Source organism: Rana temporaria, chromosome 5, assembly GCF_905171775.1.
Source record: "Rana temporaria chromosome 5, aRanTem1.1, whole genome shotgun sequence".
Taxonomy (NCBI): domain Eukaryota; kingdom Metazoa; phylum Chordata; class Amphibia; order Anura; family Ranidae; genus Rana; species Rana temporaria.
The window spans coordinates 108461141-108530785 of NC_053493.1; the positions used below are offsets into that span (position 1 = coordinate 108461141).

A 69645-nucleotide genomic window follows, 5' to 3' on the forward strand; every position below is an offset into this window, starting at 1 on the left:
CAACAATCGCTTCCTAAAGGGGACGTACAGGTACACCCTTTTGCCTGCCCGTGCCATGCTGGAGACGTATATCTGCATGTGGCGGGCGGCAAGCGGTTAAACCGTTCACTGCCAGAGCTGTTTTTGAATTTTTTGCACACGTTTAAAAAATAATTTTAGACCTGAAGATTAAAAAAAAAAAAACATTTTATATTTTCTGAAAGCAGACCAATTAGTTCAATTTTTTTATGCCACGCGATTATACAGCAAAGGTCTAGGAAATGCAATATTTCAGGAAAAAACACACTAACATGAATTTTAGTGCAAGCAAACGCAATACATTACCCACATTTTTGATAAAATTTAAAAGATGAGGTTACGCCGAGTAAATAGATACCAACATGCATAACCTTAACAAAAATCTGCGCCCGTAAAATGGCTTCAAACTTCAGTGTCTCCCCTGTATTTCACTGAATCCTTTCTCTGCAAAACGAGACATGGAATCCGAGAACGTGACCCGGAAGTGACATAATTTTCCGGGCCACTGCAATAAGGGGAGGATAGCGGATGTGTATCCACTCTTCTCCTTCCCCTTTACCCGCTGGCACCCACCATGACTGTCCCGGGCCCGCCGATGGGCAAGCGGAGCCCGGTAATCATGGCGGGAGCGTAAGGAGCATAGTACCGGGGGTGTGAGAGCGATCGGGCAGGAGGAGACTGCCAGTCAGTTTCATACACTATACCAGTGGCTGCAAACACCGGATTGTGTGCAATACCCCCCTCTGTTAGGTCCCTACGACGTAAGGACCTGACAGCGAAAGGGTTAAATGCAGAATAGAAAGATAAATGTTAGTTTAGTGACTTTTACATTACATATTACGTGAATTATGAGCATAGTGAATATAAAAAACAGCAGTGATTCACCATCTAAAGAAATACATTAAATACTCACTGAGGAACAGTTGTAAGAAAGATTTATATTCTGCACATTGTTCACCCCCCTTGTTTAAATAATCGTGTTGATTCAGTGTCAGAAAAAATGCTTAAATCTTTACTAGCAATAGATGGGAGAGTGTCTAGAGAGGAGGTTTCTGTTCATCTTCCTATGAGTCCTTGGAACCATCGTTTCTGCATGTGTGTGACCCCCTCTGCCATGTCAGCAATGGTTAATAAATGGAAGCAATTCTTGAAATCTAAAGCATCACTTGCATTCATTGAACCATTTCCAGGCAGCCTTTTAACAAGAAAGCGAGCTGATGGACTGGGCAGTTTTATACGGCTCATAGTAACTAGTCCATAACAATATAAATAAAACAGCAGTGGCACAATTTTGAGGCTACTCTGCGCTGATCTTTTTAGCACAGTTCTGGATAAACAGGTGTAGTACCTACAAAAGGACGTAGAGTATTTTTCTCATGCGCTTAGATGCCTTTAAAGAAGTTGTAAAGGCAGAACGTTTTTTTATCTTCATGCATTCTATGCATGAAGATAAAAAACCTTGTGTGTATAGCAAGCCTATTCAGCACCCCCCTAATTACCTACCTGAGCCCCTTCTCTCTCCAGCGATGTCCCCTCAGCCATCCAGGACACTCCTCCTGATTGGCTGAGACAGAGCAGCAGTGCCATTGGCTCACGTGGCTGTCAAAGTCAGTCAGTCAATCATGGGATGAAGGGGCCGGGCCATGTCGAGGCTCCATGTCTGAATGGATACATCGAGCTCTGACTCGGCTGGGGAGCCCCATGTAGCAAGTTGCTGGCTGAGGCGCTAGGAGCAGCAAAGAGGGTCCAGAGATGAGGGGGATTCAGGCTGCTCTAAGCAAAATTTATTCAGAGGGTTAATGTCCGCTTTAAGGTTCCTCTAAACATGAGCTGACAATGTTTGATTGCATTGGGTCTCAAATTAAATGGTATAATAGTTAAGGGTCAATTTTATTTTTATTTTTATTTCCTTTTTTACATTTAGAAGGTTTAAAACCATTTTAGATCTGTTTTTACTAAACATATACAGTATTTAATTTACAAGTTCGCAAACACATGAAAAAGGATTACCAGAGCACTATGATTTGGTTAATGAGACAGAACAACAGACAATAATTTCTTAGTAGCTCAGTTTGGCTAAGATAAAACCTCAGAAGTCCAATGAAACAGGGAAAAACACATATGTGGAGTCCGTGTGCCGCGCACCCCGAAAATGCAGAAACAAAAATGGGAAGGTCCCCCAGTGGGGTTTTTTTTGCGGCATGATGTTCTAGGTAAATAAGAGTAGTTGAATAATATTGAAGTTAAAATCTTTACTTGGTTTCAACATTAAATTACAATAAAATGTACAACATGGTTGGAGCATTTGTAAAAAAGTATAGATAATATACATATAGTACACTCTGATTATACATGAATAAAGAAATAACTGTGGCAAAAATCAACAGCAATACAATACATGTTACATCGTAGTTCAATTGGTTTCCGCATGAGTACCCCGACGCGTTTCGACCTAAACTGTCACGGTCTTCTTCAGGGGAATTGTACTCTGATAGATATAATTAGAAAAATTATTAAAGTTACATCCCTCTAACAAAAATGTTTAACATCTGCTGAGAGGATATTGTTGAAATTATATTTACCACTCAAGGGTTAATGAAATAACATGTAATCAGAGATGGTTGCTGAGAAGTAAAAATGATCCGAAGACCCCCATAACAAGAGAACCCCCATTCCTTTTATATTATTATTTAATGCTACCTACTAATACTGGGACATGCACTCGGCACTGCTATTCACTTCCTCACACACATTTTCATCTACCATTTATATTCACCCCCTTTACTTGCAATCACATTTCTTCTGGCACACACTCTCACTTTTTCCCTTTTATCCTTTTTTGCCCCTTTTCACACATTTCATCGACCTACACACATTTATTCGTTCACCACACTCTCACACATTTCTCTCAACCCTCTCTCCCCCCTTCATTCACATCACACTGATAGCAGTATGATGTTCATTTTACCAGCACAAAACCTTTGGTTTTGGTATACTTCCAAACCGCAGGCTTCTGTCAGACAGACTGACATACACATGGGCAGAATGGCGGCCGTTTTTTTTTTAAACGGCAAATGTCTCCCGACATTCTGCCCATGTGTACGGGGCTTAATAGGTGTGTGGTTAACTGGATGAGTATATTTATAAATAAAGTTTGGGAACATGCATAATCTCTAATTGTTGTGAATTGTCTTGTATTATTGAATATAGGTTAGTGGTAAAGGAAGTTGACAGTTCTTTGAAGGCACTGATATAAAGCAATGCAACAGAGTACAGCATGCACAGTGCCACCTTTGTCCTGTATTACCATAGAACAGCTTCCGTTGGAAGGATGGTGGTATGCAGTGTATCGAGATGGAACTCTACTCTAATGCTTTTAGGGAGAGCTTCATGTGATAATACCAGTTACTGGGTAGTTCATCCATTGCAGGCATTGTCCCTGTTCTGACCCTACACACCACAAACATTTCCCTGTGCTAGTCACTTTTCCTAGCCAGTGGTTATATGTCACTATCCTATCATTCACTCCAGGCATGCACAAATGTGCCCAAATGTGACACGTGAGACCCAATATAAAGGGTTCCTGGACAAGATAGTCATCTGAGATCTCGAGAGATTAGAGCATCCAATCAGACAGCTGGCTTGACTCCTGACTTATGACGTCCATAAGGGGACAATTCCCATATTAAACTCCTCTCCACCTGTAACAATAGTACAGCGCCACATATAGGCTGGAGGAAAAACTGAACCTGCCAACATGCTGATAAGAGGATAAAGCAGGATTACAGAGAGATGAGCTAATTACTGTGCAGTTGCTTCTTGTTCTTTTTTTTTTGCAGTTGCTAATCTTTTTTTACTGGATTTCTGGGCTAAACTTCTGCATATGTTTTCTATTGTCAAACTCATTTGTTTTTAAAGAAGACTAAGTAAAACAGAGAACGGTAGCCTCTTGGCAGTCCTTCTGCACTCTACAACCTGTCTCAGATCTAAGACGAGTAAATATAATTCACTGTTAAATCACAGACTGAGGGGCAAAGAAGACCTGTAAGAGAAGGTGAAACTGCAGCAGGGAAAGATCAGTTTGCCTTCCTTTGACACAGGGATGCGCTGTAAATCTCAGGACTGGATTGACAGAAATACAAATCCTGTTGGCAGTTAAAAAAGCTCTCACATCACATTCAGTATGTATTTCATTGGCATGTTTACCTTGTTTTTTTTTTTCATTAACATCTGCCTAAATTATGACCAAAGAATAGGGGATCATGGCATAGTGCCTAACATTATGACAAAATGTTCCTCCCTCTTTATGTCCTAACTGGCCCTGGAATAAGCTTTTTAAAGTACATCAATCATGTGGAAACAGCCAAGGGTTGCTGTCCTTCTGAAAATGCTGGTTGCCTGACAGGGTCACTGTCATAAGAGAACTATAGGGCTACCATTGCTGGACTTGTTTTCTGGCTGTGTCTTACTTTAAAGCAAAGATTTTAGGATTACTATACCCAAAAATCAAAAAGGGTGGGACTTTAAATGAGACTGTGGCCGTCCGGTGCACAAGCCTCCATCCCTGGTAATATGGACAAAAAGGGACTAATGGGGACTAAGGGAAGGTTGGGACTTTAAATGAAACAAAGCATTAGGGCAGAACGAATCAGTAGGTATAATAAAATAAACTGTTTATTATTGGCATGTAAGGATATATTGCACATAGGATGAATAATAATATATAATGTGTTAAAATGCATGATCGATCAGTCATAGTAAAGTTCCAATAATAACATGATAAACAAAATAACATGTGATAAATATTGTAACCAGCACAATTGCATGGCAATTATACATAGTAGATCAATAAGTATGTTAAAATGCATGATGAGGAAATGGCTGATCGGTCCTGCAAGATTCCAATGATGACATCATAAACAATGTAACATATAGTTGTAACTGTGATTAACAGTAGGCAGCAATGTTATTAAAAGTAAGGTTAGAATTAGAAAATAATAATGAAAAACATGAGGAGTCAGTCATGAATGGATAGTAAAGATAGCATGATGGGCAATGTAACACATAGTGAACAATGTAGCCAGCAATTGGGTATACATAGTAGGTCAATAATATGTGTAAGATAAATAGTAATGACATGACTGATTGATCATGAAAAGGTAAAATGGTAACATGATAGACAATATAGCATAATAAGTACTGTGATCAGCAGTATATCCAAAATGGTAAAACCAATAAAAAGTAATATATAAGGGTACATGATTCGAACATTCACATGCCCATGGTGGTATCCATGATCACGGTGACATATCATCTATGGGGTAGGTTTCGATGCGTTTCGTGGACTTTTCCACTCATCAGGAGCAATTAGGAGCTAAGGATACCTATAATAAGACATAAATAGTAGTCAGGTACTAGTTAGGGGTAGATAACTAGAGAGGGAATAGGGGGAGCACAACTAGGTGGTCCAAACACTCTTACCTGGGGTAATATATATGACAAGGTAGAGAATAATGATGTTGATAAGAGGCATCAAAGGGGAGAGGAGAGTGACCCCAGTGGGAGCTGACGTGGCAACAGATTGGCGGTAACAGAGATCCAATCTCAAGGTCTAGAAAGTGATGGAGTGGTGAGTATCTTGTTCAATGATACGGTAGCAAGTAAGAGCCCGAAAGGCTTCTGTAAGACAATGTAAAAGGCCATGCATCAGGGTAATGAGCTTGGCTAAAATATAGAGACCAAGGGAATAAAAGTGAAAAAGTAGAAAACCAAAACAAGTAAGAGCCAAGAGTGAAAGGAGTGTAAAGCATACAAGGTGGTGGCTAAAGAGCCACCAATGTGATTGGGTAGCTATTACCTGAAGGTAGATGAAAACAAGTACGGAACAGTGGAAGTGGTCAGTAAGGGTGGTGAAGGATCAGGAAGACCGTGCCTGCCAGTGTCTGTCCCCACTGAACGTCACGCCAGCGTGCAAGAGAGGAGCGAAAGCCGCGCACAAGCAGAGTCTCCTATACGCGGGCGCCCGGCTCCTCCCCATTGGCACACGCTGGTGGAAAATCAATGCGTCATCACGTGGCATTGGTGAAGGGCGTCGAACGTGTGAGCATGAGGGCGTGACGTCGATGCGTAGCGAGTGCGTCCCTCCAACCCCGTGGTAAATGTACGGGGGGGCCCGGGGGAACGCTGCGGTGCGCATCGCAGCTCCCGATTGCTGAGGTGACAAATGCCAAACCCCCAGATAGAGTACGCCTCACAGCAAACATGTAGTAGGTAATCCTATGAGAGGATAACATGTTCCAAGGCAGCATAGGGAGTAGGTAACCAATAATGCATGGGATATTAAAGTAAATAAATGTAATGTTTCCACCCCTATTCAGTTGAGAATCATAGATTTTATGGTTACTAAACCCAAAAATCAAAAAGGGTGGGACTTTAAATGAGACTGTGGCCGTCCGGCGCACAAGCCTCCATCCCTGGTAATATGGACAAAAAGGGACTAATGGGGACTAAGGGAAGGTTGGGACTTTAAATGAAACAAAGCATTAGGGCAGAACGAATCAGTAGGTATAATAAAATAAACTGTTTATTATTGGCATGTAAGGATATATTGCACATAGGATGAATAATAATATATAATGTGTTAAAATGCATAATGGGGACATGATCGATCAGTCATAGTAAAGTTCCAATAATAACATGATAAACAAAATAACATGTGATAAACAATGTAACCAGAACAATTGCATGGCAATTATACATAGTAGATAAATATAAATATGTTAAAATGAATGATGAGGAAATGGCTGATCGGTCCTGCAAGATTCCAATGATGACATCATAAACAATGTAACACATAGTAGTAACTGTGATCAACAGTAGGCAGTAATGGTATTAAAAGTAAGGTTAGAATTAGAAAATAATAATGAAAAACATGAGGAGTCAGTCATGAATGGATAGTAAAGATAGCATGATGGGCAATGTAACACATAGTGAACAATGTAGCCAGCAATTGGGTATACATAGTAGGTCAATAATATGTGTAAGATAAATAGTAATAACATGACTGATTGATCATGAAAAGGTAAAATGGTAGCATGATAGACAATATAGCATAATAAGTACTGTGATCAACAGTATATCCAAAATGGTAAAACCAATAAAAAGTAATATATAAGGGTACATGATTCGAACATTCACATGCCCATGGTGGTATCCATGATCACGGTGACATATCATCTATGGCAGGGGTGGGCAATTATTTTTTCGATGGGGCCACATGAGAAACTAAAAATATTTTGGAGGGCCGGGCCAAAAGGCTAAACTCAATACTGCATAAAATCAATTGTATTTCTTTATAAAAAGCAGTAAATATCATTGTTGGAAAACTGGTACGAGTACTTGTTATAGACATGGCACAGGAGGGGGACAGAGGCTGGGGACATGGCACAGGAGGGGGACAGAGGCTGGGGACATGGCACAGGAGGGGGACAGAGGCTGGGGACATGACACAGGAGGGGGACAGAGGCTGGGGACATGACACAGGAGGGGGACAGAGGCTGGGGACATGACACAGGAGGGGGACAGAGGCTGGGGACATGACACAGGAGGGGGACAGAGGCTGGGGACATGGCACAGGAGGGGGACAGAGGCTGGGGACATGGCACAGGAGGGGGACAGAGGCTGGGGACATGACACAGGAGGGGGACAGAGGCTGGGGACATGACACAGGAGGGGGACAGAGGCTGGGGACATGACACAGGAGGGGGACAGAGGCTGGGGACATGACACAGGAGGGGGACAGAGGCTGGGGACATGGCACAGGAGGGGGACAGAGGCTGGGGACATGGCACAGGAGGGGGACAGAGGCTGGGGACATGACACAGGAGGGGGACAGAGGCTGGGGACATGACACAGGAGGGGGACAGAGGCTGGGGACATGACACAGGAGGGGGACAGAGGCTGGGGACATGGCACAGGAGGGGGACAGAGGCTGGGGACATGGCACAGGAGGGGGACAGAGGCTGGGGACATGGCACAGGAGGGGGACAGAGGCTGGGGACATGGCACAGGAGGGGGACAGAGGCTGGGGACATGACACAGGAGGGGGACAGAGGCTGGGGACATGACACAGGAGGGGGACAAAGGCTGGGGACATGGCACAGGAGGGGGACAGAGGCTGGGGACATGACACAGGAGGGGGACAGAGGCTGGGGACATGGCACAGGAGGGGGACAGAGGCTGGGGACATGACACAGGAGGGGGACAGAGGCTGGGGACATGACACAAGAGGGGGACAGAGGCTGGGGACATGACACAGGAGGGGGACAGAGGCTGGGGACATGACACAGGAGGGGGACAGAGGCTGGGGACATGACACAGGAGGGGGACAGAGGCTGGGGACATGACACAGGAAGGGGACAGAGGCTGGGGACATGGCACAGGAGGGGGACAGAGGCTGGGGACATGACACAGGAGGGGGACAGAGGCTGGGGACATGGCACAGGAGGGGGACAGAGGCTGGGGACATGACACAGGAGGGGGACAGAGGCTGGGGACATGACACAAGAGGGGGACAGAGGCTGGGGACATGACACAAGAGGGGGACAGAGGCTGGGGACATGACACAGGAGGGGGACAGAGGCTGGGGACATGACACAGGAGGGGGACAGACGCTGGGGACATGGCACAGGAGGGGGACAGAGGCTGGGGACATGACACAGGAGGGGGACAGAGGCTGGGGACATGACACAGGAGGGGGACAGAGGCTGGGGACATGACACAGGAGGGGGACAGACGCTGGGGACATGACACAGGAGGGGGACAGACGCTGGGGACATGACACAGGAGGGGGACAGATGCTGGGGACATGACACAGGAGGGGGACAGACGCTGGGGACATGACACAGGAGGGGGACAGACGCTGGGGACATGACACAGGAGGGGGACAGACGCTGGGGACATGACACAGGAGGGGGACAGAGGCTGGGGACAGGCAGCCGCTGTTTAATCAATAACAATTGATTAAACAGTGGCTGCATGTGATGGCACAGTGGCTGCGTGTGATGGCACAGTGGTTGCGTTTGATGGGCACAGTGGTGACAATTGATGGCACAGTGGCTGCGTGTGATGGGCACAGTGGCAACAATTGATGGCACAGTGACTGCGTGTGTTGGCACAGTGACTGCGTGTGTTGGCACAGTGGCTGCGTGTGATGGCACAGTGGCTGCGTGTGATTGGCACAGTGGCTGCGTGTGATTGGCACAGTGGCTGCGTGTGATTGGCACAGTGGCTGCGTGTGATTGGCACAGTGGCTGCATGTGATTGGCACAGTGGCTGTGTTTGGGAACAGTGGCAACAATTGATTGCACAGTGGCTGCGTGTGATTGGCACAGTGGCTGTGTTTGATGGGAACAGTGGCTGCGTGTGATTGGCACAGTGGCTGCGTGTGATTGGCACAGTGGCTGCGTGTGATTGGCACAGTGGCTGCGTGTGATTGGCACAGTGGCTGCATGTGATTGGCACAGTGGCTGTGTTTGGGAACAGTGGCAACAATTGATTGCACAGTGGCTGCGTGTGATTGGCACAGTGGCTGCGTGTGATTGGCACAGTGGCTGCGTGTGATTGGCACAGTGGCTGCGTTTGATGGGCACAGTGGCTGCGTGTGATGGGCAGAGTGGCTGCGTTTGATGGGCAGAGTGGCTGCGTGTTATTGGCACAGTGGCTGCGTTTGATGGGCACAGTGGCTGCGTGTGATTGGCACAGTGGCTGCGTGTGATTGGCACAGTGGCTGTGTTTGGGAACAGTGGCTGCGTGTGATTGGCACAGTGGCTGTGTTTGGGAACAGTGGCTGCGTGTGATTGGCACAGTGGCGACAATTTATGGTGGCACAGTGGCTGCGTGTGTTGGCACAAGTGGCTGCATGTGTTGGCACAAGTGGCTGCATGTGTTGGCACAAGTGGATGCGTGTGTTGGCACAAGTGGCTGCGTGTGACCCCTCCCGGCCCTGCCTACTGTTATCACCGCGGCGGGGAACATTAGACAGCGTTCGTTTGAACAGCTGTTTTCCCCGCTGCGCATAGACACTCCCCCTTGGACGGATCTGTCCAATCGCGAGCAAGGGGGAGTGTCTATGTGACTCCCCCTTGCTCGCGATTGGACAGATCCGTCCAAGGGGGAGTGTCTATGCCATAGACACTCCCCCTTGGACGGATCTGTCCAATCGCGAGCAAGGGGGAGTGTCTATGTGACTCCCCCTTGCTCGCGATTGGACAGATCCGTCCAAGGGGGAGTGTCTATGCGCGGCGGGGAAAACAGCTGTTCAAACGAACAGCTGTTCGCCGGATTAAAAGGTCCGCCGGGCCGTAGTTTGCCCAGGTCTGATCTATGGGGTAGGCTCGATGCGTTTCGTGGACTTTTTCACTCATCAGGAGCAATTAGGAGCTAAGGATACCTATAATAAGAAATAAATAGTAGTCAGGTACTAGTTAGGGGTAGATAACTAGAGAGGGAATAGGGGGAGCACAACTAGGTGGTCCAAACACTCTTACCTGGGGTAATATATATGACAAGTAGAGAATAATGATGTTGATAAGAGGCATCAAAGGGGAGAGGAGAGTGACCCCAGTGGAAGAATTCCATGTCTTTATACTTGTTCCCAGGGCCGTCTTTAAGGCAGGGCAAAAGGTGCAGCTGGCCTGGGCCTTGTCATTGTTGTGGGGCCCAAGGCAGCTGCCTCAGACTTGCCAACTATCCTAGTTTAACTGCTTTACAACCGCACGCCGTCAAATGATGGCGGGCGGAATACCCTATTGTTCTGACAGGACGTCATATGACGTCCTGTCATTTAAAGCTGCTAGGGGGCGTGCATGCACCCGTCGCGTTACTGGGAACACAATGCGCGTGCCCGGTGCGATTGCCCAGTGACTGAGCAGGGACGTGGAGCTCTGTGTGTAAACTCTGTGCTCTGTGTGTAAATATAACTTTTGCGCAAACCAGTCACTATACGGTTATTGCGATTAAATTTTTTCATTTTTTTACCAAAAATATGTAGAAGAATACGTATCGTCCTAAACTGAGATAAAACATTTTTTTTTTTAAATGGGATATTTATTATAGCAAAAAGTTAAAAATATTGGGCTAGTTTCACGTACCTCAGCGCATAGTTTTGCCGGCGTAGCGTATCGAATATACGCTACGCCGACGGCGCGCAGAGAGCCCAGAGCAGTATTCACAAAGCACTTTTCGCCCGTACGTTGCGGCGGCGTAGCGTAATATGGTGGGCGTAAGCCTGCCTAATTCAAAATAGGCAGGTAGTGGGCGTGCTACATTTAAATTAACCGTGACCCATGTAAATGAAGGGCCGATCGAACGGCGCATGCGCGCATGCTCAGAATCACGTCGCATATACTCCATAAGATATGACGGCTCAATGCGAACGACGTGAACGTCACCTACGCACAGCCCCATTCATGTACGACTTATGTAAACAACGTCCATACCTTTGCATGGGTAGCGCCACCTATAGCAGGGATAACTTTACGATGGACGCACGCCTTACGTAAACGGCGTAGATTACAGCGACGGGGCGCAAGTACGTTCGTGAATAGGCGTATCTAGGTCATTTACATATTCGGCGCGTAAATCAATGGAAGCGCCCCTTGCGGCCAGCGTAAATATGCGCCCAAGATCCGACGGCGTAGGAGACTTACGTTGGTCGGATGGAGGCCAAATTCAGGCGTATCTAGTTAAGAGAATAGGGCGCATAGATACGACGGCGCATTTGTTCACTTACGCTGCGTATCTGTAGATACGCCAGCGTAAGTGTTCTGTGAATCTAGCCCATTGTGTTTTTTTTTAAATTTACGCTTTTTTTTTGTTTATAGCCCAAAAAATTCAAACCGCACAGGCGATCAAATACCACCAAAAGAAAGCTCTATTTGTGGGAAAAAAAGGACGTCAATTTTGTTTGTGAGCCACGTCGCACGACCGCACAATTGTCAGTTAAAGCGACGCAGTGCCGGAAGCTAAAAATTTGTCTGGGCAGGAAGGGGGTGTATGTGCACAGTAGGCAAGTGGTTAAATTCCCTTGTCCCTTAAAGTTTTAGTCCTGTGCTGAGTCCTGATATCTCAATGTAAAGTGCTGCTACTAATGCTGCCCAGCTCTGCCCTATTGTTGTGTACAGATGACTCACCTGCAGACCCTTGTGTTTACATGTAAATAACCGTCATTCATCTGCAAATAACGGGAGCATTAATATGTAAATAGCGGCGGCATTGATATGTAAATAAATGCATTATTCAAATGTATATCATGCCCCTCTGCATTGAGGAGGTGATGTGCTGTAACCTCTAGCAACCAATCAGTGAGCAGTATTACTGTACAGTAATCTCTAGCAACCAATCAATAGGCAGAAATCATGTGCTGTAACCTCTAGCAAATAATCAGTGAGCCCTAATGTGTGCTGTAACCTCTAGAAACCAGTCAGTAAGTGGTAATGATATGCTGTAACCTCTGGCAACCAATCACAATCGCTGCCTTATCTGATACAGTAAACTGATTTTAAGTCTAGCTGATATTTATTGCATGTCTCAGAGCACGTGGAGAGTGAAATTTGGGGGGGGGGGCAAAAAATGTTTTGCCCAGATTTCAATCAATATTAAAGATGGCCCTGCTTGTTCCATGTTAGTGGCTCAAACATAACTGAAGTCTAAGCATCAGTGTGATAGCCAGGTTGCCAGCCTTTTAGAAAGAGAGGTCAGCAATGGCAACCTACATATTATTCTGAGGAAAGGTTTCCTTTAGGTGTGTCCAATAACAAAATCTATAAAGACAGCACAGTAAAAGTCTTAAAAGTAGGCATAGCTGGCTTTATGCTTTCATGTATCAATATCATTGCTGTCCCTATGATTATTATTGTTATAATGTGGCAGGTCTGAGCAATCTGTTGTTACTTCATATTTTGATTCTTAACAGGTCTTTGGCTCACTCTTCAAACAGCATTTGTCACTGAATCGTTGCAAAAAAAGAAACTGTCAGGATTTCTTCATTGAAGTCACTGAAAAGAGCAGAAAGAGCAATATTGTGGAGTCCACAGGGAACTTAAACACCAATCTGTCTTCTATATGTACAGTCTCAGTGAACTAAAGTGCCAAGGAGATGAAAGCACTAGAAGCAAATGTCTGATAAGGCCTTTCTGTGCTTTTCCTTCTGGAGTTATTGAACTGCCCAGCTGTGAATCCCACGGAGAGATTCAAAAACAGATTTTGACTTTAAAGACTAACTTTGCTGTAAGCTAAAAACGTAAATGCTCTGTCTTTTATATCTTAATTTATTCCTAATGTTTCTTAAATGGCATCAAAAATTGGATTTCAAAGAATCGTGTTTTATATAGGATGGCGCTCATCTAGGAGCACAGCAAGAGAATATGTAAAACATATGGCTGCCCTTTCAAACATACACCTTGAAAGTTTTCCAAACTACTGCTGTTCCATCCTAATTAGGCTAACCAAAGAAGACTCATGTACGCTGAAAGCATATTTGAACTCAAAGAAAATGTAATATACTTCACCTGAACGGTTTTCAGATGTGGTTAGATTCTTCAATTTGACCTGGTGATTCTACCAGTAATACATTTCCAGTCCTAGCCACTTAAAGACCAAGCCTTTTCTGGCATTTTTTGTTTACAAGTTTAAATCTGTATTTTTTGATCGAAAAATACTCATTACCCCCAAACATTATATATTTTTTTCTAGCAGACCTCCTAGGGAACAAATTGTCAATCGCTGCAGTTTTTCATGTCACATGGAATTTGATCAACACATTTTCTAATGCAATTAAAAAAAAAATACACTTTAATTTATTAAAAACAAAACATAATATATATCCCAATTTATGAAATATGAAAGATAATATTACATTAAGTAAATATATACCTAACATGTCACGCTTTAAAATTGTGCACACTCGTGGAATGACAACAAACTCTGGAACTTAAAAATCTCCATAGGTGACTCTTTAAAAAAATTTACAGGTCACCTGTTTAGAGTTACATAGGAAGTCTAGTGGGAGAATTATTGCTCTCCCTCTATCGTTCGTGGCAATACCTCACATGTGTGGTGCGAACACTGTTTACGTACCTAGGTATGTGTTCGCTTCTGCACGAGCACGGAGGGATGGGGGCACTTTAAATTTTCTTTTTACACCATACCTTTAATTTTTTATTTTTGCATTTTTTTTCCTATTACAAAGAATGTAAACATCCCTTAGAAAAAAAGGATAACAGTTCCTCTTTATGGAGAGATCTGGGGTCAAAAGCAAAGTATAAATAGATTTTGATATTTTGGTTAAAACATTTTTTAACTTCCACCCTGGACCAGAAGTGGTGCATGACGTTGCTCCGGGCTGCCAAGGCCATAGAGGAGACGATCAAAGATTTAGTATTTTATCATCTCTGTGATCAGCCAGCCGCAGCATCGGATAGTTTCTCCAGTGGAAACGGTAAACCAGAGAAACACAGATTCACAAAGGGAGGGGGAGGACACCCCCCTCCTGCTGCTTCTAAAAGTGTTCCAGTGGCTCATGAGACACTGAGAACGCTTTTAAGAGAAAGCCATACGCTGGCTGAAAAAAAAAATACTGAGGTTATGTCCGATAGCCACAGCCATAATCCAGGTAAACCACAGCGTATATATACGTATTGTGGTCAGCAAGTGGCTAAGGAGTACAACACTCACTTGCCCTTTGGTATTAGAACAACAGAAATAGGATAGAACTATGGAGTTTTCTGACAGGGAGACCAGCCCACAAGAACACTCCGATCAGCGCTCTCTGCCATTGGCTGAGGGCGCTGATCAGGAGTCGGACGGCTACTGGTTTTCCAACATGCACGTCCGACAGACCGACATACACACAGGCAGAATGTTGGCCGTTTATTTTTTAAACTAGAAAATGTCTCCCAAAAATTTCCCCATGTGTACCGGGCTTAACAGGTGAGTGGTTAACTGGGTGAGTATGTTTATGAGTAAAGTTTGTTGCCTTATGTTTTAGTTTTTTTAGGCTTTGTATTATCTTTCTGCAGTGTGGACAGGATGAAATTGAATATGCATGAATGCAGAAGTGCAGCGGTCATCTTTAAGGAGACCACTTTACAAAAGTTGCATTGAAGTGGAATCAGTGGTGCGTGGTCAGAGACCATTGGATCTGATGCTGTGCTGCCCAGGAGAAGAGTGTGGATCAGAGACTGCTGGTGATCCACTTTTTCTATTGAAAAGCCTGTGGCGTGCATAACACAACCCAAAAAATCCTCCCGGTGCAGAAAAAATGTGCACACACATAAAGAGTAATACACAAAAACGTGCAAACATCAAGTGGTCCTCCGTGAGACACGGACCCAACTTCCTTGGAGGGTCTGCCAAAACAGAACCCTCCCAGGTAAGGCTACCCCAAAGGAAGACCCTATGAGAGCAGGCGAACTAACCCAGAAGGCCATGTCCACCCACTCCCAAGACGTTAAGGGCTGGCCCGAGGACCGGCACCCTACTAATCACACACAAGGTGTACAAACGTGCACCAAACAAAAAAAGACATAAAGTGACAAACACGGGGAAAAATATAAATGAAAGTGGGGGAGAAGGAAGGTGGGAGATGTGAGTGGAAAGTGACCATTGTGCAATACGATGCCCGGCCCTCCGGCCAGGAAACAAAAATTCCTCTGGTCCCAGCCAAAAGGCCCAGCCCTAGAGGCAGGTGTAAAAAGGGTGTTTGTGGAGTCGTGGCCCTGGTGCCATACGAGTAAGTGCCCTCTCAAACACTTGTGCAATGTATGGCACCCCTGGACTGCCACTCCAGGGTCACTATCTCCACAGGCTTTTCAACGGACCCTGACCCCCGGCCCGGACCAGCAGCACCCTTTCCAGCCAGGAAGGTAGGAGCTCTGAGAGATTGGCGAAAGCCCACGCCAATAGGCTACTCCCACCTAATCACATTCAGGAAATACTAAATGTTCCCCCAAGGAGAAGGAGGAGCTAGTGTTCGCTCCCGAACAACTGACCAGGGCAGGCACCACCAAATCCAGGCCAGAGGCCCGGCCCCTCAGCTTCGACCTCATGTTTCTCCATCCAAATCAGAAGGCTTCCGCCTCCACACCAGCAGGTTTAGCATCTGCCGACCGCCATCCCTTTCCACCTCACCGTGTACTGGGGACGGTCAGCATAGCACCACCTACTGGCAACTGATAAGAACAGATTTTTTTTTATTATTATTTTATTTAAAATTCCACAGATAAAATACAGAGAAACATTGATAAGCCAGGCATCAAAAAATTCACCGAAACTCATGGTTGTTACTCTCCACGGAAATCTTTAGTAAAAGGCAATATTTAAGTTTATTTTGCAAAGCAAATATACAAAAAACAAATACTTTCAACAGGGTACATTCTGCTCTGTACTGCGACGCAGCGCATAAATACACTACATAACAATACAGTTCCAAGCATACAATTAAATTACATTCATCCATCCTGCGGTATGATGCCTGATGTGTTGCGCAGAGTTATGAAACCCCGAAACATCACATCATGCATGACGCCGCATTACCCTGAAAACAGTAGTTAAAAAAAAACGTGTCAAAAAAAAAAGTCAATGTCAGTGTAAACATACAGGCGGGGAAGGGGAAATCTTCAGACGTCCTCTTTCTCCTTAAAGTCCATCAAGGTATAGTCTCTCAGCAGGCTGAAGATCAGTCTGCGACAGTCCTCGATGGACATCCTCTGCCGGTGGTGAACGCGGCGGTTTCTGGCATACCATAAAGCGTCCTTAAAGCAACACAGCAGCACACCCAGAAAACATGATGAGATGTTTCCTCCTGGATAATGCAAAAGGGGCAGTGCGTGTATCTGCCCAGGTGTCTGGCATGCAAGAATGTCCTGAGTAGCAATCCCCCTTGGATTGCCATCCATGCCTGATCTTTGTGCCTGTTGATGAGTCTCTTTGAAGAAACATTCCTCCAAACCACTTTGCAAGTGGCTGAAGGGAGGCCTGGAATCGACTCCAAGATGTCCGATGCTCTGATCAACTTGTAGATAGTTTTTGGCTTCCACAAGTCAGGCTTAACTCCATGCAGCCCCAGCTCCTTGATGAACTTGAAAGTATCCAAGTAATACCATGGAGGGTCCCAGTTGTAGGGGACGGAACTGTCCCATTTGTCCCATCCAAGAGACCTCCAAAGAGGCAGGAGGAAAAAACGGGACATGGAGTTACCGCCAGAGTCCACAGTTCTGTCAACCAAAGTCCTGCGGATGCAGTTACAGGCAAAGAACACCCTCAGTAATGTGGCGATGTCAGGCACGCCCTTACCGCCCTTGAGAGGTTCCTTGAACATAACAGTCCGCTTTACTCTGTCCATTTTGGAGCCCCAGATGAAGTGAAACACCGCCCTGGTGATGGCCTTGCAGGTGTTGTCCTGGGGGGGCCAGGCCTGGGCGAGGTACTGCAACACAGGGAGAATCTCGCTGCGGAGTACCAGTGTTTTCCCTTCGATGGTAAGTACTCTGTTGCTCCAAAGTCCAAACTTCTGTCTCATCTTAGCCAGTCTTTCCTCCCAGGACTTCAGGGCTGCGCCCTCCGCTCCAAACCAGACTCCAAGAATTTTGATGAAATCCGCTTTGAGGCTGAACGGTATGGGTGCAGAAGAAGGCAGGAACCACTTTCCGAAGAGCATGACTTCCGACTTCCCGCAGTTGACCTTTGCCCCCGAAGCTTGGCCGAAGTCCTCGCACGTCTGGACGAGTGTGTCGATGGAGCGCTGGTCGGCACAGAACACCGTCACGTCATCCATGTAGAGCGAGCACTTGACCTCCCGTCTTTCCGGTCCTGGTGCGGTAATCCCTCTGATCTCTGGGTTCCGTCTGATGCTTTGGGCGAATAGCTCTATACAGCAAACAAAAAGCAGAGGTGAGAGAGGGCAGCCTTGTCTGACCCCCGAGAGAACCTCAAAGGGGTCAGTTTTCCAACCATTTACCAGCACCAAACTACAAATGTCTTTATACATTACATTAACATACGAACAAAACAGTTCCCCAAGACCAAGCCTGCGCAGGGTTCTGCACATGAACTCATGGGAGACACAGTCAAAGGCCTTCTCCTGGTCAAGACTGACCAGGGCCGCATGCACACGGCGGTCCTGGATGTACTGGACCGTGTCCCTGACAAGCGCGAGGCTGTCTGCAATCCTTCTGCCAGGAATGCCACAAGTTTGATCCGGGTGGATGATCTGTCCGATGACAGATTTCAGCCTGTTGGCCAAAACCTTGGCGAGGATTTTGTAGTCCACGTTCAAAAGAGAGATCGGACGCCAATGTTTCAGGTCCGATCTCTCCCCTTTGCGCTTATACAAAATCGTGATCATCCCCTCTCTCAGTGAAGGAGGCATTCTGCCCTCCACCACCATCTCCTCGTACAGCTCGAGCAGGTCCGGGCCCACGAGGTCCCACAGGGCTACATAGAGCTCAACTGGGAGACCATCGCAGCCCGGGGTCCTGCCCCGCCTAAAGGATTTAGCGGCAGAGTGCAGCTCCTCCAACACCAGGGGGGCGTTGACGGTCGATGAACCTGCAGGATCAATTTGGTTAGTGATACCTGACAGGAACCTGTCGGCTGCCTCCGAGTCCGTTTCTTTCGGGGAGTAGAGGTTGGTGTAGTAGTCTTCAACTACTTGCATTACAGCCTCCTTCCCCTTCTGGAGAGTTCCGGTCTCGTCACGCAGTTCAGACAAGGGAGTGTGTCCTGAATGGAGTTTCCTGAAAAAGAAAGAGTTACACTTCTCACCTTTCTCAAGATTCTCCACCTTGGCACGGAAGACAATGTGCCTGGATTCTTCCTCAAAGTACCCTTTCAGGCTCTTCTTGGTGTCCTCCAGGTCCTGCCTAACGTCCCAGCCGCAGTGGTGAAGGTCCTGCAGGGACTGCAACTCACGTTGCAGTCTCCTGAGTTCCTTCTTCCTTGCACACACTTGCTGTCGTCCCCTTGCCTGAAAGAAGCTGCGCAGCTTAACTTTCACAACCTCCCACCAATCACTTACCATTCCGAAGAATCTCTTTTCCTCCGTCCAAGAGGCATAGGCCTCCCGGAGTTCCCCCATCAATTCCTCATTTTCCAGCAGGGTGGTATTCAGCTTCCAGGAACCTGGTCCGTGAGCAAAGCTCTCGCCCAGTTCACCCCGAAAGTGAATGGCCCTGTGGTCAGAGAAAAAGCAGGGGATCATGAAGAACTCACGATGCTTGACTGCTCTTGAAGTGAGCACGAAGTCAATCCTGGAACGCACAGATCCATCGGGTCGGCACCATGAATAATTCACGGTACCTTGCCCTATGGATCCCACGGCGTCCCGTAAGGATGCCTCCGAGATCATCTCCTTGAGCAGTTTAGAAGTAGCATCAAGTTTTGCGTATATGCTAGAACTGCGGCCATCCTCCTCTATCGGACAGTTAAAATCACCGCCGATCACTACTGCTCTGGTGGTGACAAGTTGCATTAATGGAAAAGATTGAGATCTCAGCCATAATGAAAAAGGGGTATGAGGTCTAGTTAGCAAGGGGCCGAACTTACCTCCCCGAAGGGGGCGGGTGGCTCCTCCATCTCCACAGCTGCCTGTTCTGGGTACTGGGTTATGCCCAGTTCCTCCAGGACTTCCTCAACTGTCTCACTGAAGTTGGCGGTGGGGATAGGCACATAGTCGGCCATATTCTCCTCCTCGCCTTCCTCACCTGCAGACTCCAGGTCCTCCACTACTTGCCCTGGTCCAGCGCTTTCGTGCTGGACCCCGTTGGGCCGTTTGGTGGAGGTGGCGGGTTGTTCTGCCAATGGGCTCACAGGCTTCCGTTTCCGGCCTCCTGTTTGGCCACTGGCAGGGGTGGAAGGGGGGAGGGCGGGGAAGTCCTCCATGGAGGACAGGTATGGGGTGGGCGGTGGGGCAGGAAGGGTCTCCTCTGAGCCAGAGGGGGTGGGTGGGGGTGGGACAGAGGAGGGGACGTGGACAGGGACGGGGACAGGGGCAAGGACAAGGACAGGGGCAGGGGCAGGGGCTGGGGCAGGGGTATACTTACCTGTGGCCTTCCGAGGCTCTTTTGGTTTGCTTTCGGTCGGCTTCTTCCCAGAGCTGGAGGCTGGTTTACCCTGGATCAGGGCTCCAGCATAGGTCCGGGTCCTTTGGGGGCAGTGCCTGAAGGTGTGCTCTGGCAATCCGCAGAGGTTGCAGGCTTTGGGCCTAGGACAGTCCTTGGTCTCGTGGCCTGTAACCCGACAGATCTTGCAAGCAAGTTCTGTACACTCCTTTCCCATGTGTCCGGGACGGCCACATCTGTTGCAGTTGTAGGGTATCCCGGAGTAGAAAAGGTGTCCTGCAGATGATCCTAGCGAGAAGCACGCCTGCAGGTGCTGTAAGTCCCCCGAACGGTCTTTCCTGAGCTTGCATAGCACAGACCACTTCCCAATCCAGAAGCCGTTGACATCAAGGATTCGGACTGGGTCCTTTACCACGGTGCAAAACCTCTGTAGGTAGGTGGTTATGTCTCTGCTTTGGGTATGGGGATTCCGCATGGCCACCGTCACCCACTTCTCGTCCTGTGTTATAGGGCAGTTCGCAACGAACTTCCGAAAAGGGGATTCAGGGCCACTGGTCTTCACCATCTCCCAGTATCGTCTGCAGACTTGGAAAGACCCGAAAGTGATGTAGAAGATCCCTCTTGCGAAGGACTGCACCGAAAGCGTCTCCGCTTTGCTGAAGCCCTGCTCCAGGATCATCTTCTTTCCGAAGATCTCCGAGGTCATGTCAGGGACTCTTCCGTTCACCTCTTTCAGCTGCAGCACGACCGTCTGCTTCATCCAGGGCTCCAAGGTTGGCAGCCCGTCTGCAGGAAATTTCGGCTTCGCTGGTCTCGGTTGGCTGGCGCCGGCCGGGATGGAGGTGGAGGTTGAGGCGGAGACATTCTCGGGGACCTCGGAGGAAGTGGCTGGGGCAGGGTTCTTCCTCATCATCTCTTCAGTCTCCTTCGTCTCGATCAGGTCACTTTTCAGTCTTCTTCTGGCTTTTCCCATCTTCGAGAAGTCTGGAAGTCGCTTCGGAGTTCTTCGGCGGCTTCCTTCCTTGTTCCTCGACGTCTTCGCTCTTAGCCTTTACAAAGGCCTCGACATCTACTTCCGAAGGTAGTAATGCGTATCTCCTCATCTCTTCTAGATTTTTGCGTTTTGGAAGAGAAACCAGAGTATACCCACCAAATGTCCTCACCCGGTACCCGCAGAACGAAGACACTGCTCTACTCATGGAGACTCCAAGACAGCCTAATTTGCATGTCTGCGCAGGCTGCATGGGGACGGGAATCAGCAGGCACGCGTAACAATCGGCTTCAATCAGAATGATATAAGGCGCACGGCCATGGAATTGGGGCAAATATATGCGTAGGTGGACCAAGACCATTAAATTGTTTTCTAGACTGCATTGACCACCACCACCAACAACAACAACATTAACACCGTCTACATGCCTTTCCGAATCAAAGGAACTCAAGCTTTTTTTCACCATATTAAGGAAGCCCGGCATTAACCAGGCATCAAAAAATTCACCGAAACTCATGGTTGTTCCTCTCCACGGAAATCTTTAGTAAAAGGCGAAAGATTTTTTCGTTCTGAAGAGAAACCAGAGTGTAACTAACCCATATACTAAAAAGAAGTCCCTGCCTGGCAGAACACAGATGCTGTTCAACACATGGTGACTCCAAGACAGTCTAATTTGCATAGACATGCAAATTTGGCTGTCTGCATGGGGGCAGGAATCAGCAGGCATGCGTAACAATCGGCTTTTATCAGAACAATATAAGGCGCACGGCCATGGAATTGGGGGCAAATATATGCGTAGGTGGACCAAGACCATTAAATTGTTTTCTAGACTGCATTGACCACCACCACCACCACCAACAACAACAACATTAACACCGTCTACGTGCCTTTCCCAATCAAAGGAACTCAAGCTTTTTTTCACCATATTAAGGAAGCCCGGCATTAACCAGGCATCAAAAAATTCACCGAAACTCATGGTTGTTCCTCTCCACGGAAATCTTTAGTAAAAGGCGAAAGATTTTTTCGTTCTGAAGAGAAACCAGAGTGTAACTAACCCATATACTAAAAAAGAAGTCCCTGCCTGGCAGAACACAGATGCTGTTCAACTCATGGTGACTCCAAGACAGTCTAATTTGCATAGACATGCAAATTTGGCTGTCTGCATGGGGGCAGGAATCAGCAGGCATGCGTAACAATCGGCTTTTATCAGAACAATATAAGGCGCACGGCCATGGAATTGGGGGCAAATATATGCGTAGGTGGACCAAGACCATCAAATTGTTTTCTAGACTGCATTGACCACCACCACCACCACCACCAACACCACCAACAACAACAACAACATTAACACCGTCTACATGCCTTTCCGAATCAAAGGAACTCAAGCTTTTTTTCACCATATTAAGGAAGCCCGGCATTAACCAGGCATCAAAAAATTCACCGAAACTCATGGTTGTTCCTCTCCACGGAAATCTTTAGTAAAAGGCGAAAGATTTTTTCGTTCTGAAGAGAAACCAGAGTGTAACTAACCCATACACTAAAAAGAGGTCCCTGCCTGGCAGAACACAGATGCTGTTCAACTCATGGTGACTCCAAGACAGCCTAATTTGCATAGACATGCAAATTTGGCTGTCTGCATGGGGGCAGGAATCAGCAGGCATGCGTAACAATCGGCTTTTATCAGAACAATATAAGGCGCACGGCCATGGAATTGGGGGCAAATATATGCGTAGGTGGACCAAGACCATTAAATTGTTTTCTAGACTGCATTGACCACCACCACCAACAACAACAACATTAACACCGTCTACATGCCTTTCCGAATCAAAGGAACTCAAGCTTTTTTTCACCATATTAAGGAAGCCCGGCATTAACCAGGCATCAAAAAATTCACCGAAACTCATGGTTGTTCCTCTCCACGGAAATCTTTAGTAAAAGGCGAAAGATTTTTTCGTTCTGAAGAGAAACCAGAGTGTAACTAACCCATATACTAAAAAGAAGTCCCTGCCTGGCAGAACACAGATGCTGTTCAACTCATGGTGACTCCAAGACAGTCTAATTTGCATAGACATGCAAATTTGGCTGTCTGCATGGGGGCAGGAATCAGCAGGCATGCGTAACAATCGGCTTTTATCAGAACAATATAAGGCGCACGGCCATGGAATTGGGGGCAAATATATGCGTAGGTGGACCAAGACCATCAAATTGTTTTCTAGACTGCATTGACCACCACCACCACCAACAACAACATTAACACCGTCTACGTGCCTTTCCGAATCAAAGGAACTCAAGCTTTTTTCATGATCATGGTGTCTCCCCTGCCAGAGTGTAACTAACCCATATACTAAAAAAAAAAAGAGGTCCCTGCCTGGCAGAACACAGATGCTGCTCAACTCATGGTGACTCCAAGACAGCCTAATTTGCATAGACATGCAAATTTGGCTGTCTGCATGGGGGCAGGAATCAGCAGGCATGCGTAACAATCGGCTTTTATCAGAACAATATAAGGCGCACGGCCATGGAATTGGGGGCAAATATATGCGTAGGTGGACCAAGACCATTAAATTGTTTTCTAGACTGCATTGACCACCACCACCACCACCAACAACAACAACATTAACACCGTCTACGTGCCTTTCCCAATCAAAGGAACTCAAGCTTTTTTTCACCATATTAAGGAAGCCCGGCATTAACCAGGCATCAAAAAATTCACCGAAACTCATGGTTGTTCCTCTCCACGGAAATCTTTAGTAAAAGGCGAAAGATTTTTTCGTTCTGAAGAGAAACCAGAGTGTAACTAACCCATACACTAAAAAGAGGTCCCTGCCTGGCAGAACACAGATGCTGTTCAACTCATGGTGACTCCAAGACAGTCTAATTTGCATAGACATGCAAATTTGGCTGTCTGCATGGGGGCAGGAATCAGCAGGCATGCGTAACAATCGGCTTTTATCAGAACAATATAAGGCGCACGGCCATGGAATTGGGGGCAAATATATGCGTAGGTGGACCAAGACCATCAAATTGTTTTCTAGACTGCATTGACCACCACCACCACCACCACCACCACCACCACCAACAACAACAACATTAACACCGTCTACATGCCTTTCCGAATCAAAGGAACTCAAGCTTTTTTTCACCATATTAAGGAAGCCCGGCATTAACCAGGCATCAAAAAATTCACCGAAACTCATGGTTGTTCCTCTCCACGGAAATCTTTAGTAAAAGGCGAAAGATTTTTTCGTTCTGAAGAGAAACCAGAGTGTAACTAACCCATATACTAAAAAGAAGTCCCTGCCTGGCAGAACACAGATGCTGTTCAACTCATGGTGACTCCAAGACAGTCTAATTTGCATAGACATGCAAATTTGGCTGTCTGCATGGGGGCAGGAATCAGCAGGCATGCGTAACAATCGGCTTTTATCAGAACAATATAAGGCGCACGGCCATGGAATTGGGGGCAAATATATGCGTAGGTGGACCAAGACCATTAAATTGTTTTCTAGACTGCATTGACCACCACCACCACCACCAACAACAACAACATTAACACCGTCTACGTGCCTTTCCCAATCAAAGGAACTCAAGCTTTTTTTCACCATATTAAGGAAGCCCGGCATTAACCAGGCATCAAAAAATTCACCGAAACTCATGGTTGTTCCTCTCCACGGAAATCTTTAGTAAAAGGCGAAAGATTTTTTCGTTCTGAAGAGAAACCAGAGTGTAACTAACCCATACACTAAAAAGAGGTCCCTGCCTGGCAGAACACAGATGCTGTTCAACTCATGGTGACTCCAAGACAGCCTAATTTGCATAGACATGCAAATTTGGCTGTCTGCATGGGGGCAGGAATCAGCAGGCATGCGTAACAATCGGCTTTTATCAGAACAATATAAGGCGCACGGCCATGGAATTGGGGGCAAATATATGCGTAGGTGGACCAAGACCATTAAATTGTTTTCTAGACTGCATTGACCACCACCACCAACAACAACAACATTAACACCGTCTACATGCCTTTCCGAATCAAAGGAACTCAAGCTTTTTTTCACCATATTAAGGAAGCCCGGCATTAACCAGGCATCAAAAAATTCACCGAAACTCATGGTTGTTCCTCTCCACGGAAATCTTTAGTAAAAGGCGAAAGATTTTTTCGTTCTGAAGAGAAACCAGAGTGTAACTAACCCATATACTAAAAAGAAGTCCCTGCCTGGCAGAACACAGATGCTGTTCAACTCATGGTGACTCCAAGACAGTCTAATTTGCATAGACATGCAAATTTGGCTGTCTGCATGGGGGCAGGAATCAGCAGGCATGCGTAACAATCGGCTTTTATCAGAACAATATAAGGCGCACGGCCATGGAATTGGGGGCAAATATATGCGTAGGTGGACCAAGACCATTAAATTGTTTTCTAGACTGCATTGACCACCACCACCACCACCACCAACAACAACATTAACACCGTCTACGTGCCTTTCCCAATCAAAGGAACTCAAGCTTTTTTTCACCATATTAAGGAAGCCCGGCATTAACCAGGCATCAAAAAATTCACCGAAACTCATGGTTGTTCCTCTCCACGGAAATCTTTAGTAAAAGGCGAAAGATTTTTTCGTTCTGAAGAGAAACCAGAGTGTAACTAACCCATATACTAAAAAGAAGTCCCTGCCTGGCAGAACACAGATGCTGTTCAACTCATGGTGACTCCAAGACAGTCTAATTTGCATAGACATGCAAATTTGGCTGTCTGCATGGGGGCAGGAATCAGCAGGCATGCATAACAATCGGCTTTTATCAGAACAATATAAGGCGCACGGCCATGGAATTGAGGGCAAATATATGCGTAGGTGGACCAAGACCATCAAATTGTTTTCTAGACTGCATTGACCACCACCAACAACAACAACATTAACACCGTCTACATGCCTTTCCGAATCAAAGGAACTCAAGCTTTTTTTCACCATATTAAGGAAGCCCGGCATTAACCAGGCATCAAAAAATTCACCGAAACTCATGGTTGTTCCTCTCCACGGAAATCTTTAGTAAAAGGCGAAAGATTTTTTCGTTCTGAAGAGAAACCAGAGTGTAACTAACCCATACACTAAAAAGAAGTCCCTGCCTGGCAGAACACAGATGCTGTTCAACTCATGGTGACTCCAAGACAGTCTAATTTGCATAGACATGCAAATTTGGCTGTCTGCATGGGGGCAGGAATCAGCAGGCATGCGTAACAATCGGCTTTTATCAGAACAATATAAGGCGCACGGCCATGGAATTGGGGGCAAATATATGCGTAGGTGGACCAAGACCATTAAATTGTTTTCTAGACTGCATTGACCACCACCACCACCACCAACAACAACAACATTAACACCGTCTACGTGCCTTTCCCAATCAAAGGAACTCAAGCTTTTTTTCACCATATTAAGGAAGCCCGGCATTAACCAGGCATCAAAAAATTCACCGAAACTCATGGTTGTTCCTCTCCACGGAAATCTTTAGTAAAAGGCGAAAGATTTTTTCGTTCTGAAGAAAAACCAGAGTGTAACTAACCCATACACTAAAAAGAGGTCCCTGCCTGGCAGAACACAGATGCTGTTCAACTCATGGTGACTCCAAGACAGCCTAATTTGCATAGACATGCAAATTTGGCTGTCTGCATGGGGGCAGGAATCAGCAGGCATGCGTAACAATCGGCTTTTATCAGAACAATATAAGGCGCACGGCCATGGAATTGGGGGCAAATATATGCGTAGGTGGACCAAGACCATTAAATTGTTTTCTAGACTGCATTGACCACCACCACCACCACCACCAACAACAACATTAACACCGTCTACGTGCCTTTCCCAATCAAACGAACTCAAGCTTTTTTTCACCATATTAAGGAAGCCCGGCATTAACCAGGCATCAAAAATTTCACCGAAACTCATGGTTGTTCCTCTCCACGGAAATCTTTAGTAAAAGGCGAAAGATTTTTTCGTTCTGAAGAGAAACCAGAGTGTAACTAACCCATATACTAAAAAAGAAGTCCCTGCCTGGCAGAACACAGATGCTGTTCAACTCATGGTGACTCCAAGACAGTCTAATTTGCATAGACATGCAAATTTGGCTGTCTGCATGGGGGCAGGAATCAGCAGGCATGCGTAACAATCGGCTTTTATCAGAACAATATAAGGCGCACGGCCATGGAATTGGGGGCAAATATATGCGTAGGTGGACCAAGACCATCAAATTGTTTTCTAGACTGCATTGACCACCACCACCACCACCACCACCAACAACAACAACATTAACACCGTCTACATGCCTTTCCGAATCAAAGGAACTCAAGCTTTTTTTCACCATATTAAGGAAGCCCGGCATTAACCAGGCATCAAAAAATTCACCGAAACTCATGGTTGTTCCTCTCCACGGAAATCTTTAGTAAAAGGCGAAAGATTTTTTCGTTCTGAAGAGAAACCAGAGTGTAATTAACCCATACACTAAAAAGAGGTCCCTGCCTGGCAGAACACAGATGCTGTTCAACTCATGTTGACTCCAAGACAGCCTAATTTGCATAGACATGCAAATTTGGCTGTCTGCATGGGGGCAGGAATCAGCAGGCATGCGTAACAATCGGCTTTTATCAGAACAATATAAGGCGCACGGCCATGGAATTGGGGGCAAATATATGCGTAGGTGGACCAAGACCATTAAATTGTTTTCTAGACTGCATTGACCACCACCACCAACAACAACAACATTAACACCGTCTACATGCCTTTCCGAATCAAAGGAACTCAAGCTTTTTTTCACCATATTAAGGAAGCCCGGCATTAACCAGGCATCAAAAAATTCACCGAAACTCATGGTTGTTCCTCTCCACGGAAATCTTTAGTAAAAGGCGAAAGATTTTTTCATTCTGAAGAGAAACCAGAGTGTAACTAACCCATATACTAAAAAGAAGTCCCTGCCTGGCAGAACACAGATGCTGTTCAACTCATGGTGACTCCAAGACAGTCTAATTTGCATAGACATGCAAATTTGGCTGTCTGCATGGGGGCAGGAATCAGCAGGCATGCGTAACAATCGGCTTTTATCAGAACAATATAAGGCGCACGGCCATGGAATTGGGGGCAAATATATGCGTAGGTGGACCAAGACCATCAAATTGTTTTCTAGACTGCATTGACCACCACCACCAACAACAACAACATTAACACCGTCTACGTGCCTTTCCGAATCAAAGGAACTCAAGCTTTTTTCATGATCATGGTGTCTCCCCTGCCAGAGTGTAACTAACCCATATACTAATAAAAAAAAGAGGTCCCTGCCTGGCAGAACACAGATGCTGCTCAACTCATGGTGACTCCAAGACAGCCTAATTTGCATAGACATGCAAATTTGGCTGTCTGCATGGGGGCAGGAATCAGCAGGCATGCGTAACAATCGGCTTTTATCAGAACAATATAAGGCGCACGGCCATGGAATTGGGGGCAAATATATGCGTAGGTGGACCAAGACCATTAAATTGTTTTCTAGACTGCATTGACCACCACCACCACCACCAACAACAACAACATTAACACCGTCTACGTGCCTTTCCCAATCAAAGGAACTCAAGCTTTTTTTCACCATATTAAGGAAGCCCGGCATTAACCAGGCATCAAAAAATTCACCGAAACTCATGGTTGTTCCTCTCCACGGAAATCTTTAGTAAAAGGCGAAAGATTTTTTCGTTCTGAAGAGAAACCAGAGTGTAACTAACCCATACACTAAAAAGAGGTCCCTGCCTGGCAGAACACAGATGCTGTTCAACTCATGGTGACTCCAAGACAGCCTAATTTGCATAGACATGCAAATTTGGCTGTCTGCATGGGGGCAGGAATCAGCAGGCATGCGTAACAATCGGCTTTTATCAGAACAATATAAGGCGCACGGCCATGGAATTGGGGGCAAATATATGCGTAGGTGGACCAAGACCATTAAATTGTTTTCTAGACTGCATTGACCACCACCACCACCACCAACAACAACAACATTAACACCGTCTACGTGCCTTTCCCAATCAAAGGAACTCAAGCTTTTTTTCACCATATTAAGGAAGCCCGGCATTAACCAGGCATCAAAAAATTCACCGAAACTCATGGTTGTTCCTCTCCACGGAAATCTTTAGTAAAAGGCGAAAGATTTTTTCGTTCTGAAGAGAAACCAGAGTGTAACTAACCCATATACTAAAAAAGAAGTCCCTGCCTGGCAGAACACCGATGCTGTTCAACTCATGGTGACTCCAAGACAGTCTAATTTGCATAGACATGCAAATTTGGCTGTCTGCATGGGGGCAGGAATCAGCAGGCATGCGTAACAATCGGCTTTTATCAGAACAATATAAGGCGCACGGCCATGGAATTGGGGGCAAATATATGCGTAGGTGGACCAAGACCATCAAATTGTTTTCTAGACTGCATTGACCACCACCACCACCACCACCACCAACAACAACAACATTAACACCGTCTACATGCCTTTCCGAATCAAAGGAACTCAAGCTTTTTTTCACCATATTAAGGAAGCCCGGCATTAACCAGGCATCAAAAAATTCACCGAAACTCATGGTTGTTCCTCTCCACGGAAATCTTTAGTAAAAGGCGAAAGATTTTTTCGTTCTGAAGAGAAACCAGAGTGTAATTAACCCATACACTAAAAAGAGGTCCCTGCCTGGCAGAACACAGATGCTGTTCAACTCATGTTGACTCCAAGACAGCCTAATTTGCATAGACATGCAAATTTGGCTGTCTGCATGGGGGCAGGAATCAGCAGGCATGCGTAACAATCGGCTTTTATCAGAACAATATAAGGCGCACGGCCATGGAATTGGGGGCAAATATATGCGTAGGTGGACCAAGACCATTAAATTGTTTTCTAGACTGCATTGACCACCACCACCAACAACAACAACATTAACACCGTCTACATGCCTTTCCGAATCAAAGGAACTCAAGCTTTTTTTCACCATATTAAGGAAGCCCGGCATTAACCAGGCATCAAAAAATTCACCGAAACTCATGGTTGTTCCTCTCCACGGAAATCTTTAGTAAAAGGCGAAAGATTTTTTCGTTCTGAAGAGAAACCAGAGTGTAACTAACCCATATACTAAAAAGAAGTCCCTGCCTGGCAGAACACAGATGCTGTTCAACTCATGGTGACTCCAAGACAGTCTAATTTGCATAGACATGCAAATTTGGCTGTCTGCATGGGGGCAGGAATCAGCAGGCATGCGTAACAATCGGCTTTTATCAGAACAATATAAGGCGCACGGCCATGGAATTGGGGGCAAATATATGCGTAGGTGGACCAAGACCATCAAATTGTTTTCTAGACTGCATTGACCACCACCACCAACAACAACAACATTAACACCGTCTACGTGCCTTTCCGAATCAAAGGAACTCAAGCTTTTTTCATGATCATGGTGTCTCCCCTGCCAGAGTGTAACTAACCCATATACTAATAAAAAAAAGAGGTCCCTGCCTGGCAGAACACAGATGCTGCTCAACTCATGGTGACTCCAAGACAGCCTAATTTGCATAGACATGCAAATTTGGCTGTCTGCATGGGGGCAGGAATCAGCAGGCATGCGTAACAATCGGCTTTTATCAGAACAATATAAGGCGCACGGCCATGGAATTGGGGGCAAATATATGCGTAGGTGGACCAAGACCATTAAATTGTTTTCTAGACTGCATTGACCACCACCACCACCACCAACAACAACAACATTAACACCGTCTACGTGCCTTTCCCAATCAAAGGAACTCAAGCTTTTTTTCACCATATTAAGGAAGCCCGGCATTAACCAGGCATCAAAAAATTCACCGAAACTCATGGTTGTTCCTCTCCACGGAAATCTTTAGTAAAAGGCGAAAGATTTTTTCGTTCTGAAGAGAAACCAGAGTGTAACTAACCCATACACTAAAAAGAGGTCCCTGCCTGGCAGAACACAGATGCTGTTCAACTCATGGTGACTCCAAGACAGCCTAATTTGCATAGACATGCAAATTTGGCTGTCTGCATGGGGGCAGGAATCAGCAGGCATGCGTAACAATCGGCTTTTATCAGAACAATATAAGGCGCACGGCCATGGAATTGGGGGCAAATATATGCGTAGGTGGACCAAGACCATTAAATTGTTTTCTAGACTGCATTGACCACCACCACCAACAACAACAACATTAACACCGTCTACATGCCTTTCCGAATCAAAGGAACTCAAGCTTTTTTTCACCATATTAAGGAAGCCCGGCATTAACCAGGCATCAAAAAATTCACCGAAACTCATGGTTGTTCCTCTCCACGGAAATCTTTAGTAAAAGGCGAAAGATTTTTTCGTTCTGAAGAGAAACCAGAGTGTAACTAACCCATATACTAAAAAGAAGTCCCTGCCTGGCAGAACACAGATGCTGTTCAACTCATGGTGACTCCAAGACAGTCTAATTTGCATAGACATGCAAATTTGGCTGTCTGCATGGGGGCAGGAATCAGCAGGCATGCGTAACAATCGGCTTTTATCAGAACAATATAAGGCGCACGGCCATGGAATTGGGGGCAAATATATGCGTAGGTGGACCAAGACCATCAAATTGTTTTCTAGACTGCATTGACCACCACCACCAACAACAACAACATTAACACCGTCTACATGCCTTTCCGAATCAAAGGAACTCAAGCTTTTTTTCACCATATTAAGGAAGCCCGGCATTAACCAGGCATCAAAAAATTCACCGAAACTCATGGTTGTTCCTCTCCACGGAAATCTTTAGTAAAAGGCGAAAATTTTTTTCGTTCTGAAGAGAAACCAGAGTGTAACTAACCCATATACTAAAAAGAAGTCCCTGCCTGGCAGAACACAGATGCTGTTCAACTCATGGTGACTCCAAGACAGTCTAATTTGCATAGACATGCAAATTTGGCTGTCTGCATGGGGGCAGGAATCAGCAGGCATGCATAACAATCGGCTTTTATCAGAACAATATAAGGCGCACGGCCATGGAATTGAGGGCAAATATATGCGTAGGTGGACCAAGACCATTAAATTGTTTTCTAGACTGCATTGACCACCACCACCAACAACAACAACATTAACACCGTCTACATGCCTTTCCGAATCAAAGGAACTCAAGCTTTTTTTCACCATATTAAGGAAGCCCGGCATTAACCAGGCATCAAAAAATTCACCGAAACTCATGGTTGTTCCTCTCCACGGAAATCTTTAGTAAAAGGCGAAAGATTTTTTCGTTCTGAAGAGAAACCAGAGTGTAACTAACCCATATACTAAAAAGAAGTCCCTGCCTGGCAGAACACAGATGCTGTTCAACTCATGGTGACTCCAAGACAGTCTAATTTGCATAGACATGCAAATTTGGCTGTCTGCATGGGGGCAGGAATCAGCAGGCATGCGTAACAATCGGTTTTTATCAGAACAATATAAGGCGCACGGCCATGGAATTGGGGGCAAATATATGAGTAGGTGGACCAAGACCATCAAATTGTTTTCTAGACTGCATTGACCACCACCACCACCACCACCACCACCACCACCACCAACAACAACATTAACACCGTCTACGTGCCTTTCCGAATCAAAGGAACTCAAGCTTTTTTCATGATCATGGTGTCTCCCCTGCCAGAGTGTAACTAACCCATATACTAATAAAAAAAAAGAGGTCCCTGCCTGGCAGAACACAGATGCTGCTCAACTCATGGTGACTCCAAGACAGCCTAATTTGCATAGACATGCAAATTTGGCTGTCTGCATGGGGGCAGGAATCAGCAGGCATGCGTAACAATCGGCTTTTATCAGAACAATATAAGGTGCACGGCCATGGAATTGGGGGCAAATATATGCGTAGGTGGACCAAGACCATTAAATTGTTTTCTAGACTGCATTGACCACCACCACCACCACCAACAACATTAACACCGTCTACGTGCCTTTCCGAATCAAAGGAACTCAAGCTTTTTTTCACCATATTAAGGAAGCCCGGCATTAACCAGGCATCAAAAAATTCACCGAAACTCATGGTTGTTACTCTCCACGGAAATCTTTAGTAAAAGGCGAAAGATTTTTTCGTTCTGAAGAGAAACCAGAGTGTAACTAACCCATATACTAAAAAGAAGTCCCTGCCTGGCAGAACACAGATGCTGTTCAACTCATGGTGACTCCAAGACAGTCTAATTTGCATAGACATGCAAATTTGGCTGTCTGCATGGGGGCAGGAATCAGCAGGCATGCGTAACAATCGGCTTTTATCAGAACAATATAAGGCGCACGGCCATGGAATTGGGGGCAAATATATGCGTAGGTGGACCAAGACCATCAAATTGTTTTCTAGACTGCATTGACCACCACCACCAACAACAACAACATTAACACCGTCTACATGCCTTTCCGAATCAAAGGAACTCAAGCTTTTTTTCACCATATTAAGGAAGCCCGGCATTAACCAGGCATCAAAAAATTCACCGAAACTCATGGTTGTTCCTCTCCACGGAAATCTTTAGTAAAAGGCGAAAAATTTTTTCGTTCTGAAGAGAAACCAGAGTGTAACTAACCCATATACTAAAAAGAAGTCCCTGCCTGGCAGAACACAGATGCTGTTCAACTCATGGTGACTCCAAGACAGTCTAATTTGCATAGACATGCAAATTTGGCTGTCTGCATGGGGGCAGGAATCAGCAGGCATGCATAACAATCGGCTTTTATCAGAACAATATAAGGCGCACGGCCATGGAATTGGGGGCAAATATATGCGTAGGTGGACCAAGACCATCAAATTGTTTTCTAGACTGCATTGACCACCACCAACAACAACAACATTAACACCGTCTACATGCCTTTCCGAATCAAAGGAACTCAAGCTTTTTTTCACCATATTAAGGAAGCCCGGCATTAACCAGGCATCAAAAAATTCACCGAAACTCATGGTTGTTCCTCTCCACGGAAATCTTTAGTAAACGGCGAAAGATTTTTTCGTTCTGAAGAAAAACCAGAGTGTAACTAACCCATACACTAAAAAGAGGTCCCTGCCTGGCAGAACACAGATGCTGTTCAACTCATGGTGACTCCAAGACAGCCTAATTTGCATAGACATGCAAATTTGGCTGTCTGCATGGGGGCAGGAATCAGCAGGCATGCGTAACAATCGGCTTTTATCAGAACAATATAAGGCGCACGGCCATGGAATTGGGGGCAAATATATGCGTAGGTGGACCAAGACCATTAAATTGTTTTCTAGACTGCATTGACCACCACCACCAACAACAACAACATTAACACCGTCTACATGCCTTTCCGAGTCAAAGGAACTCAAGCTTTTTTTCACCATATTAAGGAAGCCCGGCATTAACCAGGCATCAAAAAATTCACCGAAACTCATGGTTGTTCCTCTCCACGGAAATCTTTAGTAAAAGGCGAAAGATTTTTTCGTTCTGAAGAGAAACCAGAGTGTAACTAACCCATATACTAAAAAGAAGTCCCTGCCTGGCAGAACACAGATGCTGTTCAACTCATGGTGACTCCAAGACAGTCTAATTTGCATAGACATGCAAATTTGGCTGTCTGCATGGGGGCAGGAATCAGCAGGCATGCGTAACAATCGGTTTTTATCAGAACAATATAAGGCGCACGGCCATGGAATTGGGGGCAAATATATGCGTAGGTGGACCAAGACCATCAAATTGTTTTCTAGACTGCATTGACCACCACCACCAACAACAACATTAACACCGTCTACGTGCCTTTCCGAATCAAAGGAACTCAAGCTTTTTTCATGATCATGGTGTCTCCCCTGCCAGAGTGTAACTAACCCATATACTAATAAAAAAAAGAGGTCCCTGCCTGGCAGAACACAGATGCTGCTCAACTCATGGTGACTCCAAGACAGCCTAATTTGCATAGACATGCAAATTTGGCTGTCTGCATGGGGGCAGGAATCAGCAGGCATGCGTAACAATCGGCTTTTATCAGAACAATATAAGGCGCACGGCCATGGAATTGGGGGCAAATATATGCGTAGGTGGACCAAGACCATTAAATTGTTTTCTAGACTGCATTGACCACCACCACCACCACCAACAACAACATTAACACCGTCTACGTGCCTTTCCGAATCAAAGGAACTCAAGCTTTTTTTCACCATATTAAGGAAGCCCGGCATTAACCAGGCATCAAAAAATTCACCGAAACTCATGGTTGTTCCTCTCCACGGAAATCTTTAGTAAAAGGCGAAAGATTTTTTCGATCTGAAGAGAAACCAGAGTGTAACTAACCCATATACTAAAAAGAAGTCCCTGCCTGGCAGAACACAGATGCTGTTCAACTCATGGTGACTCCAAGACAGTCTAATTTGCATAGACATGCAAATTTGGCTGTCTGCATGGGGGCAGGAATCAGCAGGCATGCGTAACAATCGGCTTTTATCAGAACAATATAAGGCGCACGGCCATGGAATTGGGGGCAAATATATGCGTAGGTGGACCAAGACCATCAAATTGTTTTCTAGACTGCATTGACCACCACCACCACCACCACCACCACCAACATTAACACCGTCTACGTGCCTTTCCGAATCAAAGGAACTCAAGCTTTTTTCATGATCATGGTGTCTCCCCTGCCAGAGTGTAACTAACCCATAGACTAAAAAAAAAAAGAGGTCCCTGCCTGGCAGAACACAGATGCTGCTCAACTCATGGTGACTCCAAGACAGCCTAATTTGCATAGACATGCAAATTTGGCTGTCTGCATGGGGGCAGGAATCAGCAGGCATGCGTAACAATCGGCTTTTATCAGAACAATATAAGGCGCACGGCCATGGAATTGGGGGCAAATATATGCGTAGGTGGACCAAGACCATTAAATTGTTTTCTAGACTGCATTGACCACCACCACCAACAACAACAACAACATTAACACCGTCTACGTGCCTTTCCCAATCAAAGGAACTCAAGCTTTTTTTCACCATATTAAGGAAGCCCGGCATTAACCAGGCATCAAAAAATTCACCGAAACTCATGGTTGTTCCTCTCCACGGAAATCTTTAGTAAAAGGCGAAAGATTTTTTCGTTCTGAAGAGAAACCAGAGTGTAACTAACCCATATACTAAAAAAAAAAAAGAAGTCCCTGCCTGGCAGAACACAGATGCTGTTCAACTCATGGTGACTCCAAGACAGTCTAATTTGCATAGACATGCAAATTTGGCTGTCTGCATGGGGGCAGGAATCAGCAGGCATGCGTAACAATCGGCTTTTATCAGAACAATATAAGGCGCACGGCCATGGAATTGGGGGCAAATATATGCGTAGGTGGACCAAGACCATCAAATTGTTTTCTAGACTGCATTGACCACCACCACCAACAACAACAACATTAACACCGTCTACATGCCTTTCCGAATCAAAGGAACTCAAGCTTTTTTTCACCATATTAAGGAAGCCCGGCATTAACCAGGCATCAAAAAATTCACCGAAACTCATGGTTGTTCCTCTCCACGGAAATCTTTAGTAAAAGGCAATATTTAAGTTTATTTTGCAAAGCAAATATACAAAAATCAAATACTTTTGACAGGGTACATTCTCTGTACTGCGACGCAGCGCATAAATACACTACATATCAATACAGTTGCAAGCATTCAATTAAATTACATTCATTCAACCCATTCTGCGGTATGATGCCTGATGTGTTGCGCAGAGTTGTTTAACCCCGAAACATCACATCGTGCATGACGCCGCATTACCCTGAAAACAGTAGTTAAAAAAAAAACGTGTCAAGAAATGTCAATGTCAGGGGGAAGGGGGAAATCTTTAGACGTCCTCTTCCTCCTTAAAGTCTATCAAGGTATAGTCTCTCAGCAGACTGAGGGTCAGTCTGCGACAGTCCTCAATGGACATCCTCTGCCGGTGGTGTACTCGGCGGTTCCTGGCATACCATAAAGCGTCTTTAAAACAACACAGCACCCGCCAGGCACTGTCAATGTCCTCCTGTGAATGAGTTCCACAGAAGAGTCCGTTTAACACACCAAAGTGTGTAATAGCAGTCTGTGGTACAAAGTCTTTAAGTTCAGGTTCCAAGGCCGTCAACAGGCCCTGTGCAAAGGGGCACTCCCAGAAAACATGATATGATGTTTCCTCCTGGATGATGCAAAAGGGGCAGTGCCTGTATCTGCACAGGTTTCTGGCATGCAAGAATGTCCTGAGTAGCAATCCCCCTTGGATTGCCATCCATGCCTGATCTTTGTGCCTGTTGATGAGTCTCTTTGAAGAAACATTCCTCCAAACCACTTTGCAAGTGGCTGAAGGGAGGCCTGGAATCGACTCCAAGATGTCCGATGCTCTGATCAACTTGTAGATAGTTTTTGGCTTCCACAAGTCGGGCTTAACTCCATGCAGTCCCAGCTCCTTGATGAACTTGAAAGTATCCAAGTAATACCATGGAGCATCCCAGTTGTAGGGGATGGAACTGTCCCATTTGTCCCATCCAAGAGACTTCCAAAGAGGCAGGAGGAAAAAACGGGACATGGAGTTACCGCCAGAGTCCACAGTTCTGTCAACCAAAGTCCTGCGGATGCAGTTACAGGCAAAGAACACCCTCAGTAATGTGGCGATGTCAGGCACGCCCTTACCGCCCTTGAGAGGTTCCTTGAACATAACAGTCCGCTTTACTCTGTCCATTTTGGAGCCCCAGATGAAGTGAAACACCGCCCTGGTGATGGCCTTGCAGGTGTTGTCCCGGGGGGGCCAGGCCTGGGCGAGGTACTGCAACACAGGGAGAATCTCGCTGCGGAGTACCAGTGTTTTCCCTTCGATGGTAAGTACTCTGTTGCTCCAAAGTCCAAACTTCTGTCTCATTTTAGCCAGTCTTTCCTCCCAGGACTTCAGGGCTGCGCCCTCCGCTCCAAACCAGACTCCAAGAATTTTGATGAAATCCGCTTTGAGGCTGAACGGTATGGGTGCAGAAGAAGGCAGGAACCACTTTCCGAAGAGCATGACTTCCGACTTCCCGCAGTTGACCTTTGCCCCCGAAGCTTGGCCGAAGTCCTCGCACGTCTGGACGAGTGTGTCGATGGAGCGCTGGTCGGCACAGAACACCGTCACGTCATCCATGTAGAGCGAGCACTTGACCTCCCGTCTTTCCGGTCCTGGTGCGGTAATCCCTCTGATCTCTGGGTTCTGTCTGATGCTTTGGGCGAAGAGCTCTATACAGCAAACAAAAAGCAGAGGTGAGAGAGGGCAGCCTTGTCTAAACCCCCGAGAGAACCTCGAAGGGGTCAGTTTTCCAACCATTTACCAACACCAAACTACAAATGTCTTTATACATTACATTCACATACGAACAAAACAGTTCCCCAAGACCAAGCCTGCGCAGGGTTCTGCACATGAACTCATGGGAGACACGGTCAAAGGCCTTCTCCTGGTCAAGACTGACCAGGGCCGCATGCACACGGCGGTCCTGGATGTACTGGACCGTGTCCCTGACAAGCGCGAGGCTGTCTGCAATCCTTCTGCCAGGAATGCCACAAGTTTGATCCGGGTGGATGATCTGTCCGATGACAGATTTCAGCCTGTTGGCTAAAACCTTGGCGAGGATTTTGTAGTCCACGTTCAAAAGAGAGATCGGACGCCAATGTTTCAGGTCCGATCTCTCCCCTTTGCGCTTATACAAAATCGTGATCATCCCCTCTCTCAGTGAAGGAGGCATTCTACCCTCCACCACCATCTCCTCGTACAGCTCGAGCAGGTCCGGGCCCACGAGGTCCCACAGGGCTACATAGAGCTCAACTGGGAGACCATCGCAGCCCGGGGTCCTGCCCCGCCTAAAGGATTTAGCGGCAGAGTGCAGCTCCTCCAACACCAGGGGGGCGTTGACGGTCGATGAACCTGCAGGATCAATTTGGTTAGTGATACCTGACAGGAACCTGTCGGCTGCCTCCGAGTCCGTTTCTTTCGGGGAGTAGAGGTTGGTGTAGTAGTCTTCAACTACTTGCATTACAGCCTCCTTCCCCTTCTGGAGAGTTCCGGTCTCGTCACGCAGTTCAGACAAGGGAGTGTGTCCTGAATGGAGTTTCCTGAAAAAGAAAGAGTTACACTTCTCACCTTTCTCAAGATTCTCCACCTTGGCACGGAAGACAATGTGCCTGGATTCTTCCTCAAAGTACCCTTTCAGGCTCTTCTTGGTGTCCTCCAGGTCCTGCCTAACGTCCCAGGCGCAGTGGCCGTTGCAGTCTCCCGAGTTCCTTCTTCCTTGCACACACTTGCTGTCGTCCCCTTGCCTGAAAGAAGCTGCGCAGCTTGACTTTCACAACCTCCCACCAATCACTTACCATTCCGAAGAATCTCTTTTCCTCCGTCCAAGAGGCATAGGCCTCCCGGAGTTCCCCCATCAATTCCTCATTTTCCAGCAGGGTGGTATTCAGCTTCCAGGAACCTGGTCCGTGAGCAAAGCTCTCGCCCAGTTCACCCCGAAAGTGAATGGCCCTGTGGTCAGGGAAAAAGCAGGGGATCATGAAGAACTCACGATGCTTCACTGCTCTTGAAGTGAGCACGAAGTCAATCCTGAAACGCACAGATCCATCGGGTCGGCACCATGAATAATTCACGGTACCTTGCCCTATGGATCCCACGGCATCCCGTAAGGATGCCTCCGAGATCATCTCCTTGAGCAGTATTGAAGTAACATCAAGTTTTGCGTATATGCTAGAACTGCGCCCATCCTCCTCTATCGGACAGTTAAAATCACCGCCGATCACTACTGCTCTGGTGGTGACAAGTTGCATCCGCAGGGTCTGGAAAAGTTCCAGGCGCGCATTCGTATCTGGGGGGCGTACACGTTGATGAGCCTAATTGGCTCTCCCGCCCACGAGCCATCTATGACCAAAAGACGGCCACAGACAAGCTCATGGATGGAGTCAACCGTGAAGCGTCCCCCCTGATAAGAATGGCTACCCCTGCATTCCTGCAATTGCCACCCCCGGACCAGTAGGAGGGACCGAGGGTCCACTGAGAGGTCAGATGACTGTACCTTCTCAAAGGAGGAAGACCGCACTCCTGGAGCATGTAAACATCACTCTGATGAGTTGAAAGAAAAGTCAGCGCCGTTCGCATCCTTGATACTCCTCACATTAATGGAAAAGATTGAGATCTCAGCCATAATGAAAAAGGGGTATGAGGTCTAGTTAGCAAGGGGCCGAACTTACCTCCCCGAAGGGGGCAGGTGGCTCCTCCATCTCCACAGCTGCCTGTTCTGGGTTCTGGGTTAGGCCCAGTTCCTCCAGGACTTCCTCAACTATCTCACTGAAGTTGGAGGTGGGTATAGGCACATAGTCGGCCATAATCTCCTCCTCGCCTTCCTCACCTGCAGACTCCAGGTCCTCCACTACTTGCCCTGGTCCAGCGCTTTCGTGCTGGACCCCGTTGGGCCGTTTGGTGGAGGTGGCGGGTTGTTCTGCCAATGGGCTCACAGTCTTCCGTTTCCGACCTGTTTGGCCACTGGCAGGGGTGGAAGGGGGGAGGGCGGGGAAGTCCTCCATGGAGGACAGGTCTGGGGTGGGCGGTGGGGCAGGAAGGGTCTCCTCTGAGCCAGAGGGGGTGGGTGGGGGTGTGCCAGAGGAGGGGACAGAGGAGGGGACAGGGACAGGGGCAGGGACAGGGGCAAGGACAAGGACAGGGGCAGGGACAGGGGCTGGGGCAGGGGTATACTTACCTGTGGCCTTCCGAGGCTCTTTTGGTTTGCTTTCGGTCGGCTTCTTCCCAGAGCTGGAGGCTGGTTTACCCTGGATCAGGGCTCCAGCATAGGTCCGGGTCCTTTGGGGGCAGTGCCTGAAGGTGTGCTCTGGCAATCCGCAGAGGTTGCAGGCTTTGAGCCTAGGACAGTCCTTGGTCTCGTGGCCTGTAACCCGACAGATCTTGCAAGCAAGTTCTGTACACTCCTTTCCCATGTGTCCGGGACGGCCACATCTGTTGCAGTTGTAGGGTATCCCGGAGTAGAAGAGGTGTCCTGCAGATGATCCTAGCGAGAAGCACGCCTGCAGGTGCTGTAAGTCCCCCGAACGGTCTTTCCTGAGCTTGCATAGCACAGACCACTTCCCTATCCAGAAGCCGTTGACATCAAGGATTCGGACTGGGTCCTTTACCACAGTGCAAAACCTCTGTAGGTAGGTGGTTATGTCTCTGCTTTGGGTATGGGGGTTCTGCATGGCCACCGTCACCCACTTCTCGTCCTGTGTTATAGGGCAGTTCGCAACAAACTTCCGAAAAGGGGATTCAGGGCCACTGGTCTTTACCATCTCCCAGTATCTTCTGCAGACTTGGAACGACCCAAAGGTGACGAAGAAGATCCCTCTTGCGAAGGACTGCACCGAAAGCGTCTCCGCTTTGCTGAAGCCCTGCTCCAGGATCATCTTCTTTCCGAAGATCTCCGAGGTCATGTCAGGGACTCTTCCGTTCACCTCTTGCAGCTGGCAGCCCGTCTGCAGGCAGTTTCGGCTTCGCTGGTCTCGGTTGGCTGGCGCCGGCCGGGATGGAAGTGGAGGTTGAGGCAGAAACATTCTCGGGGGCCTCGAAGGAAGTGGCTGGGGCAGGGTTCTTCTTCATCATCTCTTAGGTCTCCTTCGTCTCATCGGTCACTTTTTCAGTCTTCTTCTCGCTTTTCAAGATTTGTTCATTCTGAAGAAAAACCAGAGTGTAACTAACAAATATACTAAATGAGGTCCCTGCCTGGCAGAACACAAATGCTGCTCAACTCATGGTGACTCCAAGACAGCCTAATTTGCATAGACATGAATTGTTTGATGCCGGGCTTCCTTAATATGGTGAAAAAAAGCTTACCTGGCAGGGGAGACACTATGATCATGAAGGTGGTTCTCCCAGGACGAGGCACGGCTATTGCACACTCTAGGCCGTGCTGATCGTGGTTGTCTTCCCTGACGCTTCTCGGCCTTTTGGCTGGGACTAGGTGTGGTATCTGTCCTAATCAGTTGTCAGCGGAGCGCTGAAGCACTGAAGCACCTCCTACATGGGGAGGGTGGATGCAATCCAATGACGTCATTGCACCTGGAAGGATGGTTTCAGCAGGGACTACGCTGTGCTGCCCGACAGATACTGGGGGCCGGCCCATGGTTGAGTCTGAGCCATCTCGAAGGGTGGTCCTGGTGAGGATTAGTGTTGAGCAGAATACGCCATATTCGATTTCGCGATATATCTCGAATATATAGTCGAATATTCGAGATATATTCGCTAAATTCGAATATTCGTGATATTTTATCGAAATGAAATGATCGCAAATTTTCGCTATTGCGAATGCGAAAATAATTGCGATTTTTCGACAACTGCGGTAGGAGCACTCTGATTGGCTCAGAATATTCTTGATATTTTTTCGAAATTTCGCAAAATGCGAATGCGATATTTATTGCGCAATTTCGACAAATGCTGTAGGAGCACTCTGATTGGCTCAGAATATTCGTGATATCTTATCGAAATTTCGCAAAATGCGAATGCGATATTTATTGCGCAATTTCGACAAATGCTGTAGGAGCACTCTGATTGGCTCAGAATATTCGTGATATTTAATCGAAATTTTGCAAAATTGCGAATGCGATATTTATTGCGGAATTTCCCCAAATGCTGTAGGAGCGCTCTGATTGGCTCATTCTGAAATCGAATATTCGAGATATTTTATCGCAATTTCACAAAATGCGAATGCGAAATTGATTGCAGATATTTCGAAAACTGCTGTAGGAGCACTCTGAAATCGAATATTTGTGATATTTTAGCGAAAAAAAATATTGCGATTGCGATATATATTGCGAAATTCTCGATCGCGCATGCGCAATCGCGCAAACAACACGCGCCCAACACGCGACTATTTCCTGGACCCTTGCCAGTTTCCTACTTTATGATCGCATCGCAATATTATAATGGTTGGAAGCAATTTCTCACTCGCTGAGGAAAAGATGCTGATTAGTGTAAGTATTTTGACCACTGTTATTTCATTATCTTTAACTGCATTTTAGACTAGTTTAAAAGTTAGTATATAAGATCAGATATTAGTATTTCCCAAACAATGTGTCTCCTGTTGTTACAAAACTACAACTCCCAGCATGCCTGGACAGCTGCAGATACCCTGGTTGGTAAATGTGTATTTAGGCACTTTCCTTGCTATTTAGCATAATGAATTTAACATGTTGTGGACATAGGACGTATGCGAACGTCCTGACTTCAGGGTCCTTAAGGCCCAAGGAACGTTCGAATACATATTGCCCTTTAGATGTTGCAGAACTACAACTTCCAGCATGCCTGGGAATGCTGGCACTTCTAGTATTGTAAGTTCTGCAGGCCCACATTTTTCAGACCTTTATGCACGGGTCTCTAAACTGTGGCACCCTAGATGCAGCAAAAGTAAAATTCTTAGCATGCACTGACAGACCGTGGCTGATGGGAGTAGTAGTTTTGCAACAGCTGGAGGTGGACTGGTCTTGAAACCCTGAGTTAGGTAACAAACTCGTAGTGTTTTGCAACCATTCTGCCTCCAGATGTTTTTTTTTCTGTTGAAAAGCCTGTGGCGTGCAAAACACAACCCAAAAACTCCACCCGGAGAGTGACATCACAAAAAACTGCGACGGGTGCATACGTCAGTGGTCCTCCGAAAAGGACCCGTCTCTGATCCCCCGGGGCGTTAGGCTCCTGACAGGGAAAAGAGTTACTGTGGTCCATACAGCCGAAGCCATATGGACCCATCTTGGTCCAAGCAGCCGAAGCCGAAGCCACAAGGACCCAACATCCTCGGAGGGACTGCCGAAACAGAACCCTCCTCGGTGAGGCTCCCCCGAAGGGAGACCCCATGAGAGCCGGTGAACCTAACCAGAAGGCCGAGTCCACCAACTCCCAAGACTTTCCCAAGACTTTCAGAGACCGGCCCGAGGACCAGCACCCTACTCGCCACACATAAAGTGCAAGCACCAAAACAAAAAGAGTGACAAACAAAACAGAACACGGGGAAAAATAATAAAAGAAAGTGGGGAAAAGGAAGATGGGAGAGTGAGGAAAGTGACCAATGTGAAATAATTCTGCCTCCAGCTGTTGCAAAACTACAACTCCCTGCATGCAACTGGCTGCAATTACCCCCCCCCCCCCCCCCCCCCCCATGTAAATGTACAGGGTACATTCACATGGGCTGTGGCTTACAGTGTGCTTCTAGCTGAAGCAAATTTGGCGCTGCAGCTCAAACCCTCAGCGGGAAACTACTGTGAACCCCATGCCCCTCTGACTGTACCTTAAAAACACTACACCACACTAAATATAAATTAAAAAACAAAACATATACACATACCCCTACATAGCCACCCTCACCTCCACATTAAAAGAAAACATCTTGTACGGCACTGTTTCCTAAACGGAGCCTACAGCTGTTGCAAAACAACTCCCCGTTATTACCGGACAGCCATTAACTGTCCAGGCATGCTGGGAGTTAAAGTATAATTGTTGTACAGCTGGTGACGGTGAGCTACATGGTGTATCAGAGCATGCTGGTAGTTGTAGTTGTTAAATAACATCAACTCCATTATTTATTCAAAATTAATTCATCAAAAAGTCAAAAGAAACAAACATATTATTGTTCCTATATAAAGATAGGGATGAAAAAAAATAATCTATTGTACAGGCCCATTATAAGTGTCCAAAAATAATTATAGCGGTCAGATGAATAGCAACGCATATCTCCCCTATACGTGTATCCTGTGTTGTTAATGATATATACATAATTATGCAAATGATAATGGCTGCTATATTTATGCAAAAAAGGTGGCGACCGAAATGGCAGGATATAAAATGTGTCATGTTACCCCTGTCATTGATTAATAAGGCGAGAATGCTTCCAATTGTTGAATACCATAGATTTCCGTCATATATCCATAAGGCTTTAAACAAAAGTATTACAATATACTTTGTTCTTCATCTTGCAGAGGTTCCTAGAAAAGGGCTACGACCAGCTGCGCAGGCAGCCTGATAAAAAGGCCGTGGTCAGCGCCCTAATGACGGACTTAGGCGGCCAACACGATCGCTTGGCGATTGTCAAGAAATGGTCTGACCTGAAGAGGCGCCACATGGACCAGGTCAGACATATTCGGGATAAATATCATCCAGGTAAGTTATTGGTGACAGTTATGTTTGTTATGTTTTTTTTTTCCAAAGTGTATTTTGTGCGTGAACTCGAGAGAGGAGCCGGACTGCAGGAGTTGGGAGTAGGCAGGCCTCCCCCAGAGGCAATCTGCCACCTTTCTCCATGCCCCGGGTGGCAATGGCGGGTGTGAGGGGGTCCTCCCACACAGACCGTCCTACCTGCTCCGCTTCGAAGCCCAACGGGGCAGAGGGACTCCCTATAAGGGAGTGAGAGGATTTGCCCGCTCAACCAGCCCCGTTAGTCCTTCGCCTCTCTTTTTAGAGACCGCGTGGTCAGAGTGCCTGCATGTTAACCCAATATCGAGTGCGTGTGTAAGTGTGGTGGTTTTTGTGGGAGGGGGGTGGGCGTACTAAGCGCAGGCTTACCTCGCATAGCACACCCACCGGGGCCCGGGCTGAGACCACCAAACTCAATTCACATGTAGCCGAGAGCGGGATCCGAACCCCTAGCTGCAGAGGTGAATCGCTTGTCAGCGCAGTGGCAATCGCGTTGAGCCACCGCAGCTCCTTTGGTGACAGTTATGTAAGGTCATATGTAATTAATGTGAGGTCAGATGTTGTTAACCCAGACGCCATGTTGTGGTAACATATATCACCACCAGCCAAGGTATTCATAGTACTGTTGAAAAAAGACATGGGACAGCAGACAGGAACACAGAAGTTATGTGGGAACATACTTTTCCCATTGCTTTGCATGGGACTTTAAACAAAAACCCCGACCCTCACCAATGGGGGTAGTTAAGGGATAAATTAACGATCCTATACTTTAAGTGGACGTATAAGTAACATGTGACCAAGTGTTATCGAAATATCTACAGCTGTTATGAAGTAACATGTATTTCCCATAGAGTTGAATGGGACTTTAAAGAAAAACCCCAACCATGGCAAATGGGGGTGGGTAAGGGTTAAACCACCTATCCTATGTTTGTGGCTGACATATAAGTAACCTGTGTGCCAAGTTTCATGTAAATATCTTTAGCCGTTTGGACGTGATGCTGGAACATACATGCACACACACGTTGAGTTTTATATATATAGATTCCCACTAAATTCCTGTGTTAGGCGTGGGGTTGTTATAGTAATCCTGTGTACTCCATCAGGCCCTTTTTTTAACATGAGATCGTCTGAACAAAACAAAGGAGACAAAAACAGCTCATTTTACCATGGTGGCAGCCCAGCTCACGCTCAGTCCCCTGTAGTGCCCACAAGACCCTTTAATATAACATTGTCCCATTGGTTAACTGTCTATATAAATTAATTTGTATTCATATACAATACAGCAGAGTACACAGAATTTGCATACGTCATTAGAAAACATTTTAACATATATGAACATTGTGTTATTATAGGAGCTCCTCTACCAGCTGTGCGTCCCAAGCGCACAAGGCGACAGGCCACAGAGGAGGAGCAGGAGGAGGATGTGGAAGAGGAGGAGAGGGATGAGGAGGAGCAGCCAGGGCCATCCACATCGCCATCCCCAGCTCCTGTGGAGGAGCAAGAGGAGGAGCTGCACCCCCCCCCCCAAAACTTCTGGTGGAGTATCGGGTGATGAAGAAGAGGAGCAGGATGAGACGGTTCCTTTTACCATCAATCAGGAGGGTAAATATGTGCACAAAGATTAATAACATTTCAACAATAAAATGTAGCTCTAAAAATGGACAGCATTTAAAGCAGGGCTGTGGAGTCGGTAGATAAATGTTCCGACTCCGACTCCGACTCCGACTCCTCAGTTTTATGTACTTCCGACTCCGACTCCCCGACTCCAACTCCTCTGTATTAATATGCAAATGTATTTTATACATTCCTTGAGGGAAAGAAACGCAACCTACCACAGGACTACTGGCTGGGAAGCCAACAGTCTACTGTATTGCACAGTTTAAGCAAAATACAAACACAATGAAAACAATCAAGTGACTGGATAGTAGCAGTAGGCATAAACATCAGGAACAGGATCTTTACCAGTTCAAAAATACAAACCACATTATTTGGTTGTTTTAGAACAAAAACAAAGCTTATCTATAATGAACCAAAACAAAATCTGCAAAACCTAGAAATGGTTTATATTAATCTTGAAATGTAGTTCTAGGCTTAGCAAATGCAAATCAATTCAATGTAGAGTTCTAAGGAAGAGAATTGCCTCTGCCAGATCCTCTTTCATAGAGGCTCTTAAGTCAGACTTTATTATTTTTAGGGCTGAAAATAATCTTTCGTAACGGTCTTTGAAATCCAAATGTTTTTTTCTTATATCCTAACAGTTTTGAAAAAGCTCAAGAGGAAACAAAGTGCCATGAAGAGTATGACTGACAGAATACTCAAAAATGAGCAGCAAATTCTGTTTCTAACCCGCCAAAACCAACAGCTGGTGCAACAGCTAAGGAAAAATTTTGATGAGGTGGCAGAGCTTCAGAAGCTCATGTCCTAATTATGTTTGAATTTTTTTTTGTTGTAATAAAAAATTTTATTTTTTGAAAAGGTTTAATTTCTTATTGAGATTGTTAGTTTTTTTAAACACATCTAACTTCACATCTAACACATCAACATCAACATCAACATCAACCCATCTAACTTAATAATAACCCAAAACATTTTATACTATTACTAGCTGAATACCCGGCGTTGCCCGGTCTTCCTATCTTAACCTTTTGGGGAGGAAAATCATAGTAATATAAATATACCCATCTTTTATATAAGGGTGTAGGTAAGGGTTAATTTAACTGTTATATATTTTTATTTGGCATATAAGTGGGAAATAACTTCTGACATAGGTGTCTTGACTGAGCAGCAGCAGTAGTAGTAGTAGTAGTAGATACAGAGTCATATCACTTGGGCAGGAGGTGCCATGATGAACAGCAGTGGTAATAGGAGTATAGAGTGGCAAATAACTTGTGACATAGGTGTCTTGACTGAGCAGCAGCAGCAGTAGTAGTAGTAGTAGTAGATACAGAGTCATATCACTGGGCCAGGAGGTGCCATGATGAACAGCAGTGGTAATAGTAGTATAGAGTGGCAAATAACTTCTGACATAGGTGTCTTGACTGAGCAGCAGCAGTAGTAGTAGTAGATACAGAGTCATATCACTTGGGCAGGAGGTGCCATGATGAACAGCAGTGGTAATAGGAGTATAGAGTGGCAAATAACTTGTGACATAGGTGTCTTGACTGAGCAGCAGCAGTAGTAGTAGTAGTAGTAGTAGATACAGAGTCATATCACTTGGGCAGGAGGTGCCATGATGAACAGCAGTGGTAATAGGAGTATAGAGTGGCAAATAACTTGTGACATAGGTGTCTTGACTGAGCAGCAGCAGTAGTAGTAGTAGTAGTAGATACAGAGTCATATCACTTGGGCAGGAGGTGCCATGATGAACAGCAGTGGTAATAGGAGTATAGAGTGGCAAATAACTTGTGACATAGGTGTCTTGACTGAGCAGCAGCAGTAGTAGTAGTAGTAGTAGATACAGAGTCATATCACTTGGGCAGGAGGTGCCACGATGAACAGCAGTGGTAATAGTAGTATATAGAGTGGGAAATAACTTCTGACATAGGTGTCTTGACTGAGCAGCAGCAGTAGTAGTAGTAGTAGTAGATGCAGAGTCATATCACTTGGGCAGGAGGTGCCATGATGAACAGCAGTGGTAATAGGAGTATAGAGTGGCAAATAACTTGTGACATAGGTGTCTTGACTGAGCAGCAGCAGTAGTAGTAGTAGTAGTAGATACAGAGTCATATCACTTGGGCAGGAGGTGCCACGATGAACAGCAGTGGTAATAGTAGTATATAGAGTGGGAAATAACTTCTGACATAGGTGTCTTGACTGAGCAGCAGCAGTAGTAGTAGTAGTAGTAGATACAGAGTCATATCACTTGGGCAGGAGGTGCCATGATGAACAGCAGTGGTAATAGTAGTATATAGAGTGGGAAATAACTTCTGACATAGTTGTCTTGACTGATCCAGAGGAGTCATGGGAGAAAGTCATGTGGTCAGATGAGACCATAATATAACTTTTTGGTCATAATTCCACTAACCGTGTTCGGAGGAAGAAGAATGATGAGTACCATGCCAAGAACGCCATCCCTACTGTGAAGCATGGGGGTGGTAGCATCATGCTTTGGGGGTGTTTTTCTGCACATGGGACAGGGTGACTGCACTGTGTTAAGGAGAGGATGACCGGGGCCATGTATTGCGAGATTTTGGGCAACAACCTCCTTCCCTGAGTTAGAGCTTTGAAGATGGGTCGAGGCTGGGTCTTCCAACATGACAATGACCCAAAGCACACAGCCAGGATAACCAAGGAGTGGCTCTGTAAGGAGCATATCAAGGTTCTGGCGTGGCCTAGCCAGTCTCCAGACCTAAACCCAATAAAGAATCTTTGGAGGGAGCTCAAACTCCGTGTTTCTCAGCGAGAGCCCAGAAACCTGACTGATGTAGAGAAGATCTGTGTGGAGGAGTGGGCCAAAATCCCTCCTCCAGTGTGTGCAAAGCTGGTGAAAAACAGGACTCATTCATCTTTATGAATGTGAGTCTGTCCACGGAGTCTGTGGACAGACGGGTCCTCTTGTCCGTGACCACCCCACCTGCCGCGCTGAATGTCCGCTCAGATAGTACGCTGGAGGGGGGGCAAGACAATAACTCCAGCGCATACTGAGCGAGCTCGCGGCAGGTGTCCAATCTGGCAACCCAGTACTCCATGGGGTCGTCGGTAATCATACTCTCAGAAGCACCGACGGACGCCATGTAATCTGCCACCATGTGGGCCAGCCGCTGGTGGTGACTGCTGCTGCTGCTGGTACTGGGTCGCTCCGATTGGAAGAACATCCTCATCTCATCCATTAGGTCCCCTGCTCGGCTGCTGCTGGGTGCAGCCACCTGCTGGGTGAGATGAGGGGGGACAACTGGAGGCCGGGGAGTTGCCTGCTCCAACCGGCTGACAATGCCTGCCTGCAGTTCCTCCATCCGGTGCTGCCTCCGGCTGGCTGGGATGAACTGCTCCAGTTTCCCCTTGCACCTGGGATCCAAAAGGGTGGCCATCCAAAAATCATATCTCTCCTTGATGGTCTTAACCCGGGGGTCCCTCCTGAGGCATCTCAGCATGTGGGCAGCCATGGGAAAGAGCACAGCCCGCTGTGACTCCTCTCTGCTGCTCACGCTCAGAGATGCCCAACCCCCGGACTATCAGTGCCCCCAACACCGGCTCTCCCTCCTGACCAGGCCCTGACTCCAGGACGACACCAGCAACCTCCTCATCATCATCATCCTCCTCCTCCTCGTCCTGGCCCTGGTCTCGGTGGAGCATTGCTGCCTCCTCCTGCTCCACCAAGGCACTCTCCCCAGCTTCGAGCAGGCGATCTAGTGTCCTCTCCAGCACGAACACTATAGGGAGCACGTCATTGAGACATGCTCCCTGCTCACCATCTTGGTCTCCTGCTCGAAGGAGGACAACACATGGCAGACCTGGTGTATCTGCCCCCACTCTGCACAGGTGATGAAAGGGAGTTTTAGTGAAGTCCTCTCAGTGCCTAGCTCCAGCAGGTACTCCCTCACCGCCCTTCTCTGCTCCCACAACCTCTTCAGCATGTGGAGGGTGGAGTTCCACCGCGTCACACTGTCCACAATCAGCCTGTGAAGGGGCAGCCTGTTGACCCGCTGCAAATTGGACAGGGACGCGGTAGCGGTTGGGGAGCGCCTGAAGTGGCTGGCAATCCTACGCACCCTTAGCACAATGTCACTCAACACGGGATAGGTGCGCAGGAACTTCTGCACCACAAGGTTGAGGACATGTGCCAGACAGGGCACGTGGGTCAGACTGCCAGCATTGAGGGCGGAGAGTAGGTTGCTGCCGTTATCACAGACAACCATACCTGCCTGGAGCCTTCGGGGTGTCAGCCACTTCTGGACCTGAGCCTGAAGTGCGGTCAGCACTTCAGTGCCAGTGTGTCTCCGGTCCCCTAAACTAACAAGCTGGAGCACGGCCTGACAGCGCACGTGCCCCACACTTGAGTAGCTACGGGGGCGCTTGCTGGGAGGCTCAGCAGCTGCGGAGACAGTGGCTTGCGGGAGACCAGCAGTTCTCCCCTGGACACCCCGGGGCGGCACCACAAAATCTGTTGCCGCCGATCCCTCCCGGGCGCCTCGGAGGGAAACCCAATGGGCCGTGAAACTTATGTAGCGCCCCTGCCCATGCCTGCTGGTCCAGCCATCCATTGTCAGATGAACCCTGTCGCTGACAGCGTGATCCAGCGACAGGGTTACATTCTGCACAATGTGCTGGTGTAGGGCAGGGACACCAGTCCTGGCAAAGAAATGGCGGCTGGGGACACGCCATTGGGGTTGGGCCTGCTCCAAAATCTGCCTGAAGGGGTTGCTGTCAACTATGTTGAAGGGCAGCAGATGTTGGGCAATAACCCTTGCCAGGAGCCCATTGAGGGAACGCACACGTCGGTCTCCAGGGGGGAAGGGAGTGGTGCGTTCAAAGGCGTCTGAAATCGACGCCTGGCGCCGGACGGCAGTGCAGGACACAGACGCGGAGGGTGCTGTGAAAGTAGAGGTCTGGATGCCGGTACCAGTAGCTCTACTAGAGGGAGCGGGGGGGGCATGACCTGCTGGGAAGAGATGAAGCTGTGGCAGGGGCTGCTGTACCCTGCTCACTTGTGGTGGTGGCGCTGCTACCACCACCACGCTTCATCTCGTCATACACCCGCCAGTGGTTGATTCTTAGGTGCTGGTTCAGGGCTGTGGTACCCACCCGAGCCAAACACTTCCCTCTCTTCACCCTGACTTTACAGATCTGGCAGATGGCCACGGTAGGGTTGTCTGCTACCAGGGTGAAGTAGTCCCAGACAGGTGACTTCAGCACCGCCCTCCTGTCAGATGGGGTGACGCTGACTTGCACCTGCTGGGACTCGGTGCGCACAGGTGGAGCTGCCTGCTGCTGCTGCTGCTGACACCTCCTGCTGTCATCACCAGTGGAGACCCTGACGCTGGTCTCCCTGGTGGTGACCTGGCACACCGTTTCCCCAGGGTGCCTACCTTCCCCGTCGTCACTGACGCAGTGAGCCGACGAGTCAGATGGCACCCATGATGGGTCACCCTCCTCTTCGCCCCCAGATATGTCAGACCAAGGGCTGAGATGTGTTGGTCTGAGGGAACCAGCTGACATGGAGCCTCTAGCCTGGCTCCGCTGTCCCCTCACCCACGCCTGGGTCTGACTAGGTGCTGTTGTTGCCTGCACCAAAACAGCAGCACCACTTTGAAGGGATGTCTCTGGGATACTGCCAGCAGGTATCCCATCCTCCTCATCCATCCCTTCAAAAAGGTCCTGACCATCAGGACAGAGCTGGAGGTCTGCCTGATGCATGGCCTCCCCCAAGAGATCCCTCTCACTGTCGCTGTCGAACAGTAAGATGCTGGACTCTTGGGGGCTGGGGGGGGGTACTGAAGGCACCGGTGTAGTGGTGGTACTACTGAGAGTCAGGACAGACGACTCAGTGGCACTGCTGTGCCCCATATAGTCCACCACTACTGGAGCCTGAGATGGCAATATCGGGCGGCTGCCCGATGAAAAGAACTCCCGGATCAGGCGGACTCCCCTTCCACCCGATCCTGTAGCACTAGTAGGGGCGCGAGGGGTACCCCGTGCTGGCAGCGACCCAGCACTGGGAGTAACTCCCCTACCCCTGCTGCCACGGCCACGGCCACGGATGCCGCTCATAATTGCTGATGTGGGGGGGGTAAACTTTATTGGGGGGGGAAATGTGAAGAAGGTTTTTTTTTTGTATTTTTAAAAGACAGGCACGCAGACAAAGACGTAGACAGACGGCTACTAAACTATAATAAAACTAGTACACCAAAGACAAGGACTACAAAAAAAAAAAAAAAAGTACTAAACAAACACTAACTGCTTACACAAACTTAAAGACTATAAACTAAAGCTAATTTTTTTTTTTTTTTACACTAACTGACAAGGACTACAACTACAAAAACAAATGCACTAAACAAACACTAAATAATAATTTTTTTTTTTTTTTTTTTTTTTGACAAGACAGACACTAAACACACACTAAACTAAGCTAGCTGAAAGAAATGTACACTAACAGTATGTACACTTACTACACAGAAATCTATCTAACACTAAGCTAATCTACCTGAACAACACAACACAAAACGTAGCTTTTAAAAAAGCTCTTGGGTCTTTTGCTTTGAAAAAAGCAGTTTATAATCAGTAGAATATGCACTGAAATCACAAGCAAAGTAGCAATGAAGCACAATGCTGATGCTGCAAGATCAAACAGGAACACAGACACAGGAACACAGAAACAGTCCACACTCTCTAGCCACCTTCTGAATCTGCAATGAAATGGTGCTGGGAGTGACCTTATATAATGTCCGTGCAGGCAGGTTCCTATTGGTTGCAAACCTATGACAACTGTGGTAGGAGAACTCTGATTGGCTCTGATGCAAAAGAAGGGCGGAGAAAATAATCGCGCAATATTCCTATTGCCGAATATTCGCATTGCGAATATTCGGCAATATAAAATGATCGCTTCAGCTACTCGGCCCAAGGTCTCTAATCATACCAGCAATGCTTTTAGACGTCGATGGAGATCACTAGGATGTGATCTGTTTTAAAAATGAAACTGAAAAAATCGCTCTGATGCGGAAGATAGGGGCGAAGAAAATAATCGCGCGATATTGCGATTGCCGAATAATCGCATTGCGATTTTTCGGCAAGATAAAATGATCGCTTCAGCTACTCGGCCCAAGGTCTCTAATCATACCAGCAATGCCTTTAGACGTCGATGGAGATCTCTAGGATGTGATCTGTTCTAAAAATAAAATTGGAAAAATGTGAATATTCGGAATTGCGAATATTCACCGCGAAATTCGAAATATATCGCGAATACTCGAATATGCTATATTCGAGCCGAATATTCGCAATACGAATATTCGTGAGCAACACTAGTGAGGATGGGTGCTGCGCTTGGTCTTGGTCTTTTTGCAGAGTTCTAGTCTGGCCTTCTGGCTGGCTGGTGTAAGTGCTATCTCTGTCAGCGATCCGGTAGGAGGAGCTGGTAATGCCCTGTGTGGTGGAACGGGGTAGGACCATGCAAATCCGCCGGGTTGACGGAGGGTCTGGAGGGGCTAGTATTGGTGGAGGCTGCTACCTGAGCGGCAGTTCTCCCCAAGAAAACCTTGAAGGGCTCTCTAGCTGGCAGGGGTGGAGGGCTGCACTGGCCGGTCGGGGGGTCGGATATGGAACGAAAAAGCCTATGGTGCATGTGCCCCTGGAGTGGCATTCCAGGGGTATCTGATTGATTTAAGATACCACGGTCACTGCACCAGATACACGCTTTTTTAGCACCTGCCTCCTGGGCCGGGCCTTTTGGCTAGGACTGGAGGATTTTTTTATTCCTGGCCGAAGGGCCTGGTCATTGTTGATCACAATGACCACTTCTTTCACTCTCCTCTTCACTATTCCTTTCCCCCACTTTATTTATTAAAGCCTATGTTTGTCACGTTTTTGTCTTATTTTTGTTTGTTCACTGTGTGATTAGTAGGGTGCGGGTCCTCGGGCCAGCCCTGAACGTCTTGGGAGTGGGTGGACATGGCCTTCTTGCTTAGTTCACTTGCTCTCATGGGGTCTCCCTTCGGGGGAGCCCCACCTAGTACTGGGAGGGTTCTGTTTCGGCAGTCCCTCCGAGGAAGTTGGGTCCGTGTCGGCTTCGGTTGCTCAGACCACAGTACCTCAGTCCCCCCATCTGGAGCCTAACGCCCCGGGGGATCAGGGTTTGGGTCCCTCTTCACAGGAGGACCACTTGAAGTTGCACCCGTCTGCACGTTTTTGTGAACACTCTTTATGTGTGTGCACATTTTTTCTGCACCGGGTGGAGTTTTTGGGTGTGTTCACACGCCATAGGCTTTTCAAAATAAAAAGTGTTCTGTAGTAATATTGGGGCTGGCATAAAGAAATAAAGTGCACAGCGAGGGAACAAGGCATCCCATGTTAAAGTTTTGGATTCAAAATTTTCTTCAGTCAACCGCTTCTTTTCCCTACAACTGAGAATAGCAGTTCGGACAGGGTGAAAGATGAGTATTAAAAGTCTTCTTTAAATGGAAGATTTTATTTTTAACTAACTTTTAACAGTGGCTAATGAAAATATTAATACAATGACTGCATGTATAGGCATTTGTAGTATCATAAAATCATCTTTTTGTCACACTGTATAATATACAAGACAGGATATCCAGATAATCAGCCTGTATATGGGACTTTAATATTGGATGCTGTAGCAAAAACTTAATTCCCAGCACAGCTTCCAGCCTTCCCAATCCCACTAAAATACCAGCTACCACCTGATAAAATATAATCAAATCGTTATAAATGGCAAGTCAGTTGCAGCAATAATTTGAAAATATGCAAATGAAGTCAATCCAGTTTCTTCCAAAGTATGGCTATTAGGACTTAATTTACATACAAATATGACTAGAGCCATCAAGTAACCATAATGAGCTGCAATTTCCCAGAGATTGCATGTAATGAAAATGAACTTAATTTTACTGATCTTGCATAATGCCTTCATAAGCCACATTTTTAATACACATACTGTAGTACAAGCGGTGGGACTGTCACATGGTGAATTTTGTGAAGCACAAATCAATTAATAAGAAAATCATGATTTTTAGACTTACTGAATAACATTTCTCAGAAAAATAATAGAAATATGGTGCCTGTTATAATAATATAATGAGACATAATAAATGCTTTTTTGTAGTGCCTAGGTTGACAGCCTGTTATTTCATGATAAATAAAACCTATATTTAAATAGCACCGACAAAGAGTACATTAAGATGCTCACATACCACTTTTTTATCATTATAGGGCATCAGGGCCTCAGAAACCATGATAAATGAGTATTATAATATGTTATTACTGCCCAGGGCTTTTTATTGAGCTTTTAAATATCATTTGTAACTATTATAATGTGTTCTACTATAATGAACTGCATAATTTGGTTTATCATCAAATATCATTAAGAGTAAAATTATCTGATTGCAAACAATTTAAATGTCAGGGGCTTAAGGTTCAGTGTTTGCTTTTCTTTCCTGAGTGTTAGTTTGTGCCTACTGGTGCAAATAATTTCAGGACATACAAATGTTACATTTGGCTTACATAGATTGACCTATAATTAAAAGTATACTATGAGAAGTTAATGTTTTTTTCTGAGTTTTATATCATTCCAATACTATATTCTATGTGGCAGGAAAACAGATAAAAGGTTGGTAAATATAAATCATTGCATGGTTTATATAAAAGTATCTATTATATCATTTATGTGAATGTTTCAAGGACCCATATACAACACGTATCTGTTGTAAAGCCCATTTTTAACATATTTTGCATAGATTAGGGAAGGTTAGAATCCTTGTCTGTTTATTATTGCTGTTTATGTCCCCATATGAAGATTCACACTCTCTTTGTTCCGGTGACCATTGCCCCCAGAAATGATGGGAAATGGGGGCAGGGGGTCAGGGGAATGCTTTCAATGTCGACATCTATCTAGAGTTTAAGCTACAATTTAATCAAATTTAATTTATGTTGTAACTGTGGGGCAGGAAGTGAAGAGAAATTTTCCCAATGGGAAAACATGTGAAAAAACCTGTCAGGGATTTTAACTATTTCTTACTGCATCCAAAAAAAAAAAAAGTTAAATGTATACAGTACATTAACCACTGCGCTATAGCGCTTTTTTTTTATTTTAATTTTTTTCATTTTGCACACATGGTAAAAACTGCATTTATGGGTATAAAATTGCTTAAAACCTCCAGAACATTATATATTTTCTAAAAACTTTGTAGAATAAAAAGATGATAGTTGCATTTTTTTATGTTACATAATATTTGAACAACTGTTTATTAAATCTATATTTTCAGGACAAAATTGAATCCCATTTTTTTGTACAAAAAGTACAAAGTTAAAGATGAGGTAGTGCAGAGTAAATAGATATAAAATGTGTCAGATCTCAAAACTACATGCGCCTATTAAATAGTGACAAATTACGATAACTAGGGTTGTCCCGATACCACTTTTTTTAGGACCGAGTACAAGTACCGATACTTTTTTTCAAGTACTCGCCGATACCGAATACCGATACTTTTTTTTAAAAGTGTCCCCAAATGCAGCCATGTCCCCCACAAATGCAGCCATGTCCCCCCACATATGCAGCCATGTCCCCCACATATGCAGCCATGTCCCCTCACATATGCAGCCATGTCCCCCCACATATGCAGCCATGTCCTCCCACATATGCAGCCATGTCCCCCCACATATGCAGCCATGTCCCCCCACATATGCAGCCATGTCCCCCACATATGCAGCCATGTCCCCCCACATATGCAGCCATGTCTCCCCATACCTAGATGTCGCCGCCGCCTAGTTAATCAGCGTGCGGGGAACATTACAGCTTTCATTTGAATAGCTGTGTGTTCCGCGCCGCGTATAGACACTCCCCCTTGCTCTGGGATTGGACGGTGATCTGTACTTTGATAGACAGATCACCTGTCCAATCCCGAGCAAGGGGGAGTGTCTATACGCGGTACGGCGGGGAACAGACAGCTATTCAAATGAAAGCTGTAACTGTGCCATCAATTGTTACCACTGTGCCATCAATTGTCACCGCTGTGCCCAGCAATTGTCACCACTATGCCATGCCATAAAACGCAGCCACTGTGCCAGCAATTGTCGCCACTGTGCCCAGCAATTGTCGCCACTGTTCCCATCAATTTTCGCTACTGTTCCCATCAATATTCGCCACTGTGCCCATCAATTTTCGCCACTGTGCCCAGCAATTGTCACCACTGTGCCCATCAATTTTCGCCACTGTGTCCAGCAATTGTCACCACTGTGCCCATCAATTGCAGCCTCACTGTGCCCATCAATTGCAGCCTCAAATGCAGCCACTGTGCCCATCAAATGCAGCCACCGTGCCATCAATTGTCACCACTGTGCCATGCCATCAAATGCAGCCACTGTGCCATGCCATCAAACGCAGCCACTGTGCCATCATTTATCGCCACTGTGCCCATCAATTGTCACCACTGTGCCATGCCATCAAATGCAGCCACTGTGCCCATTGTCGCCACTGTGCCCATTGTCACCACTGTGCCCATCAATTGTCACCACTGTGCCCATCAATTGTCACCACTGTGCCATGCCAAACACAGCCACTGTGCCATCAAATGCAGCCACTGTGCCATGCCATCAAACGCAGCCACTGTGCCATCAAACGCAGCCACTGTGCCATCAATTGTTACCACTGTGCCATCAATTGTCACCACTGTGCCCAGCAATTGTCACCACTATGCCATGCCATCAAACACAGCCACTGTGCCCATCAATTTTCGCCACTGTGCCCATCAATTTTCGCCACTGTGCCCATCAATTTTCGCCACTGTGCCCATCAATTTTTGCCACTGTGTCCATCAATTTTCGCCACTGTGCCCAGCAGTTGTCACCACTGTGCCCATCAATTTTTGCCACTGTGCCCTGTAATATGCCCCCCCGCCTGGCACTTACCTTTCTGGAGTCGGCCATCCTCCTTCCACGGTCCCTCGATGTCTTCTCCCGCCCTCAATGATGCTTCAGCCAATCAGGTTACCGGTAACCCTTCGCGGCTTTAATTCAAGAGTATACACGAGATAAAACTACCCTCGACTGAAGCGCCCAAAATACATGAGTGGTGAGAGCCCAACAGGCATGTAGCATCAGGTGCTATCCCTTCCTGGAGACAGGAAACTTTTGTATGGAGTTACCGGGCTATCCTGTGCTGAGCGTTTTTTATACGACAATGTTGTTTATTACTGCAGTATGTTTTTAATTACAGTTTGGTACCAAGGAGGAGCACTGCCCTAATAGGGGATATTGTGTTGCCCTGAGAGAAACTGTATTATATTATATAGGAACTGTATTATATTGTTCATGTACTTTTTTTATCACTAAAGCTAAATTTGCATTGATCTATGCTGTAGTTGACCCTCCCCTTATTTACCTTCTGGGGACATCTCTTGTCCCTCCCCCTCCATTTTCCATAGTCATTGTTGTAATTTAGGGGAGGTATCCCGTTCCCAAAATACGAATCGGCCAGCCTAATGCAAATTAATATTTCTATGAGTCAGGATTCTGGGATTTTTTTAATCAGTCTTACATCCCGCTTCTGTGCTCCCAGCCCCTCCCTCCTGTTGAGTGCCCCTACAGCATGCAGCTTGCTATGGGGGCACCCGAGCCGAGTCACAGCTCCCTGTGTCCCGGCCCTGCCCCCTATCACTTCTCATTGGCTGACTGACTTTGATTGACAGCAGCGGGAGCCAATGGCACCTCTGCTGTCTCAGCCAATGAGAAGGGAAGTCTCAGGCAGTCTAGACATTCCTACAACATCGCTGGATATAGATATGGATATGCAATAAAACAGTGCAGCGCAATAGTATAATAATCCCTGGATGAAATGAATCAATGCAGCACAGTAATTAATGTCCATATAATAAATAGGATCAGAAAGAAGTCCATTAGTGAATGCAAGAACACACAAATCGTATAGTGCAGTATAGACGTTTTGACAGGTGATAAGGATCCCTCCACCACAACCAGATTGGCCTCTCACCTAATTTACTCGACCTGTACTAGGTCACAAAGCAGTGAACTTACACTCGGAGTATATCTGTATATCCTGCTCTTAAGCTGAACTCATCAAATCGACCAGTAAGCAGCAGTGAATAAGCACTCAGGTTAAGAAGCGATATCCTGCACTTAAGTTGAACTCCAACGCACATAAAAAGACACAACGGAAGTGATCTAGTGCTCTCTGCGTCTCACCGCAGGGATGTAGTCCCAAGGGAGGGGGCAAGCACGCTGACTAACCACCAGCCAGAATGGCTTGGATGATGGGTGCAAGCTTACTAAGGAGGAGAAGGAGAAATTCAGACAGAAATAAAACATTTAGAAAGGAAATCAAAAGAAAATGTAAGTGAACCAACAATGCACTAGCTTAACCACTTAAGGACCGCCTAATGCCAATATACTTCGGCAGAATGGCACAGGCACGTACCTGTACGTTGCCTTTAAGAGCCCAGCCGTGGGTCGCGCACCCGATCGCCACCGGTGTCCCGCGATCGGGTCACTGATGCTGAAGAACGGGGAGAGGTGTGTGTAAACACACCTTCCCGGTTCTTCTTTGTGGCAGTGTCACTGATCGTCTGTTCCCTGTTATAGGGAGCGACGGTCAGTGAAGTCACACCTACAGCCACGCCCTCCTACAGTAAGAATCACTCCCTTAGGGCACACTTAACCCCTTAGCGCCCCCTAGTGGTTAACCCCTTCACTGCCATTGGCATTTTCACAGTAATCAGTGCATTATTATAGCACTTTTCGCTTTGAAAATTACAATGGTCCCAAAAATGTGTCAAAAGTGTCCGATGTGTCCGCCATAATGTCGCAGTCATGAAAAAAATCGCTGATCGCCGCCATTACTAGTAAAAAAAAAATATTAATAAAAATGCCATAAAACTATCCCCTATTTTGTAAACGCTATAACTTTTGCGCAAACCAATCAATAAACACTTATTGTGATTTTTTTTTTTACCAAAAATAAGTAGAAGAATACGTATAGGCCTAAACTGAGGACATTTTTATTTTTTTATATATATATATTATTTTTTGGGGGGGGATGTTTATTATAGCAAAAAGTAAAAAATATTATATTTTTTTTTTCAAAATTGTCGCTCTATTTTTGTTTATAGCGCAAAAAATAAAAACCAGTGAGGTGATCAAATACCACCAAAAGAAAGCTCTATTTGTGGGGAAAAAAGGACGCCAATTTTGTTTGGGAGCCACTTCGCACGACCGCGCAATTGTCAGTTAAAGCGACGCAGTGCGGAATCGCAAAAAGGGGCAAGGTCCTTAACCTGCGTAATGGTCCGGGTCTTAAGTGGTTAAAGGAACCTATTTTGAAAATAAAAAACGAACCTTTACAACCCTTTTAATACAATACAGTAAAGTAACTATGATTATGATTTGATGCACTTAGTTGTGTGCCTCCATCCCTAATTTCACCAGTACACAACACAATAACGTATATTTACCCATGGGACTCTATGTAAGGCATATCAATGACAAATAAAGGGTAACTGTATCTCTGTCAGTAACACATGTATGCTGTGGATCCCACCATGAAAAAAGCCCTAGCAGAACAAAGGAAGCTATACCTTTCTCCCTGACCACCCCCCCCCCCCCCGGTAAAAAAAACACACCTTGAAACACTAAGGCCCCTTTCATACTGGGGCGTTTTTCGGGCATTAGTCAAGCGTTTTTCAGGCGCTTTGGCGTTAAAAAAAAGCCTGTAAAGCCCCTGAATGAAGCCTCATCTGCAATCCCAATGTGAAAGCCTGAGTGCTTTCAGAGCCCTTTCACACTGCCAGCGCCCGAAAAACGCTGGTAAAGCACCGCTAAGACCCTAACGTTTTAGGGCATTTTTGCAGTGCCTAAGTGTGAAAGGGCAAGGCGTTTTTACAGTGCTTTCAATTCATTTCAATGGAGAGGGGCGTTTTTAGAGCGTTTTTTTTTTCAGAGCCCAAAAGCTGCTCCAAAGATGCTGCTTGCAGGACTCAGTGTGAAAGGGTCAATTGAGATGCATGGAGAGTGTTTTATGAGTGTTTTATTAGCGCTATTTTTAACGCTAAAATGCTGTAAAAACGCTTCAGTGTGAAAGGGTTGTAAACTCAAAAGTTTTTTAACTTAGATGAAGCCAGAAATAAAATATGGATAAACATTAAATAAAAAGACAAAAACGATAGAATGGGAAGGAGGGGGTAGCAGCTAAGCAGTAACTACAGTTATTGCTGACACATACAAAAAGAATATATAGCCCACCACAATGAAATTTAGCACAATATAGCACAATATATCAACAAATTCTGACTGCATAGGCTATCAGTTCTCCCTAAACTACTTGAACACAAACTGCTGGGAGCTCACCCTTTCATAGTGAGGGGGCTGGCACATAACAGAGTCCCCATTAGTGGCCATTATAACCCTGCTTACCACAATTACAGTTTAAGAAGTGCGTTATGTTAATTTTGGTCCCCACATAGACTGCATATTTTGAGTCCGCTAAACCCATAGTAGTGACAAACCAGAATCTCATCCCTAATTATAAACAGAATGGGGTAGATTCACGTAGAATGGCGTATGTTTGTGCGGGCGTAACGTATCCTATTTACGTTACGCCTCCGCAACTTTTACAGGCAAGTGCCGTATTCTCAAAAGAAAGTTGCGGTGGCGTAGTGTTAATAGGCCGGTGTAAGCCCGCCTAATTCAAATTGTGAAGAGGTGGGTGTGTGTTATGTCAATTAACCCTGAACCGACGTGATTGACGTTTTTCACGAACGGCGCATGCGCCGTCCATGGAATTACCCAGTGTGCATTGCTCCAAAGTACGCCGCAAGGATGTCATTGGTTTCGACGTGAACGTAAATGATGTCCAGCCCCATTCACGGACGACTTACGCAAACAACGTAAATTTTTCAAATTTTGTCGCAGGAACGACGACCATACTTAACATTGGTATGCCACATATACACCTCATATAGCAGGGGTAACTTTACGCTGGGAAAAGCCTAATGTAAACGGCGTAACTGTACTGCGTCGGCCAGGCGTACGTTCGTGAATTCGCGTATCTAGCTAATTTACATATTCTAGGCGTAAATCAGCGTACACGCCCCTAGCGACCAGCGTAAATATGCAGTTAAGATCCGACGGCGTAAGAGACTTACGCCGGTCGGATCTAATAGAAATCTAGATACGAAATCTAGATACGACCGGCCAGACTCAGAGATACGCCGTCGTATCTCCTTTGTGAATCTACCCCAATGTGTGACAAGTGAACATCTTAAAGCAAAAAAAGGTTGAAAGCAGGATGGGTAAGCAGGAGATGGAAGAAAATTTTGTTATTCCCACAAATACATTCAGCGTCAAACATATCACATAGTATTTTTTTTTTTATGTAATGGGAAAAAACGTAGCCTTGGCAAAGACAAGAGATTCTTGATTTCCCAATAGCACTGATGATATGGTTGGCACAGCTGTCACTGACCTTCCCCCTCAGCCAGTCAACAATATTCACAGCCACAATGAATAATTGTAGCGATAACCCAAAACCATGTTTCTACTCTCATACTTTATTTGGTTTAAAAAAAATAAGAGACATTTTCGCTGAGAGGACTTCACTTAACAAAATACAGTAAATTATGCAAATCACCCAGATCAATCTTCATTCAAATAAAGGAGATGTGAGTATCTGTATCATGGATGTTGTTATGAGGCAACATGATATCCCCTGGCATTGTATGTCTGTCATCTTGTTGACTACATGCACCAGGAATAAAGAAAAACGATTATTTATTCAGGTGATTATACATTTTAGATGGAACAGGTCAAATATGAATCAGGTTTTTTTTTTTCCTGGAAACCTATTATTAGATTTTTCCTCACTTCCTGTCCCTGTGAGGCCCATACAAGAAATGAGCAGAGCAGTTGTCAATGGGACAGGAACGCATGAACAACAATAAAGATATTTTCTGTTCCAACCCTTTCTTGCTGAACCAAAAATGTGTTTTTTGTTTTTCTCTGTGCCCTCGGAGATTTACCATTACTTCCTGTCCTTTACAATATTCCAGGAGAAATATAGATGACAGTAAAAACCTCACAGAGGTTCTAAGGTTTCCACCACACAGGCAATTAGGTGTATACAGTGAATTTTAGCACAGAGAACAGCTGTGGGCACTCAGCCTATAAGCTTATAAGAACCATTGTAACTGAAATGTGCAAGATTAATAACACATTGTTATAGATACAATTCTTGCAAGAAGTTCTCTTTTTCTGTCACAAGATGGAGCTTTGTGGACTCTGAATTTTCTCTATGTAGCTGGTGTCTCCTTTCCCTCACGACCCCGCCAAGCTGGCCGGAGCAATGTACACAGGCTTTCCAGCTGGAGTTAGGGAGAAAGCACCTGTTGGTGTCTGCATGGGCTTTTCCCCCCCCTCCTTCTCCCTGTTTTAAGGCTTGAGTCTAATGTAATATGAGCTCACACCAACAGAGCTGTTCCTTATGTAGCCTCCCGTGTGCCCCTATTAGAAGGAAGAAGAAAGACAATTAAAAGCACAGTTACAGCAGCCAATCAGAGAGAATGTACTGAACTGCCAGAATCAGCTGCAATGGACTCTGGGACATGCACTTCCTTCACAAAATGGCCCCATAGACTGGTATACAGAGAGGAACTACAAAGCCCTGGATGCTCTGCACAAAAAGGAGATGACTTTTCCATTTTGTGTCCTGAGGGAATTTCAGTCACAATGAGGCAGTGAGAAAGATCAGACCTGAAGGAGAGATGCTGTCTCTCAGATGATCTCTCTGCTCAACTCAGGCCTCCACCACCAGTCAAAACATCCAGTCCAAGAGAGGTGAAGTTTTTGGGTTGTGTTATGCACGCCACAGTCTTTTCAATAGGAAAAAAAATCCAGCCCAAGAGAGGGTGATTCCAGGTGCATATCGAGGCGCACCTGCACCAACGGTGAAGTGTTCCAGTGTGAGGTCACTAGTCGGGTCCCCAAGAAAGCCTGCTGTTCCAGGACAATCATTTGGGCCTTGATCACAGGTTTTGGTGAGAGGGCATTTTGCCCACCTGCAGGGAACAGAGACACTGCACCATAGAAGGAGAATGAACACTGTATACAGACATCGTTACTGGTAGTCATCTTGCTGACACTTGTAGTGCCACAGGGATACAGTTATCATTGTCCTATCATCTTACTGAGGAGGATCCTGCCTATTTCACTTGATGAGCTGGGCCAGTGGTGTTGTTTGGCCCCGGTACAGGGCCAGACTGGGAATAAAAATCAGCCCTGAAAATAATTTTATACGAGCCCCATAGCATTATAATACCAGCCCAACAGAATAACGTTATTATTTTCTTGTTCATAAAAGGGAAAAACATGCATTTTAAAGCACATTTGAAGAGTGTATTAAATATAGATAAGACAGATATAAAAGGACATAGGGCTTTATATATATATATATATATATATATATATATATATATATATAGATATATACAGATATATATATATATATATATATATATATATATATATATATATATATATATATATATATATATATAACCGCAAATTCCAGTTAAGATTGGTAAAAGTGGAGCAATCATCAAGGTGGACACCAGGGACTCTGGCAATGTGGGGGGGGGAGGACTCTGGTGACCAGAAAGAATACTCTAAGGTAAGGGGGTGTTACTGATATAAGGGGAAAACCATTATATCAGCGCCCCCTTACATTACTGTATTCATTCCCCCTTACATCATTGACCCCCTCAGAGTGGCCTGGCGGCGCTGTCACTGACCTCCTCTCAGGTGCACCGTGCAGGGCTCAGTCAGTCGGCTCCATCTTGGTGGCTCTGGTTTTATCCTATAGTCTCCTCTCCACAGCCCACACACGTCTCACTTCTCCCATGATCCCCATGATACAGGAGATGTCAGAGACTGCGGGCACATGTACACAAGAGGGGGAGGAGTGAGGAGGGAGGGAGCACTGCAGCCACAACTCAGCTCAAAGCGGCCCCAGGGTGGGCGGCCTACTGGGAAATGTCCCAGTATCCCTTTAAGCCAGTCTGGCCCTGCCCTGCTATCCAGGAGTTTAAGTGCATCAATGAAAGTAGCTAGCTGAAGACACCAAATCATATTTTTTCTTCAAAAAGACTAAAGCTACTAGTGCCATACAGATCCACACACACATATTCAGGGTTCTGCATATGCATTGGGTGTGTGGGACAGTTCACCTAGAAAGTTAAGCCATTACTTGTTGACTTGAATAGGTGTTTAATGTTGGACCTGTGGTGTCAGGAGACAGGAGAAATAGGACTGACACAAAGGGAATCATTCCTCTGCTCTCCTCCTGCCTGGACTCATAGAGCCAATCTGAGTAAAGGTAACCAATCTAATTTAAAGTGTCATATTGTGCTTTACTTACCATTAAAGTGTGCCTCTGCTCTTGGGGACATTCTCAGGTTTGGAATCCCCTGAAAGCAGTTTAAAATAGGATTGAGAGTTATAGTGCTCTTAAATCTCAGTTATTGCCCTCTAGCTGATTACTTGAATATTTCTGTTATTCTTTCACAGAAATATTGCAGTAAAGACAATTTCTGTGTTTTATCATACTGTGTGTGTTTCTCGTTGGTCATTGAACTTACATTATTGCCAGGTGTGCCAGAGGGGGCTGAGGCTGTTATTAGGGTTGAGAGGCAGAGGCTGAACAAACTTAAAGCGGTAGTTCCCCCTCCAAAAAAATGTTACCCTTAGTCTGATGCTCATTTTGTCTAGGGGAATCGGCTAGTTGTTTTAAAATCGACGCTGTACTTACTGTTGTAGAGAGCGATCTTCTCCGTCGCTTCCGGGTTTGGTCTTCGGGGATGGGCGTTCCTTCTTGATTGACAGTCTTCCGACAGGCTTCCGACGGTCACATCCATCGCGTCACGATTTTCCGAAAGTAGCCGAACATCGGTGCGCAGGCGCCGTATAGAGCCGCGCCGATGTTCGGCTTCTTTCGGCTACTCGTGACGCGATGGATGCGACCGTCGGAAGCCTGTCAATCAAGAAGGAACGCCCACTCCCGAAGACCCATACCCGGAAGCGACGGAGAAGATCGCTCTCTACAACGGTAAGTACAGCGTCGATTTTAAAACAACTAGCCGATTCCCCTAGACAAAATGAGCATCAGACTAACGGTAAAAAAATTTTGGAGGGGGAACTACCGCTTTAAGCAGCTCCTACGGGGTATAAGGGGGTATACATTTACTTAGAGCACTGCATGATGGAAAATGAAGTCCCAGCCAGAAGAAACTCCATTATCAATACAGACACAAGAAACTACAAAATCGAGTGTGTCTGTGTGCAGGATGGATGGGTCACATAAATTAAAAAGAGAAGGATGCTGCTGTGCAGAAGGGAGACATAGGACACACCCCTGCCACACCGCCTAAATGAGAATTGTACAAAAAAAATGATTAGTTACCCACGAGTGTTTTTTTTTTTTTTACCACTTCTATTCCTTTTATACTGGCTTTTAACTGCTTGCTGACCAGCCGCTGCAGTTCTACAGCGGCAGGTCGGCTCCCCTGTGCGAGAGCCCGTAGTATAACGTCGGCTCTAAAAGCGTCCGTCAGGTAATGTAAATCGTGTGCCGAAATCGCAAAAAGTAGTACAGAAACTACTTTTTAAATCGGTGCAGCGATTTCCACTTAACCCCCGGACCATATTGCTGGTCAAAGTGTGAAAATGGGCTAAAGGTTTAGCACTAGGAAACACTTTTTGATAGATAAGTAGTGCATTTTATATACAACTATATAGATCAGACCAAAATGAGGGACAGTTGGGAGCTATGGACATTAACATTTTGCTACATATTGACTGACCCTGTAGTAAAATCTATTGGAAGGCCATACTGCACTATCCCTCTTAACCCCTTCCCGACCGCCACATGTACATATACATCGGCAGAATGGCACGTACAGGCACATTGGCGTACCTGTACGTCCCTGCCTAGACGTGGGTCGGGGGTCCGATCGGGACCCCCCCCGCGACTTGCGGCGGTCGGGTCCCCTCGGGGAGCGATCCGGGACGACGGCGCGGCTATTTGTTTATAGCCGTTCCGTCGCGATCGCTCCCCGGAGCTGAAGAACGGGGAGAGCCGTGTGTAAACACGGCTTCCCCGTGCTTCACTATGGCGCTGCATCGATCGAGTGATCCCTTATATAGGGAGACTCGATCGATGACGTCATTCCTACAGCCACAGCCACCCCCCCTACCTTTCCCCTGATGAAGTCACGTGTTGTGACGATACGCGTCGGGATTGGCAGGCAGGACACACTCCAGCATCTGACGAACAGACACACGAGTTCGCCACTCGTAGGATTGTTGCAGAGTTCCTGAGTTTTAAATGTGAGTTTTTATTTTGTTTTTAAATAAACCTTTTGTACCGCTGATCGGGCTATACTATGGGTGTTTGTTCACTTCTCCCCCATGTATAATCACGCCATCTGAGCGCTCCATCTGAGGCATCAAGAGAGAGAATAGGAGCCGCTGCAAGCCCATATCAGCTGAGGTATTTCCACACACCGCGAACCATTGGGGAGACTAAACAGCTAGCCTACTACTCCAGAGAACTAGCAGGAGAAAGGATAGAGGGACTAACGAGCTCGGCGCTCGTGGATACGAGCCTGAGATCTCTCACTTACATGTGAGTGCATTCCCACTCGCCAAGACCCCAGCTACCAGCCCCCTCTGTGACGTTATTTCACCATCAGCTTTTTGTTTTCTTTTTGCTCTGTTTTTTCATGTAATACACCGGACGGAGACCTGTATGTGTTACCTAACTGTGGACTATACCTACCAGGACCAGGTTGATCTAAACACAGTGTGTTTAATTTGAGGTGAGCAGCTGGGTCCACCAGAGGTGTATACATGTGATCTTGGTGTTGGCTCAACTACTCTATCTCACCCATACTCCGGATCCAAGGGTCTTATATATATTTTTTTTCCAGAACTATTTTCTTTGTTTCTCACTTAAGAGTGTGTTTTTGTATTATTATTTACACAATACCTACACTGTTGGCGATTGGATCCACTTTTGATGAAATACACCAATACATGGCAGGATTGTGCTAGATCTGGACTTTTTCTGAGTGCCGTGTCCTATTAAGGCTTTTTTCTTTATTGTCACAGCAGTATTACCCCCACTAGTCACTTTGTAATTTCATTATTTATTTTCACTTTCTGTCACACACCCTACAGCGCAAATATTTTATCTGTTACATTTGCTTCACCTTAGTCTATCGAGGTAGACCTTTATATTTGCAGCAGTATTTCTAGTTTGCCCTTTGTCCCCCTTTCCTTCACTTTTTAGACAGCGCAGGAGTTCACTTTATCCACACCCCCCTACAGTTGTAAACACACACACAGTGTACACCAAATCCTACAGCGCCCCCTGTGGTTAACTCCCAAACTGCAACTGTCATTTTCACAATAAAGAATGCAATTTAAATGCATTTTTTGCTGTGAAAATTACAATTGTCCCAAAAATGTGTCAAAATTGTCCGAAGTGTCCGCCATAATGTCGCAGTCACGAAAAAAATCGCTGATCGCCGCCATTAGTAGTAAAAAAAAAAAAAATTAATAAAAATGCAATAAAACTATCCCCTATTT

General features: G+C 46.1%; 1 protein-coding gene, 29 non-coding genes and 1 pseudogene across 30 annotated transcripts; 1 reads left to right on the forward strand and 30 right to left on the reverse strand.

Annotated features, from left to right (window-relative positions):
- Positions 1-16753: 16753 nt before the first annotated feature.
- LOC120941105 lies at positions 16754-21108 on the reverse strand. Its single transcript, XM_040354375.1, has 2 exons — positions 20118-21108; positions 16754-17943 (listed from the first exon to the last, which is right to left on the reverse strand). The coding sequence occupies exons 1-2, from the start codon at positions 21106-21108 to the stop codon at positions 16754-16756; spliced, it is 2181 nt and encodes a 726-aa protein (XP_040210309.1).
- Positions 21109-21600: 492 nt separating this feature from the next.
- LOC120942423 lies at positions 21601-21715 on the reverse strand. The gene has a single exon (XR_005750118.1). It is a non-coding gene; the product is annotated as a U5 spliceosomal RNA (small nuclear RNA).
- Positions 21716-22059: 344 nt separating this feature from the next.
- LOC120942424 lies at positions 22060-22174 on the reverse strand. Its single transcript, XR_005750119.1, has one exon. It is a non-coding gene; the product is annotated as a U5 spliceosomal RNA (small nuclear RNA).
- A 360-nt stretch (positions 22175-22534) lies between these two features.
- On the reverse strand, positions 22535-22649 carry LOC120942425. Its single transcript, XR_005750120.1, has one exon. It is a non-coding gene; the product is annotated as a U5 spliceosomal RNA (small nuclear RNA).
- Positions 22650-22987: 338 nt separating this feature from the next.
- Positions 22988-23102, reverse strand: LOC120942426. Its single transcript, XR_005750121.1, has one exon. It is a non-coding gene; the product is annotated as a U5 spliceosomal RNA (small nuclear RNA).
- Positions 23103-23806: 704 nt separating this feature from the next.
- On the reverse strand, positions 23807-23921 carry LOC120942427. Its single transcript, XR_005750122.1, has one exon. It is a non-coding gene; the product is annotated as a U5 spliceosomal RNA (small nuclear RNA).
- Positions 23922-24280: 359 nt separating this feature from the next.
- LOC120942428 lies at positions 24281-24395 on the reverse strand. Its single transcript, XR_005750123.1, has one exon. It is a non-coding gene; the product is annotated as a U5 spliceosomal RNA (small nuclear RNA).
- A 344-nt stretch (positions 24396-24739) lies between these two features.
- On the reverse strand, positions 24740-24854 carry LOC120942429. The gene has a single exon (XR_005750124.1). It is a non-coding gene; the product is annotated as a U5 spliceosomal RNA (small nuclear RNA).
- A 338-nt stretch (positions 24855-25192) lies between these two features.
- On the reverse strand, positions 25193-25307 carry LOC120942430. The gene has a single exon (XR_005750125.1). It is a non-coding gene; the product is annotated as a U5 spliceosomal RNA (small nuclear RNA).
- Positions 25308-25651: 344 nt separating this feature from the next.
- LOC120942431 lies at positions 25652-25766 on the reverse strand. Its single transcript, XR_005750126.1, has one exon. It is a non-coding gene; the product is annotated as a U5 spliceosomal RNA (small nuclear RNA).
- Positions 25767-26101: 335 nt separating this feature from the next.
- LOC120942433 lies at positions 26102-26216 on the reverse strand. Its single transcript, XR_005750127.1, has one exon. It is a non-coding gene; the product is annotated as a U5 spliceosomal RNA (small nuclear RNA).
- Positions 26217-26560: 344 nt separating this feature from the next.
- Positions 26561-26675, reverse strand: LOC120942472. Its single transcript, XR_005750165.1, has one exon. It is a non-coding gene; the product is annotated as a U5 spliceosomal RNA (small nuclear RNA).
- Positions 26676-27019: 344 nt separating this feature from the next.
- On the reverse strand, positions 27020-27134 carry LOC120942460. The gene has a single exon (XR_005750153.1). It is a non-coding gene; the product is annotated as a U5 spliceosomal RNA (small nuclear RNA).
- Positions 27135-27485: 351 nt separating this feature from the next.
- Positions 27486-27600, reverse strand: LOC120942434. Its single transcript, XR_005750128.1, has one exon. It is a non-coding gene; the product is annotated as a U5 spliceosomal RNA (small nuclear RNA).
- A 338-nt stretch (positions 27601-27938) lies between these two features.
- LOC120942469 lies at positions 27939-28053 on the reverse strand. Its single transcript, XR_005750162.1, has one exon. It is a non-coding gene; the product is annotated as a U5 spliceosomal RNA (small nuclear RNA).
- A 704-nt stretch (positions 28054-28757) lies between these two features.
- LOC120942435 lies at positions 28758-28872 on the reverse strand. Its single transcript, XR_005750129.1, has one exon. It is a non-coding gene; the product is annotated as a U5 spliceosomal RNA (small nuclear RNA).
- A 344-nt stretch (positions 28873-29216) lies between these two features.
- On the reverse strand, positions 29217-29331 carry LOC120942436. The gene has a single exon (XR_005750130.1). It is a non-coding gene; the product is annotated as a U5 spliceosomal RNA (small nuclear RNA).
- Positions 29332-29682: 351 nt separating this feature from the next.
- On the reverse strand, positions 29683-29797 carry LOC120942437. The gene has a single exon (XR_005750131.1). It is a non-coding gene; the product is annotated as a U5 spliceosomal RNA (small nuclear RNA).
- Positions 29798-30135: 338 nt separating this feature from the next.
- LOC120942438 lies at positions 30136-30250 on the reverse strand. Its single transcript, XR_005750132.1, has one exon. It is a non-coding gene; the product is annotated as a U5 spliceosomal RNA (small nuclear RNA).
- Positions 30251-30954: 704 nt separating this feature from the next.
- LOC120942439 lies at positions 30955-31069 on the reverse strand. Its single transcript, XR_005750133.1, has one exon. It is a non-coding gene; the product is annotated as a U5 spliceosomal RNA (small nuclear RNA).
- Positions 31070-31407: 338 nt separating this feature from the next.
- Positions 31408-31522, reverse strand: LOC120942440. Its single transcript, XR_005750134.1, has one exon. It is a non-coding gene; the product is annotated as a U5 spliceosomal RNA (small nuclear RNA).
- Positions 31523-31860: 338 nt separating this feature from the next.
- Positions 31861-31975, reverse strand: LOC120942490. The gene has a single exon (XR_005750183.1). It is a non-coding gene; the product is annotated as a U5 spliceosomal RNA (small nuclear RNA).
- A 338-nt stretch (positions 31976-32313) lies between these two features.
- LOC120942441 lies at positions 32314-32428 on the reverse strand. The gene has a single exon (XR_005750135.1). It is a non-coding gene; the product is annotated as a U5 spliceosomal RNA (small nuclear RNA).
- A 720-nt stretch (positions 32429-33148) lies between these two features.
- On the reverse strand, positions 33149-33263 carry LOC120942446. Its single transcript, XR_005750140.1, has one exon. It is a non-coding gene; the product is annotated as a U5 spliceosomal RNA (small nuclear RNA).
- A 338-nt stretch (positions 33264-33601) lies between these two features.
- LOC120942461 lies at positions 33602-33716 on the reverse strand. The gene has a single exon (XR_005750154.1). It is a non-coding gene; the product is annotated as a U5 spliceosomal RNA (small nuclear RNA).
- A 335-nt stretch (positions 33717-34051) lies between these two features.
- Positions 34052-34166, reverse strand: LOC120942491. Its single transcript, XR_005750184.1, has one exon. It is a non-coding gene; the product is annotated as a U5 spliceosomal RNA (small nuclear RNA).
- A 338-nt stretch (positions 34167-34504) lies between these two features.
- On the reverse strand, positions 34505-34619 carry LOC120942442. The gene has a single exon (XR_005750136.1). It is a non-coding gene; the product is annotated as a U5 spliceosomal RNA (small nuclear RNA).
- Positions 34620-35317: 698 nt separating this feature from the next.
- LOC120942317 lies at positions 35318-35432 on the reverse strand. The gene has a single exon (XR_005750015.1). It is a non-coding gene; the product is annotated as a U5 spliceosomal RNA (small nuclear RNA).
- Positions 35433-36139: 707 nt separating this feature from the next.
- LOC120942443 lies at positions 36140-36254 on the reverse strand. The gene has a single exon (XR_005750137.1). It is a non-coding gene; the product is annotated as a U5 spliceosomal RNA (small nuclear RNA).
- A 345-nt stretch (positions 36255-36599) lies between these two features.
- On the reverse strand, positions 36600-36709 carry LOC120942076. The gene has a single exon (XR_005749877.1). It is a non-coding gene; the product is annotated as a U5 spliceosomal RNA (small nuclear RNA).
- Positions 36710-41980: 5271 nt separating this feature from the next.
- On the forward strand, positions 41981-42133 carry LOC120942179 (annotated as a pseudogene).
- The last annotated feature ends 27512 nt before the right edge of the window (positions 42134-69645 follow it).

Coding starts and splice junctions, on each gene's coding strand:
- LOC120941105 (XM_040354375.1), bottom strand. CDS start 21,108: ATGGGAAAAGCCAGAAGAAGACTGAAAAGTGACCTGATCGAGACGAAG. Junction 17,944..20,117: donor AGAGCCTCGGAAGGCCACAG/GTAAGTATACCC, acceptor TTTGCTGTATAG/AGCTATTCGCCCAAAGCATC.